Below are 57798 nucleotides of genomic sequence, written 5' to 3' on the forward strand. Positions count from 1 at the left end.
GGATCTTGTGTTGTGATTTGTGGATCTTTGCTTCATGTGTTGTGATTGGTTGATCTTGTGTTTAGATTGGTGGATCTTGTGTTGTGATTTGTGGATCTTGTATTCATTTGTTGTGATTGGTGGATCTTGTGTTGTGATTGGTGGATCTTGTGTTGTGATTTGTGGATCTTGTATTCATTTGTTGTGATTGGTGGATCTTGTGTTGTGATTGGTGGATCTTGTGTTTTGATTGGTGCATCTGTAACAGGGTGAACTGTTTTTATTGTGTTTTTTATTCTTTGTGAAACCCGGAGGGTCCCTGAATGCAGCAGCTCATGCTGCAAGAATTGGACACAGGTGTGCACTGGGGGCGTGCTGCTAAGAGACTAGATTAAAGGATCAGCAGAAACGCAAGAGAGGAGCTCTCTACAGCGAGGAGACGGGGGGGGGGTGCTTCTTCCAGCGGTCGGTTGCGCGGACCAGCGGAGCCAGTGCAGCCAGCGCCGGGCCGACGGCAGAGGAAACGCGCTTGGAGTAAGGCAGCTCCGAGTGAAGTGGCGCTGGAAGACGACCAGAGGGAGACGCCCCGCGTAGATGGATGAGGCTTGACCCGCACCGCAGGATCAGCTGAGCCAGGAGCCAGACAGCGTTCAGAGGGGGAAGCGGCGTTGGAACGCAGAGGGGTGTGGTTGTGACCCGCCCCTCTTCGAGCTAAGTACCCCTCTGCTGTTTATCTGTTTTTTTAACCCAAGAAAGACTTTTTGTATAGCCGCCAGAGCCACATTTTAACAAATTGCATGCTATTTATTTTTTACTAATTGTGTGTGTGTGTGTGTGTGAGGTGGCAAAGGCCAAACAGAAAGCTTACGATGAGCTATATGACAGGTTAGACACAAAGGAAGGAGAGAAGGACTTGTACAGGCTAGCCAGACAGAGAGACAGAGATGGGAAGGACGTGCAACAGATAAGGGTGATTAAGGACAGAGATGGAAAGGTGCTAACAACCCAAGAGAGTGTACAGAAAAGATGGAAGGAGTATTTTGAGGAGCTGATGAACGAGGAAAATGACAGGGAAAGAAGGGAGGAAGATGTGGTTGTTGTGGAGCAGGAAGTAGCAGAGATTGGAAAGGATGAGGTTAGGAAGGCTCTGAAAAGGATGAAGAGCGGAAAGGCCGTTGGTCCTGATGACGTACCTGTGGAGGTATGGAAGTGCTTAGGAGAGACAGCAGTGGAATTTCTAACAAGGTTGTTCAATAGGATTTTAGAGAGTGAGAAGATGCCTGAGGAATGGAGGAGAAGCGTTCTGGTTCCGATCTTTAAGAACAAGGGTGACACGCAGAACTGCAGCAACTATAGAGGAATAAAGTTGATGAGCCACACAATGAAGCTGTGGGAAAGAGTAGTGGAAGCCAGGCTTAGGAAGAAGGTGGAGATTTGTGAGCAGCAGTATGGTTTCATGCCCCGTAAGAGCACCACTGATGCCATTTTTGCTTTGAGAATGTTGATGGAAAAGTACAGAGAAGGTCAGAAGGAGCTGCATTGTGTGTTCGTAGATTTAGAGAAGGCGTATGACAGGGTGCCAAGGGAGGAGCTGTGGTACTGTATGAGGTCGTCTGGAGTGGCAGAGAAGTATGTCAGAGTAGTTCAGGACATGTATGAGAGAAGTATGACGGTGGTGAGATGTGCTGTAGGTCAGACAGAGGAGTTCAAGGTGGAGGTGGGACTACACCAAGGATCAGCTTTGAGTCCTTTTTTGTTTGCTATGCTGATGGACAGGCTGACAGACGAGGTAAGACAGGAATCTCCCTGGACAATGATGTTTGCGGATGACATTGTAATTTGCAGTGAGAGTAGAGAGCAGGTGGAGGAACAGCTAGAGAGGTGGAGGTTTGCTCTGGAAAGAAGAGGTATGAAGGTCAGTCGTAGTAAGACAGAATACATGTGTCTGAACGAGAGGGATCAAGGTAGAAGCGTTAGGTTACAGGGGACTGAGGTGAAGAAGGTGCAGGAGTTTAAGTACTTGGGGTCAACAGTTCAGTGTGATGGGGAGTGTGGAAAAGAGGTGAAGAGGCGAGTGCAGGCAGGTTGGAGCGGTTGGAGGAAAGTGTAAGGAGTGTTGTGTGACAGAAGAGTGCCAGCAAGACTCAAAGGAAAGGTGTACAAGACAGTGGTGAGACCAGCTCTGCTCTATGGGTTAGAGACGGTAGCAGTGAGACAGAGACAAGAGGCTGAGATGGAGGTAGCGGAGATGAAGATGTTGAGGTTCTCCTTAGGAGTGACCAGGTTAGACAGGATAAGGAACGAGTACATCAGAGGGACGGCTCACGTTGCCTGTGTTAGCGACAAAGTCAGAGAAGCCAGACTGAGATGGTTTGGACATGTTCAGAGGAGGGATAGTGGATATATTGGTAGAAGGATGTTGGAGATGGAGCTGCCTGGCCGGAGGGCAAGAGGACGGCCAAAGAGGAGATACATGGATGTCTTAACAGAGGACATGAAGTTGGCTAACGTTAGGGTAGAAGATGTCCATGATAGAGTGAGGTGGAAAAGGATGATTCGCTGTGGCGACCCCTGATGGGAAAAGCCGAAAGAGAAAGAAGAAAGAAGAGTGTGTGTGTGTGTGTTTTTAGTGGGTTTTATTGAGCCTGGTGTTTTAGCTTTTTTATGGACTCCTTGGTTTTTATTTTCTGTTTTTAGACAGAGGTTCCTGGCTCCAACGGATGGACAGAGCAACAGACTCCCCAAACATCGCCCCCCTGAAATAAACTTTTTTGTGCTCCCTTTGAACGGTGGTCCTGGGTGTCCTGTCTCCACACAGATCCAAATCCAAGAATTTAGACAGAGGCTACACATCTTGTGTTGTGATTGGTACATCGTGTGTTTTTATTGGTTGATCTTGTGTTTTGATTTGTGGATCTTTTATTAATTTGTGGTGATTTGTGGATCTTTGCTTCATGTGTTGTGATTGGTGGATCTTGTGTAGTGATTGGTGGATCTTGTGTTGTGATTGGTGGATCTTGTGTAGTGATTGGTGGATCTTGTGTAGTGATTGGTGGATCTTTTGTTGTGATTGGTTGATCTTGTGTTGTGATTTGTGGATCTTGTAATAATTTGTTGTGATTGGTGCATCTTGTGTTTTGATTGGTTGATCTTGTGTTTTGATTTGTGGATCTTTTATTAATTTGTGGTGATTTGTGGATCTTTGCTTCATGTGTTGTGATTGGTGGATCTTGTGTAGTGATTGGTGGATCTTGTGTTGTGATTGGTGCACCTTGTGTTGTGATTGGTGCATCTTGTGTTGTGATTGGTGCATCTTGTGTTGTGATTGGTGCATCTTGTGTTGTGATTGGTGCATCTTGTGTTGTGATTGGTGCATCTTGTGTTGTGATTTGTGGATCTTGTAATAATTTGTTGTGATTGGTGCATCTTGTGTTGTTTAGTAACACCTTTTTTTTTTTTTGGTGAAGTTTTGGCAATCACAGCTGCCAGTTTTTACCCTAAAATGTACAATATTGTTTTATAGTGTGGGCCGTTTTCCTCATGGCAGGACATACGGATTGTGTTATACACAGGTTACAAAGATGGTAAAAAAGCAGAATGAGAGCTCTGGTATGAGTTTTCAGAAAAGCCACGTTGAAGTTGTTACCATCAGAGACACTTTGAACGTATTCACGGTATATGTTCAGTTGTGTTTGATTTTGATGGTGATTAGTTCACCGATGCAGTACAGTTCTTGTTTAAGGAATGAGCAGTTCTCTCTTGATCGGTGAGAAGAGTCGTGTTTATGGATATTTGGCTGTGTTTTTAATTTTTTTTACCTGTTATAGATCGGATAGTTTGTCAAAAGGGTTTCGGGTTTGAGGCTGCTAGATTTATTTGATCCTTGCAGTGGTGCTGTGTGGCTTTTCAATTCCAGATGAGATTTGATTCTGATCTGAGTGAACTCCACCAACGTAAGGTGGAGCTAACTATTTACAATTTAAAAAGAGATAATCAATTCAGATCGTTTCTTCTTCGTTTTAGGAAATGAAGAAATTACTAAAGTTCAACATTGTAATGAAAGTGATTTGAACAAATCAAGTCTCTGAGGCTCATCATTTATAACCAGGTCCTTCTATGTAGTCATCAGCCTGGCGTGTGGTTTGTCTCCTTTCAGATGTGAGTTTCTCTAACCCTTGTTCTATCTTAGATGACCCCCCCCCCCTTACATTGAGGTGTTCTCCCCACCATGACAAAGGTGGATAAAGGTGGAAAGATTTCATGTAATCCATGGACACCAGTGAAGATCACAAATCATTGAAGAAAAAAGGTTCAGAGCACTGTCTAGTGGGTCTAGATGACCCAACTCCCAATGGTAAAGTGCCTAGGATAGAATAAGGGTTAAACAACGGACTTTGAAGAAAAGACAAGATCCTTCAATCAACTTCTCATCCTCATGGTGGAAAAACTGCCTCACATCCACAGGAACGTCCTCCATAGGTCACGCTCAGATATCCCCATGAAATAAACTCACCTGAAGTATTACAGTTCCAGCCCAGGTGATGTCTAGAGAGGACGTTGCTATGGTTACTCACTTACCTTGAACGATACCTCAGTCTTTGGAACCGTGAGACTGATCTGGGTTTGTCACACTCTGGAGCGTGGTCTTCAGGACTTGTGTTCTGTAGCATGTTCTCTGTAGCATGTTCTCTGGAGCAGACCTCAGGCCGCCTGTGTTCTCCATGGTGCAGTCATTGATCTATAACCGATGTTTCATTGTTCTTCATGTTGGTTGTTCTACCTGGGCCAATCAGAACAGAACAACCAGCTTTCAGTAGGAACATGCAGATTCCTCTGCTGTTCCTCAGAACTTCATCCTACAACTCGATAAAGACCCAGAACACAAACCCAAGTTCTACCAGAACCACCTGAGGACAGAAGATAGTGAACCTGAAAAGAGAGCGGTCAGAACAAACTGATTGATCCAGTTTGGATTAACGAAACAGAAGAGTGAAAGCAGAGAAACCAAAAAGGTCCAAACATTTATTGGAGCTTTTGCAGAAAAAAGATGAGAATTTCATTTCTGTTGTAGCGAAAATACAGCAGCTGTGTTCAGACGTTACATCTGTAGAAGTTGGAAACTAGAAATTAGAAGTTTGAAGAATGTTTTAGTCTTCAGAGCATAAATATGTTCACCATATAAAGTAATTCTAGGAATTCTCCATTTTTTTGTTATTTTATTTCAGAATGAAACCAGTCAACAACCTGAATAGTTTCAAGAGTAAACCTTCTAAACTTTTAGACGAGTGCTAAAAAGGGGACTGTAAGTGTCTGCATCCAGAAAACCGTGTGTGTAACCCTTGTACTATCCTAGGCACTTTACCATTGGGAGTTGGGTCATCCAGACCCACTAGACAGTGCTCTGAACCTTTTTTCTTCAATGATTTGTGAAGGGTTAACCCTTGTGCTATCCTTTGGGGTCAAGATGACCCCATTGAGGTGTTCTCCCTACCATGACAAAGGTGGATAAAGGTGGAAAGATTTCATGTAATCCATTGACACCAGTGAAGATCACAAATCATTGAAGAAAAAAGGTTCAGAGCTCTGTCTAGTGGGTCTAGATGACCCCACTCCCAATGGTAAAGTGCCTAGGATAGCACAAGGGTTGCATTACAGAAGATAGAGTTAAAAAAAAACCTCTGCAGATTTTCAACTGATGAAACTTTTATTTGGACGTTTTCCTAAGATTGAACATAAGAAGTACAAACAAACATTTAGTGCATTTCATCCTGAAAAAATGAAAAAATAGATCTAAGAAGTGCTACATAAGAAGAAGGTGAGGTAAATCTGTCTGAGAGGAAAAAACAAACTGATGCAGAAAAAACAAACAGTCCACACGTCATTATTCATGTTATCAATATATACACAGCAGATGCATAGAATACTTTTGTCAAATTCAGTTGTTTTTACATAAATACCTACATTTCATCCAAAAGATTCAAGAAAAACCAAAAACTATCAAACTTATTTGAGACCAGCTGCTTTCGGACGTTTTACCTCAGCTTTTATTTCTTACAAAAGGAGTGTCAGAGGAGAACCAAAGGGAGGAGGTGCTGTAAGCCTCCCTATGTTTGGAGGAGAACCAAACAGCCACAGCCTGAATCTAACCCTTGTGCTATCCTATGGGGTCCAGATGACCCCCCCTTCCATTGGCGTGTTCTCCCTACCATGACAAAGGTGGATAAAGGTGGAAAGATTTCATGTAATCCATGGACACCAGTGAAGATCACAAATCATTGAAGAAAAAAGGTTCAGAGCACTGTCTAGTGGGTCTAGATGACCCAACTCCCAATGTCAAAGTGCCTAGGATAGCACAAGGGCTAAGGAAGCAGGAACCATGAAGGAGTTTGGAGATGCATGATGGGAAAAGGAGGTGCAGTGAGGAGCTGCAGGAGCTCCTTCAGAGATGATCCTCAGAGGATGAGGAGGACCAGACGCTTATCTTCCTCCTGTTTTCTTTCAGTCTTGGTCAGAATGAGATGAAACAGTTCTTGTCACCTCTTCATAAATATTTTCACAATGAAGCGAGAAGTTCAGCCCTGCTGGTTCTTAGCAAACGTCTTCAGGTCAAAGAGGAGATCGGGAGAGACGAGGTCCTGATCTCCATGTAGGAGTGTCCAGGTTCTGTCCAGAAGAAAACAGCGGGTCAGATTTGACCGAAGCTCAGAGTCATCTTTATCCTCTGGAGGTGTCCAGGTAAACTTCAGGTAGAAAAGAAACAGAAACGGTGGGATTTGTTGTTGGTTCTACAGAAAATAAATATGTTCTCATTGGAAAACTGGAGGAAAATGAGCTGTGAGGAACGTTGAGATGGTTTCTGAGGATGTCAGCCGTGAGTCCGACTCCAGGAAGTCTGCAGGAGCGTTCCACACGGTGCTTTTTGGTCTACAGATTGAGAAATGGAGGAAGTCCTGTTTCTGTTCAATGTTCTGGACCCGGTTCTGCCAGTTCAGACCTGATGGTTCTCTGATCTCAAGCTGCAGAGAGCGTGTCTGCGCAGACTCTAGTCGTCGCTGATGACGTCCACGTCCTCGCCGGCGGCTTGCTGTGTGGCTGCTCGCCAGCGGCTCACGTGTTGGCTGCCCTTCCTCTTCTGCTGCGCCTCAGGAGACTCCTCCTCCAACTTCTGACGCTTGTGCTTCGTCCTGCGGTTCTGAAACCACACCTTCACCTGCACACAGACACACAACTGCATCAGGAATACACTAGAAAACACAGTGTTGTGTCTCTAGATGCCGTCTCTGTCTGAACATTACTTTCTGTCTGCAACATTCTAAAAATAATCTCATTTTTTGCATCAGGAAACTTTAACTTGAAATCCTTGCAGGACCAGAAATGCTGAGAAACTGAAATTGAAAATCCAGCCCTCACTTTTCTTCTTGTTGTATTTGTTAACACAAAGCCAGTGGTTCTGATCGCTGCCGTTCCCAAAAAGACCACTAGAGGCGCATCAAATGAGGGAGAACCTTTCATAGACTTCCATTTTCAGACGTCCAAACAAACACGTCTGCACAGCCTGGTGTCCAAAACTCTTCTGATGGTGTTTTAAGGATGGGGGGAGGAGGGGGTATTTAAATTAGTCTTTTTGACTCGTTTTTCTTTTTTAATGTATATTGTGTATTTTGGGGAGAAGGTCTTTCTGATTATCACATGGTTGGGGTCAACAGAGCTTCAAGTTAACCTACTTCCTGTCCAATCAACTATTTTCTAAACCTCCTCCTGATGTGGGCGGAGCAAACTGTCATCAATCAAGATCATCAAGTGGAAATGAAATCTGTGTCCAGACCAACAAGTCAACTAGAATGAATGTCAAATCCATTCACATGTTAGTTTCCTAAAGTTCACCACTGTTGTTTTTACACATCCAAAGAATCCAAAGGGAACATTCTTAGAACATTCTAGACACTGGATGGTCACATGACTTTATTCACAGTCTGTCACACATTGGACTGGAATGATGGACTGATCCGTGTTAATGACATCACATGTGTGTTGTCTGCTGTGATTGGTCGGTTTTACATTATAGTCACATAAACCTACCGCGTCTCAATCCAGAAGGTATTTTCTAAGATCGATTATTGATCAATTTGTTTCATTTTGAAACTATTTTATAATGGTATAAGTTGATTCAATGAACAACTTGCCTCAGACAGATCGATCTGTTTGGATACATTTTTTCATTTATTAATATCGTAACCCTTGTGCTATTTTAGATGACCCCCCCCCCTTCCATTGACGTGTTCTCCCTACCATGACAAAGGTGGATAAAGGTGGAAAGATTTCATGTAATCCATGGACACCAGTGAAGATCACAAATCATTGAAGAAAAAAGATTCAGAGCTCTGTCTAGTGGGGGGGTCACCAACCTTTTCGAGACTGAGGGCTATTTCATGGGCACTAAGTGGTATGAAGGGCGCCACAGGACCTGTTTACTAAAAACCTCCTAGCCCCCCCCCCCGCACACACAAACACAATTTGAGGACGTCCTTTTGTTTTTATGAAATTTATGATTTTGAATTATGAAATTAAGACCAAAACTCTTTTACATGAAAACATTCAAAGAGAAAATGTTCCACAGTTTCTACATCATTTCCACAAGAGACAAAAAGATCACTTTCCCAGTTAAAGCGAGACTGTAAAAAATGATTGGAAGGGTAAATATCATGTAAGGGGAATGCTCAATCTTCACTAATTCTTAAAGGTGAAACCTCACATTAATGGATTACTCAACCGTCTCAACCTATTCTCTAAATCTTTACATTACATAGATCATAAGAATGTCCAGACATTGTGTAGTTTATTTGACCTATTTAAACTTTTGTTATAGACCCTTATTTTTATTGATTATCTTTTTAAGTCATATTAATAGTAATAATAATAATAATCCATTTTATTTAAAGCGCCCAAGGACACTACAAAACAAAGGTTAAGGTTATATTTGTTTTCGTATTTGTTTTTTTGTCTACCTTTATCTCAGAGTTGACATTATTGTCATTGACAGACAAGCCATGATTGATTGTTGAATATTTGCTTCAATAAAAAAAAAAAAGAAAAAATGTTTTTGGTGCATTCCCTGCAGGCGCCAAAAGGGGTGCTCGAGGGCGCATGGGCGCCCGCGGGCACAGGGTTGGTGACCCCTGGTCTAGTGGGTCTAGATGACCCAACTCCCAATGTTAAAGTGCCTAGGATAGCACAAGGGTTAATCACTACACCCCTAGAATATGTGTGTATATTTCATCTTTTGCTGATAAGACTTCATCAAACTCTTTCTAAAAATGTTGTGTTCTAGGCCCTCAGCTGTGCAGCACATCGGGGTAAATACCGTGGTTTGGGGGAACAGGATCTGCTCAGACAGCAGGACGTTGGAGATGTTTCAGCCTTCCTAAAGCTGTCACTCAAACCGCTTCTGTTTTCCTCATACACTTCCTACAAGTGTTTCTGCAACCACAGATCAAGCCCAGGAACAAAGACGCTCCACCACAGCTCCCACAGTTGAGATGCAGCCGCTGATAGCACTGCTTAAAGCCCTGTAGGCGGGTAAAAAGACTCGTCTGAACCTGTCAGACACCATAAATCTACATGAGGAGACACTTCCAGCGCAGCCGCCTCGGGTCCTGAGAGTGGTGACCCACGTCTGACGTGATTTTCTGGAACTTCCTGCCAGGAACTGAGGCCTGGTCCTGGGACGGATATGGAGTCTGACTGGGTGACGCTGTGGATGCTTCCTGGACAGAAGCTGGCTGATGAGGACGCAGCTTCTGCTGGGAAACCAGCTCATCAAAAATGAGTCACCATGTTTGTGGCGTTGCCACGGTAACCGATCACAGTGGCCTCTGTGTAAAGGGAGGTGAGCTCTGACTTCATGCAACAGCTGATAATTGATCAAAGGCTGCACGCAGCAGCAGAAAGGGCGGGCCTTAACCCCTGACGTCGTCCAAATGAATTCCTTTTCTAACTTTCCTCGTCTGCTCAGATGACGTTTTTTCGTTATTTTTATAAACCGTTTCTTTTTTTTCTTTTCTAATGTTTTTGCTTTTGGTAACTTTTTTCAAAACAGATGTAAATATTTATTTTGAAAGTTTATCTTATTTTAAAAGGATATTTCAGCATTTTTCTTTAGTTCAGTCTAAAACTGTTCTTCCCATCCCATGAATCTCTTCCTTCGTTTCCCATCATGCCCACCTGTGTCTCAGTCAGGCACAGTCCACTGGCCAGCTGCTTCCTCTCAGCTCCGACCACGTAGTGGTTCTTCTCAAAGGCCCGCTCCAACCGCAGCAGCTGCGAGGGCGAGAATGCTGTCCGGATCCGTTTGGGTTTCCTGGAGAACGGTCCGTGAAGCAGCAGGTTCTCCGGGCTGCTGTCCTCTGCTGGACAACACACACGGTTAGCACCATGACGACAAACATCAGACTCTTCTCTGGCTTCTGCTGGAGAACCCGGGGTTTGACTTAAATCTGAACAAACAGTATGTCTGTTCAACATTTGCATCAAACCACAAACTGCAGATGCACAAACTGCTCACCGCTGCTGCAGCAACGCAACAGGAACCGAACAAACACACACGTAAACACAAACTGATTTCCACGTGCTGTGGGTTCCACTCTGAACCGGTCCCCATCCCGTGACTACGTCAACAGATTGTTGTCCCCGCAATGTCATGAATACCAACACACTCGCATAAGGAAAGAAATTCAATTCAATTTTATTTTATTTGTTTAGCCCAAATTCACAACAACAGTGGTCTCAGTGGGATTCGTGCCGGTAACTGTAAAGTAAACATACCATCAAAAGGATCATAAATGCATAGAATTCAGTAGTGTAGTACTAAAACTTTACCTAAACTACACTGGGCATCCCTGCCCTTAGACCCTCCGTCGCGCACATACGCATGAATGCACAGACACATCTACACATAAACATACACACATCACAACACACATATACACTAAAATACACACACATGTGCACATGCACAAAAACACAGATGTACACATAAAAACACAACTGCAGACACCCAGACAGACAAATGTGCTTCCAGCTGGTTTGGCAGACTTCATGCTGAATCAGGAAAGTTGCCTAGAAATCTCCTCAGACGTTTTCGTGGTTTCAGATCGACTGAATCCAACCTTCCTGAAGGTGTGGAACAGATCAAGCAGCAGAAGTTCAGCAGCTTCTGCTGTTTCCATGACGCCCTGAGCCTCATCAGAAGCAGGACCTTTAAGGAGCAGAACAGTGGTGAAGGTGAACAAACACTCCTGCAAAAGCTGAAGGTGTTTCAGGTTCAGGTCAAATCTTAAAGATTTTCTGGTTGCAGTTTAGAAAATGCAGAGTTTGTGAGTGAAAACTGCCAACTGAGAAGAAGCTGGAGTTTGAAGGTCCTTGAATCCTTTGAGGATCTGCAGAATCTTTTCAGGCTGAAACAGAAACATGAGCGGCGGCGCTGGAGCTGTGGTTTTCTGCTGCGTGGAAGCGAGCTGCTTTGACACCTCAGCTCTGAGGCGAATCCTGAAAACTGAAGCTGATTTGTTTGTGAGGCACAGCGGTTGAAGAAGAGCATCGCTGAAACTCTTCCTCTTTGTTTCCTCGCCGCCCCTCCAAACCCGGACGCAGCATCTGCTGGATTTTTCTGGCCGGTTATTAAAATCTCACGTAAATCTTTCAATTCATTTTACATAAAAACAAATCTGTGCTGGCCGTCTTTCTTCACCGCTGAAAGGAGCCGCCGACACGCATCAAGCAAAGAAGCGGGCTGCTGGCGGCCTCCGGCAGGCCGGCGGGACAATGACGCTGCCACCTTCTCCCGCCTTTTATTCAGCGTCTCTGAAGTCACATTCACATGCAAAGTCAGAAGCGTGACTGACGGGCTTCATGGTTTGCAAATGTCTCACCTCAGCATCAAATGAGGCTTCAATGTAACGAAGGCTGAAGGTGGAATCAGACGTTTGGCTCCGGATTTTTCCGGATCATTCCAGCAGATCCAAAAGCTTCTGTGAAACCTCTGATCTGCTGTGAGATGGAGGTGAACACGTCTACACGTCTACACGTCTGCGATCAGAAGGTCCCAACATGAACCTTCCTGCACGGCATGAAGGGAGACAAAGTCCAGATCCACATCAGAGTCCCACAGACTTTTCTGAGCTTCTGTTTTTCTGAAAACATCAACCAGACAGAAGAAAAGGCTTCATGGCCAGAAGGAGACAAAGTTTGTGAGGAGAGAAGAAAAACCCTCAGGAAGAAGAATCAGACAGAGATGGAAGTCATCCGACAGACGGACGAGACTTTGTCTGAAATGTTTGAGGGGAATTTCTTCTCCTCTGTGAGATTATTTAAGTTCAATCCAAACTGTCAGGAGGAAGTGACGGACATGAAAACTCAGGTCTGGATGAACATCTGAGATGAAGGAGAATGTCGTCACAGCTGTGAGGCCCGCATCAGCGTGGTGCAAAAGCAAGACGTCAAAGGTTTTCTTCTGCTGAACATCAAGACTTGATGAAGAAAGCCGCATGAAAGGAGGAATGTGTGTGCATGTGTGTTTGTGTGCATTTGTGTGTGTGTGCGTGCATGTGTGCGTGTGTGTCCGGCTCCTGGGTTATCTTCATTCTGGAATTATATTTCTATTTCTTTCGAAACATTGGAAACGATTTGGATGTCAGTTGTCTCTTAGTGACGTCTCTAACCGCCACGTTACCTGGTGGAGGTGACATGTATAAAAACATCGCTGGGGGAGGCGGTTCTCGTGAAAAACCCCTGTGTCTTCATCAAACGGAGGTCATCGCTGACACACGGAGAAGCTATGAACTCTCTCATGAGCACATCTTTGTTTCAGGATCAGCTAAACCTTTAGTGAAGATGGAAATTAAACATCTTTATTTTCCTTTTTCTGTAAAGAAAACTGCAAGCTGTCAACCTGAAAACAAAGATTTGATCCAAAATCGTCTCATTTTTACATTTGATCAGTTAACAAAAACCAAATCTGACTTTCTTTGAGATTTTTTTTAAGTGTGGAAAAAGAAGATCTGCAGACTTTATTGTGTTAATTTATAGCTGTGAAATGATTGGTAGTAAACTGTTTGGTGGAAACAATAAAAGCTGCTCTGGAAAGAAGAGCTGCAGAAAGATGCTTCAGCGATGAACACGGCGCTCAACTCAAGACTGCAGATTCATCCGCCAAAGAAACTAGTTCAGAGTTTGATGCTGCGAGTAAATCAATAAACAACCAAATATGAGCTCCAACAAAAGTTTAAAATGTTTTGTTTCTAAACCTAGGAGAATAAAAGAATCCACAGAAAGAAACATAAATTCTTAAAATGAAAACAACTGAGATTTGCATGAATGAGGTTCGTCTCCAGAAAATAAAAATATAGTTTTTGTTTTGGAAAAAGTAAATAATTACGTCAATCAACACGAATGATCAATAAACAGCTGGATAACTGATCAGATGGTCACTGTGATTCATCAGCACAAACACGCTAGGTCGATGGTCACGTGACGTAGAAACACGGAGCTCCCGCAGGTGAAGGGGCCTCGCGCGGGTCACGTGACCTTTGAGCATGAATCCAGATATTGTCATTAAAAACAGACACGTTTCAGTAAAACCTAAATGAGTCTAAATAATGAAGCGGATCAATAACTGAATGACATCAGAAACGTCTCCTGCTGTTTGTTCCACGTCCTTCTGGGTTCGGACTGCTGCTGAAAAAGTCACAGCTCACGCGCTCAACCTCGGAGTCTAGGTGTGAAAAATATGAAATCTTTGTTTTTGTTTTTTCTACTTTTGCTAATTCAATGTTTTTAATTATCTACAAATGATTTGTGATCTTTAAAAAAGAAAAACGATTTTCGTTTATTTATCGGTTTTGGTTTTATGGTTTTTGTAAATACTTTATTGTAGTTATCACAAATACAACAAAATTAAATTATTTAAATTTGTTTTTATTCATTCAAATTCAGAGGTTTAAAATAATAAAAAACATATTTTTAGTAGGTTTAAAATAATAAAATAATGTATTTGTTTGAATATTTATTCTAATGATTAAGTCAAATTTAAATTTTAATATAGTTATTTGTTATTTATTAGCCTAATATTATTATAGATTTGTATCGGATTGTTGATGCTGTTTAACAGATGGTTTTTTCTTTAAATAGCTGCGTTAAATATTATTATTATTATTATTATTATTATTATTATTATTATTAATAATAATAATAATACGGATATTATTATTATTATTATTATTATTATTATTATTATTATTATTATTATTATCCGTTTTCCACCACAGCTGGATTCTCTTTTCTCTCCTCTAACACTGAAGCACAAAAGGCCGCAGCGCAACTTTTTCTGATCCAGTGAGCCAAAAACGCGCTTCTGCGCGCGCGACCATCAGCTGCAAAGCAACTGAAATATTAATTCAACTCTTCGAACACAAAGTTTAAAAAAATTACAACAACAAAAATCACTCGAAATGTGTCACTAGACTGTTTTGAATCCAAAAACGTTTTTCTTTTAGAAAAAAATCGAATTAATTTGAAATAAATTTGAATCTAAAACATTGAAACCGTAAAATCTTCATTTTAAAGTTTTTCAAATCTATTTTGGAATTAGAATTCAATAAAACACAACAGAAAAATTCCAAGAAATATACATCTTTGTTCCAGAATTGAGTTAAACCTGATGACGATGTTTTTTGGGGACAAATGAAAATATTTGAGCGGAAACTTTTTGAATTTGCTTTGTGCCGACGCACGGACCGGACCGAATACCCAGCAGTGCAGGTTTAGAGGCGGGAAGCTCGGACGGCTCACCTTGGAAGCGGGGGTCCAGGATGTGTCTGCGCAGAACCCACGGGTAGAAGCTGAGCGCGTCCCGCGGCTGCGCGCTGAAGAACCTCTGCGGGATCTGCAGCGCGTGCAGCGGCAGCCCGCCGGGGCCCTGCGCGTGGGTCCCGGGATCCTGGAGAACCACGTCTTGCCCGCCCGGATACAAAGTCCTCGCGCTGCCCCCCTGGAAGCACGAGCCGAACACCCCCGTCGCAGAGGCCGCGTGCAGGGGGTCCGGGAACCGGAGCGCGGTGGGCCGGATGGGCTCGTCCCCGGAGCCGCCCCGGCCGCCCGCATCTTTCCCGACCAGAGCCTCGATGGTGAAGCCCTTCTTGATGCTGCCGGGCGAGAACATGCTGCGCTGGAGGAGGAGGAGGAGGTGAAGCGGAGGAGGCACGCGGTCCCGGTACCGGCAGCTCAATGTCCCGGTTCGCCCATCACTCGCAGGTTCTCCTGTGCGTAAACGCTGCGCGTAAATCCCTACTTGGAGCAGCTGGAAGCGTCGCTGCCCCTCTGGCCCGGGGGTGGGGGCCGGCGTCCGGACACGATTCACCTTCCGGAGGGGGCCTGTGGGAGCGGACAGCGGCCGTGTCTGCCGCGCGCTGCAGTCTGAGAGTCTGTCCGATCACACGCGGCTCCACAGCACATACCTGTCCGGCCCGCCCCCTCAGAGGTGTGGTGAGCATGCGCAGTGCTGTTCGCTCCCAAGAGCCATTTTGTTGGCGGAGGGACCGAAAAGGAGGAGGATGATGTCAGAGGTGATGAAGATAATGCCTGACAGTGATGAAGACTTAGTCACAACACATGTTAGTAATTTCGTGAACACAAAAGTCACATGAAAAAAACTACACAAAACACACACAGAGGCCCCAGAGACAAAGAATCACAATCTGGAAAGATTTTCTGACACAAACGTTTGTTGAAGGACTGATGTTTGTGCACAGACACAAGTACTAAACACACACACACACACACACACACATGCACTAAACACACACACACATGCACTAAACACACACACTCACACATGCACTAAAAACACACACACACATGCGATAAACACACACACACATGCACTAAACACACACACATGCACTAAACACACACACACATGCGCTAAACACACGCACACATGCACTAAACACACACACACACATGCACTAAACACACACACACACATGCACTAAACACACACACACACACACATGCGCTAAACACACACACATGCACTAAACATACACACTCACAAACATGCACTAAACACACACACACGTGCACTAAACACACACACACACATGCACTAAACACACACACACATGCACTAAACATACACACTCACACATGCACTAAAACACACACACACATGCACTTAACACACACACACATGCACTAAAACACACACAAACATGCACCTAACACACACACTCACATGCACTAAACACACACACTCACATGCACTAAACACACACATGCACTAAACACACACACACACACCCACATGCACTAAACACACACACACGTGCACTAAACACACACACATGCACTTAACCCACACACATGCACTAAACACACACACACGTGCACTAAACACACACACACATGCACTAAACACACACACATGCACTAAACACACACACACACACATGCGCTAAACACACACACACGTGCACTAAACACACACACACACACAAGCGCTAAACACACACAGACATGCACTAAACATACACACTCACACATGCACTAAAACACACACACACATGCACTTAACACACACACACATGCACTAAAACACACACACACATGCACCTAACACACACTCACATGCACTAAACACACACACTCACATGCACTAAACACACACATGCACTAAACACACACACACACACACACACCCACATGCACTAAACACACACACACGTGCACTAAACACACACACATGCACTTAACCCACACACATGCACTAAACACACACACACGTGCACTAAACACACACACACATGCACTAAACACACACACATGCACTAAACACACACACTCATACATGCACTAAACACACACACAGACATGCACTAAACACACACACATGCACTAAACACATACACACATGCACTAAACACACATGCACTAAACACACACACATGCACTAAACACACAAACACATGCACTAAACACACACACACATGCAATTAAAACACACACACACATGCACTAAACACACACACACAAAGGCACTAAACACGCACACACACATGCACTAAACCCACACACACACATGCACTAAACACACACACTCACACATGCACTTAAAACACACACACATGCACTAAACACACACATGCACTAAACACACACACACATGCACTTAACACACACACACATGCACTAAACACGCACACACACACGTGCACTAAACACACACACACACACATGCACTAAACACACACACACACATGCACTTAACCCACACACATGCACTAAACACACACACATGCACTAAACACACACATGCTCTAAACACACACATGCTCTAAACACACACACACACGTGCACTAAACACACACACACATGCACTAAACACACACACATGCACTAAACCCACACACATGTACTAAACACACACACATGCACTAAACACACAGACACACATGCACTAAACACACATGCACTAAACACACACTCACACATGCACTAAACACACACATGCACTAAACACACACACACACACACACACACACACATGCACTAAACACACACTCACACATGCACTAAACGTACACTCACACATGCACCTAACACACACACTCACATGCACTAAACGTACACTCACACATGCACCTAACACACACACTCACATGCACTAAACACACACACTCACATGCACTAAACACACACATGCACTAAACACACACACACACACACACATGCACTAAACACACACACACATGCACTAAACACACACTCACACATGCACTAAACACACACTCACACATGCACCTAACACACACACTCACATGCACTAAACACACACACACATGCAGTAAACACACACATGCATTAAACACACACACACACATGAACTAAACACACACATACATGCATACACACTTCACACACACACGTGTTTGTCATTTATATTCTCAGTTTTTGTTGTTTTTCTTTCTATTCATAACTGTAATGGGGGGGGGTCCTAACAGCTGTTTTTATTTGTTTATTTTTAGGGGCATGTTTGTTTGATTGACAGGTGAGGGGATCCATGGATACTTTTCCACCACTTGATGATTATTGGAGGAAACATTCAAAGATGACCATCTTTGTAGTTTTAATGTATTAACCATCTTGTTAAACGGAGGCTGAAACATCATCACACAGAACAGCAGCCATCTTATCGTCTTGGGCTGGAGGCCTGGGGGGTGGGGGGGCGTGGATGCTTCCTCAGCATTGAAAGGTTCTGAGGAAGCAGAATCCCCACAGCAGGGGGCGCTGTTCCACAGAGGGCCCGGTGTTGCAGCAGGCCTGACTCTCATGCAGACCGGACTTTGGTCCCGTCAGACCCAGAACGGCCCGACCCAGCAGAGCTTCGGTAACAAATGTCGGTCCATTCAGGAGCTTCTAATTGTGGCAGCAGAAGCCACTCAGAGCCCCCCCCCTCCAGCTTCAATGGGCTGCCCCTCAAAGGCGGCAGTGAGCTGACCCCCCCCCCCCCCACACACACACACACACACATGTTAATCGGCCTGTCTGGCAGATTTGGATCCTTTGATTCCAGGCGCCATTAGCGTCTATTAGTTTAACCTCCAGCGCTCCAACGCCGCCTCTGAAAGGAGGAATTCAGCAGCTTTCATTGTGATTTCGAGTTCAAGTGGTGTGATTGTCCTGCAGCCCAGAGACCCGCAGAAATGCTGCTCAGCAGAACCAGACTCACACCCCTGGAAGGTCCGGATTCAGTCCCCACCACAGCACTGAAACTGTGGTTTGAATCCTATTTATCCCATAGGTACCAGTTAAATGGACAGTCCTCTCAGTGCACTCGAGTCAACTATGGAGTCCCACAGGGCTCAGTCTTGGGACCGATCCTGTTTACGCTTTATATGTTACCCCTAGGAAACATAATCAGGAAACACAGCATTAATTTTCATTGTTATGCCGACGATACGCAGTTGTATTTATCCATGAAGCCTGACCAGAATGACCAGATAGAGAAACTGAACGCCTGCATCAGTGACATCAAGACCTGGATGACAATTAATTACCTCCTCTTGAACCCAGAAAAAACTGAGGTCATTATACTTGGTCCTAAAAACCTCAGAGATGCTCTGTCTGATCAGATAGTCTCCCTGGATGGTGTAAGTATAGCCCCCAATTCCACAGTTAGAAACCTTGGGGTTTTACTTGACCAGGATTTATCATTTAAGGCTCACATATCTCAGGCATAAGGGCTGCACGGTGGTGCAATGGTTAGCGCTCTTGTGAGACAAAAGCGCTAACCCCTCGCCCCTGGTTCAAGTCCCGGCTGGGGGACAGGAACCAGAACAACAATGGGGGACCTTTCTGTGTGGAGTTTGCATGTTCTCCCCCGTGCAGCGGTGGGTTTTCTCTGGGGTCTCCGGCTTCCTCCCACCATCCAATAACATGCTCATAGGTTAATTGTTTAATATAAATTGTCCATAGGTGTGATTGTGAGAGTGCGTGGGTGTGGACACTCCACCCTGTGACAGACTGGTAACCTGTCCACGGTGTCCCCTGCCTTCACCCACAAATGACCGGGATAGGCTCCAGCAGCCCCGTGACCCAGAAAGGGACAAAAAGATGAATGAATGATAAATTAATATCTCAGGCGTGTAAAATGCATTTTTCATCTGTGCAATATAAGTTCCTGCTCATTTAGACAGCAGTCAGTCCTCAGCTCCATGTTGTGTTGTTGGTGATGTTTGTTTACATCCTCAGAACGGAGTACCGGACGGGTCAGCGACTGGAAAACATCCCAAAGTCCTGGAGTCAAATTTCACATCTATTTTGGAGAAAAATGTTTGTGACGATGAAACGTTCAACTGAAATGTCCAGGAAACAAACGTTCAGGACGCATGCAGGCCTGACAGACCAGTTTAATGTCAAGACTGGTTTCCATGGGAACCATGACCCCCACCCTCCCCCCCATAAGACATAAATGAGGGGGCTTCAGGTGTAACCCTTGTGCTATCCTGTGACCCCCCTTCCATTGAGGTGTTCTCCCTACCATGATAAAGGTGGATAAAGGTGGAAAGATTTCATGTAATCCATGGACACCAGTGAAGATCACAAATCATTGAAGAAAAAAGGTTCAGACCACTGTCTAGTGGGTCTAGATGACCCACCTCCCAACGCTAAAGTGTCTAGGATAGCACAAGGGTTACAACCACCTGGTGAACACTGCCCCACAGCGGCGGACCACAGGCTCATAAAATGACGGAAAACGGAACCAGGGAGACACCAGCTGTCTTCTCCCGCCACCTACTGGCCACTTCTGGTATTAAACCTCTCAGATGCTTCCGTTCAAAACGAAAAGGGTTTGATTAGTGATCAGATGATTTCAATTCAACTGATGATGTCGATTTTATTTGTTAACTTATGTTTATGGCTGTTCTGACAGTTAACCTGGGTCGGGTCTGGCTGGACCCCGGATGGGGGGGCAGCATTGCAGCCACATGGCGCGCTGTCCAGTGGTGAACGTCACATTCACCCAAACATGACGACAACAATCACATATTTACAGTTTTTATTTGGTAAAACCAAAAATCAACACGATGGCGAAAAACGGCTGAACTTTTCTCCGTCAAGAAATCCAAAACATTTAAAGAAAAAACTCAGTCGACTGTGAGGACGAGACGAAATACTGGTTCTGGTCAGTTCTGCTGGAAAGTGCAGGTGCGTAACACCGGACCTGAGGAGCTGAACTCCACTGGGTTTCAGACGTTTGTAAAAGGCAAAAGTTGGGATTTGAGTCCTGAAGTAAACCGTAAAGAAGCTGCTTCTGCGTTTGCAGCAGCAGAACCAGCATTTGGCACCAACATGGTTCTTAATGTGCAAACCGAGGCCAGCTCTGCCACAGATCAGCAATCACATCAGCAATCACATCAGCAACGATCAGTGCTGTCATTACTGGAGGGATGGAGATCTGATGCTTCTCTATGATGATCTGTTTCCATGGAAACAACCTCCGTCACGCGTCCGTTAGAACTTACTTGAATGAACAAAGCCTGATGACATCACAGCAGATCTTCCTCCCCGCTCACATGGGATCGCCCTGAACCCTGAATGGTTTCTTCCAGGAGAGGTGTCGGCCCGTTCAGTCACCTCCAGGTAAACAGGTGAGCACAGGTGTGTTTGGTGGAGGGAGGGAAGATGCTCATGAGCAGAACCTGCAGTGATGCTGCTTCAAACTACAGATGTTGATGGTTCCAACCCGGAGCCGAGAACGGAGCCAGAGAACCAAAGAAAGGCAGGAGAACTGACCAGGTCATATTTGACCCGCGGACCCAAACGAGGAAATCACAAAACCACCGTTTGGATGAATTCAACGCTAGCAGCCGTAAAACAAACATCTTTGGCTTTTAGAGAAGATGACCAGAACCGTCTGCAGGTCTGCTCGTTACAGAGGTTCTGCTCCCTCCTCAGGAGACCGTCAGCGTCATGGAACCTGCAGAACAGAACCACGATCTGCAGATGAAAAAGCAGCTGAAGGACACGGACCGTGAGGAGAACCGTCTACAGGGAGAAGCCGCTGGAGAACGCCAAAACTAGACAAGAACTTCAAGCATCAGTCAGGAAATGACGCTTGGAGGCCCATCAGAAGTTCTTCATGAAGGAACCATCAGAGAAACTGTGTTCCGGACGGCGGCTGCACCGGATGATCCACTCACTTTTGTGTCACTTTCGTGTTGCCACGGCAACAGCCGTCTGCCGTCATTGTCTTCAGATGATGCCGTGGGTTTGATGGCCGTGCCGACGTTTCGGGAGCTAAAGCTCCAAAGACCTGAAGCGCTGAATGAACCCCCCTCCCCCACCCGCCCCAGCTGAGAAGAACAGACGCAGTTCAGTTGGTCAGCTTCAGACCCGAGTCCGCATGGCTCCGGCTCAGCGGCCGGGCCTGACCCGAGCCGCGGTGGGAGCCAGGTCACCGGGGGGCGATCTCCTGCATCATGGCGGGCAGGTGGATGCTGGGACACGACTCTCGATGTCTCAGCTTGAACACCAGCTGCTCCTTTTCCTGAGAGAGCGTCTGGTTGACCGTCATCTGCCTCTCCAGCGCCCCCTTCAGGTCCAGCTGCTCCTTGGTCAGCTGCCTGCGGAGCAGAAGTGGAGGTGGAGTTACTCTCCTGGAGGAGTTCCTGTGCTCCTCAGGAGTCTGAGGGAAACATTTGGTCTGGAGAACGCCACCAAAGCAGAACCACAAAACCAACTCAGAACCACGTACTGAATGAGGGTCTGGCAGTTGTCGATCCGCACCGTCAGGTCCTCGTTCTGCTGCAGAGCGTGGACCAGCTGGTCCTCCAGAGACTGGTTCTTCTCCATCTGGAGACCAGGAGGCAGGGCTCAGGAGGAGGAAGGTGTGAGGAGCAAAGCTGGGAGAAGCGGGAACGTACCAGGTGGTTCATCTGCTGCAGCTTCCTGCTCTGCTCCTGCACGCGCGCGCTCTTCATCTCTATCACAAACAGCAGCGACTCCTGCTCAGACTCCCAGAATGCACCTGGGCTGCCGCGCTCCTGGACAGGCACAGGAGAAACGCTGAAGCATCTTCACTTACGGAGCCTGTAGGTCCAGAAAAGGCTCCCTCACCTGGAGGTTCCTCTGGAGATCCTTCTTGAAGGTGGACTCTTCCACGCGGGTCTTCAGCTGGTTGTAGACCTGCAGCTCCGCCTCCAGCTCCAACACTCGACCCTGCAGCCACACCAGAACCGTGAAATCAGGTCAGGTTCTGACCACTGAGGACCGCGAAGGTCAGAATGTGCTGGGATGTGTCGTCTGAAAGCGCAGAGGGTCGAGGACCATCTCAGCGGCTGTCTGGGACCGAGTCCAGACCTGCAGAGATGGATCCCTCACAGCCGGAAGTCTGTTCAGGGTTCAAAACCCTCTTCCTCTCAAAACTCAGAGGTTCTGTCTGCTGAGAGCTTCAGCTGGAGATCATCAACCTTACAGTCTCCACAGCTCATGAAGAAGATGAGGGAGGAAGCATCAGAGCTGCTGTCCTCCGAGTCCAGGTCCATCCAGACCATCTCCCTCATCTTCATCATCATCGGTGGACCTGTAACCCTTCCAGTGAGGAAGAACTTTAGAGAAGTTTGGGTTTGGGCAGAAGAATTTTCTGAAGTTCCTTTCCATCAGAGGGTTTTCCAGATGTTCCTCTGGAACCTGGAGATGATCAAAGCTTCTGTTGGATCAGGAAGAACCTTCATCCTCTCTGTAGATGTTTCAGATGATGGATCTGACCCGACCCGACCGGTCTCCAAAGGTTTTCCTCTGAACAAAGGTCTTTCAGTCTGAATCTGAGGAAGGATCTGGAGAGTCCAGCTGCTACGAGGCAGATTAGGAGATCAATCCCAGCGGTTCCACGAACCCGAGCTCCGAGTGGCAGAACTTTAGGCTGCGTTTGACCCAAACCCCTTCAGGGAGAACTGAAGCTCAGAGAACTTGGATGTTGGTGGACGCGTTTACCTTCAGGACACTCTGGTCTGCGTGGAACTTCTCGGTCAGTCGGGTTTGGTCCTGTTGGTGTTTGTTCTGCAGCTCTGCAGGAAACAGAATCAGAATCAGTCGGTTCTGTTGTTCCTCCATCAGAACATCTGCAGAAAAGCAGATTGAAGGGTGGATCCGCTGTTCAGAGGAGAGGAGAACAGCAGAACGTCACGCATCAAAAGAAAATGAACCCGACTCCGTCCAGTGAGGTCTAAACCAGGGGGCGGGGCTAGAAGATTCTACATGGGGGGCAGGAGGAGGGCAGAAGACTTTGGAAGGGTGGCAACACACCAGAGTGGAAGACCATCAAAATAGAAAGGATGAAAAAAAGTTTCTAAGCAATTTATTATTGTTGTTTTAATTCCATTTTAAATATTTATTGTCATTTTTGCAATCCCTACAGAAGGGGGGGCAAACTTTTTTGTGTGGTTGGGGGGGGGGGGGGGGGTCCGCCCCTGGTCTAAATACTGAAATCATGATTCAATAATTAATCAGATGTTTAGTTATAATTAATTTAACGTCAATAAGATTAACTCGTTAAAGGAAAACCTTCATTTTCCACAGCTGGGGGGTGCAAGAGAACTTCAAAAACACTTCAAAGGAGATGAAAGTTAAAGTACATCCTAGCCACGCCCCCATCCCTTCATGTTTGTTAATTATAGACTGAAATGAAACAAAAAAAGACTAAAGAAAGCAAAAAACATCCAGTGGTTGAGTAAAAAGGTCTACGTTTGTGTTTTTGTACTCGACGCCACAATTCTGAACCAGAACCGGTCCGTAAGTTCCACCCCTGAACCGAACCAAAGTGAACCAAAACAAAAACATGACCCAAAAATGGAGATTTGACCCAAATGATGAAGAATGTCTGTTGATGCATCCCCACTAAATGTGAACGTCCAACAAAATGTTGGGTTTACACGGACAGAGACGACCTCGGGAGAAAGAACCTTCGGGTTTGGTTTTGGACTGGTACCTTGGACTCGCCTCTCGTGCTCCTCAGCAGCACAGGTGCTCTTCTGCTCATGGAGGACGTTCAGGTCGGCCGCCGTCTCCGCCTTCACCTGCAGGTCGGTGACAAGAACATCAATCTGAGATCAGCTGATGCGCTCACGCTGCGAAGACAACAAACTGGCCACGCCCACCTTGTCGAGGATGCTCAGCACTAGAGCGCACACTTCCTCATCGGTGTGCTGTCTCAGTAGCTCCGCCCTCCCCGAGCTCCCATTGGCCGAAAGCACTTCCTTTAAAATCTTCAGCTGCCACTCAAAGCGCTCCAGCTGCTTCTCCAGACAAACGTCCGGATGAGCCGACGCCCACCGACCTGCAGAGACACGCCCCCGTCAGCGCCGATCTGAGCCCGCCCCCAAACGCACCGAACCGGTGGTAATGCAGAAACACACACATGCCTAAACACACAAAAACGCTCAGAAAGAACTACACCCACAGAAACACACACACAGACACACCCAAACCTTTGGACAATCTCTGCAGGTTGTTTATGTTCATCTTAAATCTGAAAAAATAAAAACTTTTTTTTCATCCGAGAGAAAAACTTGAAAATCTGGGATTCACCTCACAGAAACCTACACTTTCTTATTTTTATAAGTAACCCAGAGCGGGGGATGAGGGGCGAGTCTGAACGGGTCTGGAGGTAAACAAATTCAGTATTATTCAGGAATGTGTGTGTGTGTGGGGGGGGGGGGGGGGGGGGGTGACAGCAAAACATCCGAATCCTTGAAAAATGTCAGAGTTCACCTTTCAGCCAAAAAAACAAGATAATCAGATTATGGAGTGAACACCCCCCACCCATGAAAATTCTTAGCGTTGGTAAAAACCAAATAAAACGTTTGATCATTTTCAGATCCTTAACCTCCTCAAACATGAACTTTGTGTTCATGGCAACGGCACAAAGTATGAGTTACACATCATAAGAAAAATCAAAGAAACTGAACAGGAGTTTGACAAACAAATTATGAAACCAAACATTTCATTACAACCAGAAAATCGGATCCACCAGATCACATCTGAGTTTCAGTCTACAGATCCACCAGATCACATCTCAAATTAGGTCTGCAACGAGGTCACTTGGCTTAATCGGGGGTTGGATCGTTGACACCCATTTCCTGTGACGTCATTTCCGGGTGAGCGTTTTCCAGTGTTAGTCGTGTTTGACCGCTGCTCTCTTCTTTGGCATTAGCCTGACTACTATTGCTTACTCTAAGGGTTATCTGGGTTAATATTCACATCTAGTACCTTTTATTAGCGAATTCACCACTGTTAAACCGCTTGCTGTTCACTTTTCTCATTTTGCTAAATAAACCACTTCTCTTTACCTAAACACTACTAGCCTTAGCTAACCTAGCATTGCCACCACTCCTTCCGCCTCTCCTCCTCTCTCCTGCCCCATGTGCCATATGTTTAGTGACGATCCTGCCTCCTTTAGTGAAGATAGGGGTAGGTGTGTTAAGTGTAGTCTTGTGTTAGACTTGGAGGCCAAGCTGGAGCAGTTAGAAGCGCGGCTCCGCACAGTGGAAGCTAAGCCGGCTAGCCAGGTCGTTACTCGTAGCGCGGGCCGCGCTACCAGGGCTAACTTAGCTAGCACCCCAGCGCCCTCCCAACAGCCGGGAGACAGTCAGGGGTTTGTACCGGTTGGGAGGAAACATAGTGCTAAACGCAAAAACTTAGAGCACCCGAGACTCCACGTTAGTAATAGGTTCTCCCCCCTCAGCGACACACCCGCTGAACACTCAACTCTGGTTATAGGCTCTTCTGAAGTTAGAAACGTGGAGCTCCCAGCGGCTACTGTCAGGTGTTATCCGGGGGCCAGAGTTGGTGACATCGAGGGGAACCTTAGGATGTTAGCTCAGAGTAAGTCCAGGTTCCGTCGAGTCGTGATTCACGCAGGCGGTAATGATGCCCGACGGAGACAGTCAGAGGTGGTTAAGTTAAACGTAACTTCGGTGTGTAAACTGGCTAAGACGATGTCCGACACTGTAATTTTCTCTGGTCCCCTGCCGAACTTAGTCAGTGATGAAATGTACAGCCGCTTTTCATCATTTAACCGCTGGCTTTCTAGATGGTGCCCAGAAAACGGCGTTGGTTTTGTGGATAACTGGAGCGCGTTTTGGGGGAAGCCCGGTCTCATGCGGAGAGACGGCGTCCATCCCACCCGGGACGGTGCCGCTTTTCTTTCTAGAAACATTTCTGCTAGCCTTAGTCTGTTAACCTGACAACACAGAGACGAGACCCGGGCGCAGAGCAGCAGTGTAAAACGCTCCTCTGAGCCTCCCTTAGGGTTAGTGCCGGTGCAAAACCCATGCAGGGAAAGTCAAGCAGGTCCGAGCTTTAGCTTATGTGCTGAAAGACAAATGAAAGGAGCGCGTCATAGAAACCTTACAGTGACAGACAGCAGTTCTCACAAGCAGAATTATGATGTAATTAAATGTGGTTTATTAAACATTAGATCCATTTCCTCAAAGTTCCTCTTAGTCAACGAGTTAATTACTGATAAAAACCTTAGTCTTTTAGCCTTAACAGAAACTTGGCTCCATCAGGATGACTATGTTAGATTGAATGAAGCAACCCCCCCCACTTATGCTAACTATCAGAAATCCAGGATTTCAGGGAAAGGAGGTGGTTTGGCAGTAATATCACAGTCTAGCTTACTTCTCAGCCCTAAAGTTAAAAATGCTTATAATTCATTTGAAAGCATCATATTGTCTATAAATCACCCAAACAGGAAGACTCGAAAACCTGTTTTACTCATAATTATTTATCGCCCCCCCGACCCATATTCAGAATTTTTAACTGAGTTTTCCGACTTCCTATCGACTATTGTCTTAGATTCTGATCAAATTATAATATTAGGGGATTTTAATATCCATGTTGATGACCCCAGTGACTGCCTAGGAAAGGCTTTTGCAGCTTTATTAGATGATGTTGGTTTCACCCAAAGTGTGAATGAACCCACTCACTGTCATAAGCACACCCTGGACCTTGTTCTAACCCATGGGATAGAGATCAGCCAGCTGAGTGTCCTTCCTCTTAACCCCATCATTTCTGATCACTTTCTGATTACCTTCCAGTTTACACTGGAACATCCTTCTGCCCCAGTGAATAAGAAACAGCTTAGAAGAACCTTAACTGACCGTTCTGTGTCTGAGTTTAAACACACAGTTCAGCCAGTACTTAGTGATATTCTGAGAAAATACTCTGAGACCAGCTCCCATAGTATCAGTCCTAGTATAAATGACCACTTTGTTAATGATGCCTTACAAGCCCTCAGGAGTACACTCCATGTTGTTGCCCCCTTGAAACCTAAGTTCGTCAGACAAAACCGAGTAGCACCGTGGTTTAACGCTGAAACTCGTTCTCTTAAACAAGAAACCCGTAAGTTGGAAAGAGAATGGCGCCGCTCCGGTTCAGAGCAGTCTCTGGATATCTGGAAACATAGCCTATTAAATTATAAAAAAGCTCTGCGTAGAGCTAGAAGCCAGTACTATTCAACCTTAATATCAGAGAATGGAAACAACCCAAGATTTCTTTTTAGCACTATTGCTAAATTAACTCGCAGTCAGAGCTCAGTAGAACCACATGTTCCTGTTTCTCTCAGCTCTGATGATTTTCTTACATTTTTCGACAGTAAAATCTCAAATATTAGACATAAGTTAAATCAAGTTATTCCTACTATCAGCCCAGAACAGGCTGAAGCGGTAGAAATGGAAGCATCCATAGAAACCTCTGTAACATTAGACTGCTTCACTGCTGTGGATCAAGCGGAAATAACATCAATTATTACGTCCTCCAAATCCTCAACGTGTCTGTTAGACCCAATTCCCACTAGACTTTTTAAAGAAACTTTTCCCCTAATTAATGATCCCATATTAACAATGATAAATGCCTCTCTGGAAACGGGTTACGTGCCACAGTCTTTTAAATATGCAGTTGTTAAACCTCTTCTGAAAAAGCCCAGTTTGGATCCTAGCATCTTGGCCAACTATAGACCGATATCAAACCTGCCCTTTATTTCTAAAATCCTAGAAAGAGTTGTAGTTAAGCAGCTTTACTGCCACCTACAGGACAACAGCCACTTTGAAGACTTTCAGTCGGGGTTTAGACCCCACCACAGTACGGAAACTGCACTAGTTAGAGTCTCTAATGACTTGTTACTGGCCTCAGAAAAGGGACTACTTTCTATTCTGGTCCTGTTGGACCTCAGTGCAGCCTTTGACACTATCGACCACGGTATTTTACTCCATAGATTAGAGCAGGACATAGGGATCAGAGGATCTGCTCTCCAGTGGTTTAAATCCTATCTGTCCCATAGGTATCAGTTCATTAATGTAAATGGACATTCCTCTCAGTGCACTCAAGTTAACTATGGAGTCCCACAGGGCTCAGTCTTAGGACCAATGCTGTTTACGCTTTATATGCTACCTAGGGTTGGGCGATGTCCCCTAAATTGGCCGTTGACGATGTTTGCTGTCAACCATCGGGATGGACGATGATATCGTCCGGGGGGGGGGCTATTTTTAAAATTTTCGTTCTTATATAATTGCTATTCGTTATTTTACTTTATTACTTTCTTTATTTTATTTCCCAATTAATGACTCATCCGCGATGATCCAATATAAACTGAGGGAAGTGACTTTAACAAAAAAAGTAACAAACAAAATAGAAAAGTGGTCCGCTCCTGCACTTAATTAGTGAAGTGGACCGGCGGAGCGCGGACTTACAGCTTTGTGTTTGATGGGAAGGGGGGGGGGGTGCTCTGTTACATGAGCGCTATGTGTGGGAGATTTAAGACTGCGATCCGTCCCGCAGCTCTAGGGGTACGAGCTACCGAACTCAGGACCGGGTCTAAATGTGTGTGTCTGAGCACAGCTCAGATCGTCAGCACACACACAGCGCTTTGGGGCGTTGTAAGCTTTAAAGCAGAAATGTCGCTCAGTCCTTAGAAACCGTTGAAACAATCACGTGGATTTGTGTTTCCAGTCGTGTCCCGACTAAATAAAGGCTGATGTTATCCCCAAATGTTTACGTGCAGCCAGGATCCAGATTGCAGCGCCTCCCAAAGCTAATGTTGTTAGCCCGTGTTAGCATACTGCTAATCCTGGCTTCTTTCCGGCTCCGTTCAGAAAAAGCACTGACCACACGGATTAAAATTCAAATGATGAGCGAACAGGTGTTTCATAATAACCGTAACATTATTAAAAGAATGTTTAGAAGATCGTCTCGTATATTACCGAGCTGACATGTCAATGTATATAGCTGCTCGGCGCTGTTTAACATTGTTTTGTATTGAATTGTTACATTCAATAAAGTTTGAAAAAAAAAATAACCGCTCGGCGGAACTCACATCCTCTTCCGGTTTTTAAACCCTACTGCGCGTGTGCGAATGATTTATTCCGACAGAAAGTGTGACCTTAGTGAACGTTTGTTATATTCTGAAAACATTTTTCTGGGCCCATCTACACGGTTGGATTGTAATCCGACCATTGATCCCATCAAGATATTTTTCACATGTAACCGCGGCTTATGACGTCGACTCGCAGCGTGGCGGGGGCGTGGCATCACGATGGTGTCTCTCCATCGGGATGTCACTCACCCATCACGATGGACGATGGTATCGTCCATCGGCACAACCCTAATGCTACCCCATGAAACATAATCAGGAAACACAGCATTAATTTTCATTGTTATGCACATGATATTATGGTTGGGCAATGTCCCTTAAATTGGCAGTTGACAATGTTTGCAGTAAACCATCGGGATGGATGATGATATCGTTGTTGTATAATTATTATTCGTTATTTCACTTTATTATTTTATTTTATTTCCCAACTAATGACTCATTCGCGGTGATCCAGTATAAACTGAGGGAAGTGACTTTAACAAAAAAATAGAATTAGAAAAGAAGTAGTCCGCTCCTCCCGCACTAAGTCAGGTGGACCGGTGGAGCGAGCGACCGTGTCTCTAGCAGAGCAGACGGACTTACAGCTTTGTTTGAGGGGAAGGGAGGATGCTTTGTTACATGTGGGATACTTATAGGCTGATGTTATTCCCACATATTTACGTTCAGCCTAGCTGCAGATTGCAGCATTTCCAGCATGGATTTTATGTTCATCAAAGGCTAAATGTTGTTAGCCCGTGTTAGCATCCTGCTACACGGGCTTCTTTCCGGCTCCGTTCTTCAACAGAAAAAGCAGTGACTACACAGATTAAAATTAAAATGATGAAAATCATCAATTATGAAAATGAGGCTTCATGATAACCATAAAAATAATAAAAGCATGTTTAGAAGATCATCTAACATATTACGGAGCTGACATGTCTATGTATGTAGCCGCTCGGCGGAGCTAATTTCCTCTTCCTGTATTTCAAACACTACTGCACATGTGCGAATGATTTATTCCATCCGAAAGTATGACCATGTGAACGTTTGTTATATTCTGAAAAAGTTTTTCTGGTCCCATTTACACGGTTGAATTCTAATCCAACCATTGATCGATCAAGATATTTTGTTCATGTAATCACGGCTTACGGTGTCTCTCCATCGTGATGTCAGTCACCCATCACGATGGACAATGGCATCGTCCATCAGCACAACCCTAGATGTGTTCTATTTATCCATGAAAACTGACCAGAATGAGGATATAGAGAAACTGAACGCCTGCATCAGTGACATCAAGACCTGGATGACAATTAATTACCTCCTCTTGAACCCAGAAAAAACTGAGGTCATTATACTTGGTCCTAAAAACCTCAGAGATGCTCTGTCTGCTCAGATAGTCTCCCTGGATGGTATAAGTATAGCCCCCAATTCCACAGTTAGAAACCTTGGGGTTTTACTTGACCAGGATTTATCATTTAAGGCTCACATATCTCAGGCGTGTAGAACCGCCTTTTTTCACCTGCGGAATATTGCTAAGATCAGAAATCTACTTTCTAAGAGTGATGCTGAAAAACTCATCCATGCATTTGTTACGTCTAGACTGGATTACTGTAACTCCTTGTTAGCAGCGTGTCCTAAGAGTTCCTTAAGAAGTCTCCAGCTTGTTCAGAACGCAGCAGCTAGATTGTTAGCTGGAACCAGCAGAAGAGATCACATCACTCCTGTGTTAGTTTCACTTCACTGGATCCCAGTTGATTCTAGAATCTAGTTCAAGATCCTCCTGTTAACCTATAAGGCCTTACATGGAATGGCCCCGTCCTATATTAAGGACCTCATAGTCCCTTACCATCCAATCAGAACACTGCACTCACTAAATGCAGGACTGCTTGTGGTTCCTAGAATTAATAAAAGTACGGTTGGAGGTAGAGCGTTTAGCCACCAAGCCCCTGTTTTATGGAATAAACTCCCAGCTCATATAAGAGAGGCCGACTCAGTTTCTACATTCAAAGCTAGACTGAAAACATTCCTCTGTGGACAGGATTATTGTCAGACTAGTTAGTATTCAGAGATTATTTAACTTAATGTTAGTTTGTTTAAATTAAACTTAATAACAATAACTATTTGTTTTAAAGGCTGCTAGAAGTTGAAGCTGGGGTAACTATGGTGCTCTGGGGTTCTGTCTTCTTTTCTCATCTACTTCTACCCTTCCTCTCCTCTATTCTTGATCATTATTCATCATTTAGTTCTCCATGCCTCTGTTTGGTGCAGTGATTCATGTATTGTCCCTCTTTTCCTCTTTCCCCTCCTGGGGAGTGGAAGTGCTTCCAGACTCCAGTTGGTTCATCCGTGCTCCAGTTCCTGACCGAGTACCTCGTCTCTGCTCCTGCTCCTACACCTGGCTGTGGTTCCTGTCTCCGGCTCGACTCGCGCCTTTGACTGTCCCCCCAACCACAGCTGGATGAAGCTCGTCTGCTGGACTTTAAATATGTAGTTATAGATTTAGATAAGTTAATTCTTCTCTATGAGTTCTGGTAAATCGCCTGTCCGTCCTGGGGGAGGATCCCTCCTTCATGTGGGCACCCCTGAGGTTTCTTTGTTTTTTCTGGAATCCGTTTATTTTTTGTTTTTCCTTACAGAGAAGGGGGGTCTAAGAGCAAGGAGATGACCAGTTTAGTTTAGTCAGTTTGTTAGTTCATTCTAGTATTTTCATATTGAATTCTATGTATTTATGATCCTTCTGATTTTATCTTTCACTTTTTCAATTAATGATACAAAGCCAATTGAGACGACTGTTGTGAATTTTGGCTAAACAAAAATTGAATTGAATATCCACCAGATCACATTTAAAATCAGGTCTACAGATCCACCAGATCCCATTTGAGAAAAAAATCTACAGATCCACCAGATCACATCTGAAATAAAGTCTGCAGATCCACCAGATTACATTTGAAATAAAGTTGGCGGGTCCACCAGATCACATTTGAAATAAAGTCGGCAGATCCACCCGATCACATTTGAAATTAGGTCCTCAGATCCACCAGATCGCATTTTAAATAACGTCCGCAGATCCACCAAATCACATTTAAAATCAGGTCTGTATATCCACCAAATCACATCTCAAATTAGGTCTGCAGGTCCACCAGATCACATTTGAAATGAGGTTTTCAGATCCACCAGATTACATCTGAAATCAGGTCTACAGATCCACCAAAGCACATCTCAAATTAGGTCTGCAGATGTACCAGATCACATTTGAAATGAGGTTTTCAGATCCACCAGATCAGATTTAAAATAAAGTCTACAGATCCACCAGATCACATTCGAAATGAATTTGGCAGATCCACCAGGAGGTCAAATGTGAAATCAGGTCTGTAGATCCACCAGATCACATTTGATCAGTTGGCTTACCGTTTTAGCAAACATAATCTAAAGTAGGTGAAGATTGAAATGTCAGAAAAGATTACATTAATCCTCAATGTGCCAAATAAAAAATAAATCCAGTCACAAAGAAAAAGATCAAAACCAAAATGAACTAAATTTCGTTTGTAGATCTAAAGTTTTTTTTTCGTTGAGCTTATCAGACGTACAAGACTTTTCTTTTGAAAGTGAGCGTAGAAAACACACTTCCTGGTTGTTTATTGTGAAATAACCTTCTAAGTGAACCAAAGTTGATGTGTTTGGTGTCATTTCTAAAGAACAGACTGATCACCAACAGCAGCAGAGATATTTCATTCTTTAGGAATGTGAGGAAAACAGGAAGTGACATCACTGTGGTCAAAGGCCAGAAAAACCGCCGTCTGAACGATGACGTTTCCGTAGGAACTCACCTTCATCTCTGCGGCTGCTCTGACTCCTCCTCTCTGCTTTCCTGCCTTTCTTCTGTCAACACAGAGAATCAGAAACTGAATATTTGACACTTTCCTACACATGAATGCCCCCCAACTCAACCCCCCCCCCAACCCACCAGAAAAGGAAAAGTTAGTAGAAACCAACAGGAAGTTCTCTCCAAGGCTTTTAAACACATTTGTCGGTTCTGTTGTGATCCAATAAAGAGCTCTGGTATCAGATATCCGACCCCCACCCCCCAAGTGAAAAACATCAATTAACAATCTGAACAAAAAACACTGTTCTAAACGCACAACTCAAAGAAATCAACACAATTTCAGATCTAGAAGATCTAGTTGAGTTATGGCTGGATGGTGAAACTATGACAGTGTGTGTGTGTGTGTGTGTGTGTGTGTGTGTGTGTGTGTGTGTGTGTGTGTGTGTGTGTGTGTGTGTGTGTGTGTGTGTGTGTGTGTGTGTGTGTGTGTGTGTGTGTGTGTGTGTGTGTGTGTGTGTGTGTGTGTGTGTGTGTGTGTAGTCGTGTTCGTATCATGTAACGGTTGTTGTTTTCATTCCTGCAGTCATGCGATGTCTGGAACATGTGACAAACACGCTTCAGGATGGAACCGTGTGGAAACGTTCAGGACCGACGCTTTAGCGCCGTTTTCTGCACAACCTCTGCAGGAACACACGTGCACACAAAGTACACAAACATGTACACACACTCTGCTCTAAACACCAACTTATTTTAAACTGTGAGCTGAACCCAGACATATTCCTGCTTCAGCCTCGTAAAAAGAAGCCGCTCTCAGGAGGAGGAGGAGCAGGAGGAGGAGCAGGAGGAGGAGCAGGAGGAGTCCTGGTGGGGCCTCGGCTGTTTTAAAGGCTATAAATCAGAGCTGAGGCTCCGCTTGTCTGAACGTCACGTCGCAGAAATGCTCACCTCACAGCAGAGCGGCTGCAGTGCCCCAATTGGCTAATATTAAGTTCAGGGGGCGTGGCTAAACGTCAGTGGACTGCTGTGGATGGAGCGGTCTCCAGGATGAGGACAGGTTGGAGCAGATCCAGAACAGACGGATGCTCCTCAGGAGGCGTGGTGGTCGTGTTCAGGAACAGATTCTCCTCCACGTCGTTCAGGAAAATCCTTTTCCATCCTAAACTAAACTGGAGTTTTACTGGACTTCTGTGGAGTCAGAACTTCCTTCAGGTCCTTTGACATGAACCCGTTTGATGTTCCTGTTGAAGCGGCGTTCGCTTGATCAGTTTCTTCACGAGTCCTGAGATGTTCCTCTGCACGTCATCTGCAGAAACATCTTCATCTTCCTTCCTTCCTTCCAGCAGGACCTTTGACCCCAGCTTCTCCAAAAACAGGATGAAACATCTCCAGAAGGTCTCCTCAGCTGCAGCCTCCATTTTTGACCTGGCGACCTTTGACCTGCCATCATGCCTTCCTGTGAGGAGTGGAGCCAAAGCTCCTGTCGGTTGGTTGGAGTTCAGACTCTCTAGAAAGAGAAGTTCTCCTCTGGAGGATCCTCGGGGTTCTGGGCTGCAAACCAGCAGCAGAAGTTCTGGGGTGTGGCTCTGTGAAGTCCTCAGGTCCAGACGGGCCTTCTGTCTGGAGGACAGATGTTCCCACCAGTGACATGATGCACGGTCAAACCAGCAGCTAAGTCTGTTAGACCAGATGAAGGTCCAGCAGCCAGACGAGGTCTACATGGAACAGTCCAGACCTGAATCAACCAGGAACAGCTTCAAACCAACAGCTGCTGGAGCTCAATAGACCGTCAAGAGGGTCCTTGACCAGAGTCACGGGGGCTAAAAAAAAAAAAGGAACAGAACCACAGAATCAGGCCTGGATGGAATAAAGTCCGTTTGGGTTCAGAACTTCTCCAAAGATCTGCACCAACGCCTCAATTGAGCCGTTTTACTTTTTCACTCCAGGTTTCAATTCTTTTCTTCTTGTTTGATCAATCAAATGTGAGTAAACCTACAATAAAAAAGCTGCTATACGGCTAGCATGTTTATTTGTCTTTGGTTAGCATTTAGAATTTGGCTCCGCCCACAAACGTCTTTCAGGTTCAGCAGCATTCTTCCTGTTCTTTCTCCTCATCTCTTTAAAAAGCCTCCATGCTCACAATAACAAGAGCTGCAGTTCCTCCAACGACCACTGGAGGCTCCAGGTCCAACTTGAAACGGGTTTGATGACGTCCAAATGTTGGTTTGTTTGTTTGTTTGACATTTGTGTTTGTTTTTTTGTTTGTTTTTTCGTTGTGAATCCTTTTCATCCCTTTTTTGAAACGGAGCAGAATTTGGGTGCCGTCACCTGGATCCCTGGAGAACCCAACAGGCTTGTTCTGGTCTGGTTCTATTTTCTGCAGAAACGTACTTGCGTCATCGTAAGACCTTCAGAACAGCGTTCAATCGCAGCATTCTGGACACACCAACGCCATAAACGGCGCCGCCTTCTCTGTCAGAGGAAACACCTGGAAAGGTGTGAGCCTGAAACAGGAGCCCGGATTCCTGTGAGTCACTCATGACTCGGCATGACTCAGCGTTTGGCTGAGGAACTGCAGACTGTGCTGCGGTCAGACGCTGGGGCATGCGACCGCAGTCTGCTGCTAATCTCAGCTAATCTCAGATTTACTTTGAAGTTACACAACCTGCACACAAACATCACAACGACTGCTCCTCCAACGGCAGCAGCTGCATCCAACCCCGTAGGACCCCGTAGGACCCCCATCCAACCCCGTAGGACCCCCATCCAACCCCCATCCAACCCCCATCCAACCCCGTAGGACCCCCATCCAACCCCATCCAACCCCCATCCAACCCCATAGGACCCCCATCCAACCCCGTAGGACCCCCATCCAACCCCATCCAACCCCCATCCAACCCATAGGACCCCCATCCAACCCCCATCCAACCCCGTAGGACCCTCATCCAACCCCGTAGGACCCCCATCCAACCCCATCCAACCCCGTAGGACCCCCATCCAACCCCCATCCAACCCCATAGGACCCCCATCCAACCCCCATCCAACCCCATAGGACCCCCATCCAACCCCGTAGGACCCCCATCCAACCCCATCCAACCCCCATCCAACCCCGTAGGACCCTCATCCAACCCCGTAGGACCCCCATCCAACCCCATCCAACCCCATAGGACCCCCATCCAACCCCGTAGGACCCTCATCCAACCCCGTAGGACCCCCATCCAACCCCCATCCAACCCCGTAGGACCCCCATCCAACCCCATAGGACCCCCATCCAACCCCATCCAAACCATAGGACCCCCATCCAACCCCGTAGGACCCCCATCCAACCCCCATCCAACCCCGTAGGACCCCCATCCAACCCCGTAGGACCCCCATCCAACCCCCATCCAACCCCGTAGGACCCCCATCCAACCCCGTAGGACCCCCATCCAACCCCCATCCAACCCCATCCAACCCCGTAGGACCCCCATCCAACCGCATCCAACCCCGTAGGACCCCCATCCAACCCCATCCAACCCCGTAGGACCCCCATCCAACCCCGTAGGACCCCCATCCAACCCCGTAGGACCCCCATCCAACCCCATCCAACCCTGTAGGCCCCCCATCCAACCCCATCCAACCCCGTAGGACCCCCATCCAACCCCGTAGGACCCCCATCCAACGCCGTAGGACCCCCATCCAACCCCATCCAACCCCATAGGACCCCCATCCAACCCCATCCAACCCCCATCCAACCCATAGGACCCCCATCCAACCCCCATCCAACCCCGTAGGACCCCCATCCAACCCCGTAGGACCCCCATCCAACCCTGTAGGACCCCCATCCAACCCCATCCAACCCTGTAGGACCCCCATCCAACCCCATCCAACCCCGTAGGACCCCCATCCAACCCCATCCAACCCCGTAGGACCCCCATCCAACCCCGTAGGACCCCCATCCAACCCCGTAGGACCCCCATCCAACCCCATCCAACCCATAGGACCCCCATCCAACCCCCATCCAACCCCGTAGGACCCCCATCCAACCCCGTAGGACCCCCATCCAACCCCCATCCAACCCCGTAGGACCCTCATCCAACCCCGTAGGACCCCCATCCAACCCCATCCAACCCCGTAGGACCCCCATCCAACCCCAATCCAACCCCATTCAACCCCGTAGGACCCCCATCCAACCCCATCCAACCCCGTAGGACCCCCATCCAACCCCGTAGGACCCCCATCCAACCGCATCCAACCCCGTAGGACCCCCATCCAACCCCCATCCAACCCCGTAGGACCCCCATCCAACCCCGTAGGACCCCCATCCAACCCCGTAGGACCCCCATCCAACCGCATCCAACCCCGTAGGACCCCCATCCAACCCCCATCCAACCCCGTAGGACCCCCATCCAACCCTGTAGGACCCCCATCCAACCCCATCCAACCCTGTAGGACCCCCATCCAACCCCATCCAACCCCGTAGGACCCCCATCCAACCCCGTAGGACCCCCATCCAACCCCGTAGGACCCCCATCCAACCCCATCCAACCCTGTAGGACCCCCATCCAACCCCATCCAACCCCGTAGGACCCCCATCCAACCACAGCTTTCACGGATCCTCAGAGACTCACGGGTCGGATGTCCGTCCGGACTCAACCCCGGTCCTTCATCATGATTCAGTGAAGGACATGAGGGAATCACGCCGATTTGAAAATATCAGCCAGATTTTTCTAAATCTAAACTATTTCCAGCAGATTTGGATTCTTTTCTCTATTTTTTAAAGACAATAAATGATTGGAGGCATTTGAAGCTCCTGCAGACGTTTCCACGCCGTTTTTCTTTCATTATTTTAGGGTGCGTCCTGATTGGCTGCCGCCTCTCATGTCACTGCAGAATGGAATCATATTGCAGAGATGATCGTTGTTTTTCAACCTATGAGAGAAAAGTGGGAGGAGTCCTACGGCCTTAAAACATCAATAATTCCTGATTTCACCAGATCCAGCTCACTTTGAGGAACGGACTCCAGCGAAAAAACGAGTGACGACCGTCTCTGTGACGCTTCGACGGTTAAGAATCGCTCTGGAGAAAGACGTGGGAGGAACCAGGGAACGTCCCGGATCAGCTGATGGGACAGGAAACGTCCCGGATCAGCTGATGGGAACAGGAAACGTCCCGAATCAGCAGATGGGAACAGGAGACGTCCCGGATCAGCTGATGGGACAGGAAACGTCCCGGATCAGCTGATGGGAACAGGAGACGTCCCGGATCAGCTGATGGGACAGGAAACGTCCCGGATCAGCTGATGGGAATAGGAGACGTCCCGGATCAGATGATGGGAACAGGAGACGTCCCGGATCAGCTGATGGGAACAGGAAACGTCCCGGATCAGCTGATGGGAACAGGAAACGTCCCGGATCAGCTGATGGGAACAGGAAACGTCCCGGATCAGCTGATGGGAACAGGAAACGTCCCGGATCAGTTGATGGGAACAGGAAACGTCCCGGATCAGCTGATGGGAACAGGAGACGTCCCGGATCAGCTGATGGGAACAGGAGACGTCCCGGATCAGCTGATGGGACAGGAAACGTCCCGGATCAGCTGATGGGACAGGAAACGTCCGGGATCAGCTGATGGGAACAGGAAACGTCCCGGATCAGCTGATGGGAACGGGAGACGTCCCGGATCAGCTGATGGGAACGGGAGACGTCCCGGATCAGATGATGGGAACAGGAAACGTCCCAGATCAGCTGATGGGAACAGGAAACGTCCCGGATCAGCTGATGGGACAGGAAATGTCCCAGGTCAGCTGATGGGATAGGAAACGTCCCGGGTCAGCTGATGGGACAGGAAACGTCCCGGATCAGCTGATGGGACAGGAAATGTCCCAGGTCAGCTGATGGGAACAGGAAACGTCCCGGATCAGCTGATGGGACAGAAGACGTCCCGGATCAGCTGATGGGAACGGGAAACGTCCCGTATCAGCTGATGGGACAGGAAACGTCCCGTATCAGCTGATGGGACAGGAAACGTCCCGAATCAGCTGATGGGAAGAAGAAACGTCCCGGATCAGCTGATGGGAACGGGAAACGTCCCGGATCAGCTGATGGGAACGGGAAACGTCCCGTATCAGCTGATGGGAACAAGAAACGTCCCGGATCAGCTGATGGGAACAGGAAACGTCCCGGATCAGCTGATGGGACAGGAAACGTCCCGGATCAGCTGATGGGAACAAGAAACGTCCCGGATCAGCTGATGGGAACAGGAAACGTCCCGGATCAGCTGATGGGACAGGAAACGTCCCAGATCAGCTGATGGGAATAGGAGACGTCCCGGATCAGCTGATGGGAACAGGAGACGTCAGTTTGGAGCCGTCAACCGTCCTGATGTTTCCGGCTGGATTCTCCTCGGGGCTAAATCTGAATCTGAATCTGCGTTGTTCATCGTGGACTCTGATTGGTTGGGAGGAGCTCACCTGTGTTGCTCAAAGACCGACGTTTCTGCAAACCGGAGGTCCTCGCCGCATTTTTGTTGAACGGAACCATCAGTGGATCTGTGGAGCTAATCAGAACCAGAACAAGAGGAGAACTCTGAAGAACCATCACCATCTGGACATGTTTTCTGCAGAGTCCTCAGAAAACCTGAAGAACCGCCTGCAGGAGGCTGGAACCAACAAAGGAGCTCCAGAACTGTTCCCAGCTCAAGTGTTCAAGTCCAAGAACCGGCTCTGCCGGCGGGCCGCTACACGAACACCAGACTGAACTGCTGCACCACTTCCTGCTTCTGCTCGAACCTTTAGTTCTGCGCTCCCTCACTACTTCCTGTCTCAAACGGACGAGAAAGGTGGCAGAAGAAGAAGACCGCCGTCATCGGCCCGCAGAACCTCCAGAGGTTCTGAGGTTCATCAGGAAGTGGACTTTGGAGCAGACAGGAGGAGGAACGGCTGAGGAGACTGAGACCACAGAGGAGGTGAGACGTTCATGACCTCTGCACCCCCCCCTCCCCCTCCAGACTTCAGCTGATTCAGAACCAAACCAGAACATGGGTCACCTGGTACCGGTTCTAGACCTGATCCGGCTCAGGCTGGGTGACCTTCAGAGGTCCGACCCCGTACCGCCCAGAACCCCCGCGGGGGGGCCTGCAGCTCAACGCAGGACCAGGAGGAACCCGCGTCCAGCTCTGACGCAGCCGGAGGAGCTGCGGGGTCAATTCCCATGACCGACCCGGTGGGTCAAAACCTTCAGAACCGAACTCGAACCAGACACGGGAGGGGGGTTACCGCCAGCAGGTAAGCGGGCCTCCGACGGTGTTCGGGAAGCGGGGGGTGGGGGGGCACAGATTACAAACAGATGCTCGTGACGCCGCTCCTCCGCGGGCCTCCGTTCCTCCCGCGCGCTCCGCAGAGCCGCGGTTCTACCGGAACCGCTCCTCCGGGTCCGGAACTCCTCACCTTACTGTGGCTGCAGCCCATTCCTCCGCCGGCCGCCGCGGGTTCGAGTCCTCCGCCGCCGCTGCGCCGCTCCTCAAACTTTCAAACCGGACCAAAGAAACTCTGACGCTGGGGGCGGAGCTTACTGATGATGCCTTCGAAGACAGTCCGTAACTTTCGGCACCAGTGGGTTTTATTTTTCAATGGAATCACCTCAGAGCTCAGTGATTCCGGGTTCTTCCGTTCTAATGATCCAGGGGAAAAATAAAGAGAACACGAACCGGTTCAGTTCCTCCAGACACGTCCACAAAGGAGCGAGCGGGCCGGGAACGGTTTCCAGTGAACTGACACGAAAATGCTGTTCTGGAAAGATGGGCAAAACACACAGAACAGTGCCGAACAAAATCAACCATAGCAGAACCAGAGACGATCCAAAACAGAACCAGAGCAGAACCCAGACGTCAGAGTTCATAAAACACTTCGATGGAGCTGAAATCACTTCAAATATTAAAGCAGGATGTAAAAACATAAAAGAGACCAAACTTCAAAAACTGGGACTAGAAAGACCAGATCCAAGTCCGAACGGTCTGGTTTCTGCTGAGTACATCCGTCCTTTAGGAATCTGAATGATGAATGTTTCTTTTGAATAAAACTTGTGACTCAAAACTAAAAACTCCAGGACTTCAGAATTTAACTGTATTTTCCGACATCACGTAAAGGCAGCTACATTTCAAACGGACATGCGCAGTGCGCTCTTTTCACTTGAAAAACACGTGATCACTTAAAAATGATCATTTATTGAAGTATTTTTCAGTTAAAAATTAGAAAAGCTGCTTTTATATTTATTTTGTTATCAGATGTCACGTGATTGAAAGAACTTTTAACCTCTTCCGACCTGCGTCCGCGTGCGTGCGTGCGTGCGTGCGTGCGTGCGTGCACATCACATTTTGGGTTCTGCTGCCACAGTTGTCCATTCTGCTTAAGCGGGACTCTGCGGGTGCGTGTGTCCAGGGTTCGATCATTCTGGGCCTCAAAAGCTTCAGAGGTCCAGTTTCTATGATTCAACTTCAGAACATCAGCCGTAGCTGCGTCTACCTGGACAAAAGTCATCAGATTGAACGTCTGATCAGAATAAAACGCGTCATGTAAACACGCCGATCAGAATACTCAGACCCGATCAGCCCCAAAAGTTCTGGAGAAAGGTGGTTATGCCGATTCTTGATCCGATCGTGGTGCATACACTCTAAAAAGAGTATCTGGGCTGTAGTTGGAAAGAACGTTTTTACGTTGTTCTAACTTAATTATTTAGTTTGGTGAAAATAAATCAGTATTTTGGGTTCATTCAACTTAAAAATAACACGTAGTTGTCTGACATAGTTATTTTACTTTCAAAAAAGTCGGTGCAACTTTGGCGTGAATGCGTCATGATGTCATAACGTAAGGCAGTGCTGGGGAATTGTGGGATACCATTTTCTTTGCCTCTCTGGGCAGATTGGGGTCTAAGTGTGAGTTTTTGTCCATTTTCTGTCCGTTTTGTTGTCTAGCTGTTTTACTCTGAACGAGTTATTTAAACTGTTATGTTTATTTCTTTCTGCACCATGTTAGAGCTTGATAGAGGATGATGACCAAACCGCTTGTGCGATGAAACATGGGACGTTCCAATGTTAAGGGCAGAGTTCACGACACGTGAACTGCTGGCCTGCAATGCCAGACATTTCTGGGTCATCCATGTCTTTGAAATGAAAATATCAAGAGCCATTGGTTGAAACTTTTGAACAACGTGTCATTTTAAATTGTATAAACAATTTTATAAACAACGCTCCTACACCTGGCTGTGGATCCTGCCTCTGGCTCATCTCTGGCTCGTCTCTGCTCTGTACCTGACCGAGTACCTCGTCTCTGCTCCTGCTCCTACACCTGGCTGTGGTTCCTGTCTCCGGCTCGACTCGCGCCTTTGACTGTCCCGATAACCACGGCTGGATGAAGCTCGTCTGCTGGACTTTTATATATGTAGTTGTAGATTTAGATAAGTTAATTCTTCTCTAAGATTTCTGGTAAATCGCCTGTCCGTCCTGGGGGAGGATCCCTCCTTCATGTGGGCACCCCTGAGGTTTCTTCGTTTTTTCCGGAATCCGGTTTTTTTGGGAGTTTTTCCTTACCGCGAAGGGGGGTCTAAGGGCAGGGATGCCAGTATAGCTTAGTCAGTTTGTTAGTTCATTTTAGTATTTTTCTATTGAACTCTTTGTATTCGTGATCCTTTTGATTTCATGTTTTACTTCGAAGCCCATCGAGACGACTGTTGTTGTGATTTTGGGCTGTACAAATAAAATTGAATTGAATTGAATTGAAAACACATTTTTAATTTTTTCTTAAGTTAGATCAACTTATCAAATTGAGTTGGATAACCATAAAAAATTGAGTTGGATCAACTTTTTTCTTTTTAGAGTGTAGAAACAGTTTATTGTGGCGGATGTAAATGTTTGTTATACCGGATAAAGTTTTTCTGGGCCCATGTACACAGTTCAGTTCTGATCCGATCTGTGATCCAAACAAAGATATTTTTCACATAGAACCGCGGTTCATGATGAAGATCATCTGTTCAGGTCAAACTGGCTGGATCCTCCCAGCCTGAGTTTGTTGTCATGGTAACTAGTCTCTGAAGCTCACCTGGTTCCAGTTTACCAGAAGAGGGTCTCATATCGAATTACATAAATGCCAAAAATTGAAAGGGCGTAAAGACAACTAAGCGGGCGTATTTAGAAGCTGAGTGAGTGAACCTTACAACTGTGATGGCGCAATTCTAACCAAGCGACCCCGTATTTTACAACTGAAGGGCTGAAATCCTAACTGAGCAGTGATCCTGCTCCGTCAGTTCTCCTTTGCGCCCTCACCTGGATTTACGCTCAGTGTTATGGGGGCGTTTTTGTCACTTGGGGGCGGTATTCAGGGGTGTGTTTGTCACTTAGGGGCAGGAACCTTTCTGGTTGATCTGATTGGCTGAAATTTGCATGCCAAGCAGCGGGGCGGGACTTTCATTTTGGGGCTTTAATAGAAATCGAACGGCGGCTGTAACGTGGATTAAAAGCATTAAAACGGTAACAAATGCAGTGAATTTCACATGAGAAAAACCTACAGCACAAATAAACCCGCTGCACTTTCTTACCTTAGTTTTGGGTCGTTGGTTAATGTTTTAATCCACGTTACATCCGCGTTTTTTTTCTATGATTGCCTCTAACAGGGGGGGGGACAAACAAGTTTGACACAAAGAGCTGATATTTCTAACTCTGATAGTCAAAGAGTCACACCACACACTGACCTGCCAGACAGACACACAATTACAGCCATATTATTTCCCATAACTCCCTCCTCTCCTTAAAACAGCACTGGATTAAACAGCGCCGTTTCAGTTTAGTGTTTTTTCTGTGTTTAACGTAAACACACATACCGGTGAAACGTGCACGCTGGTGTGTTTAAAAAAGGCAGCGAGCGCAAAACTGAGTTGGTTGTGATTTATTTTTTCAGTCATCAATCAGCATTTCTAATCCATCAAAGTCCTCATCTTCTGCATCTGGAACAGCTGGACTACATCTCCATCAGACACGCCGGCTTCCCTTTCCTCATCATCAGAGTCCGTCTCTTTGCTATGCGGCTCCAAAGAACAGTGAAAGCAGACGCCTCAGGCCAAGTTTAAGTCCTGCAGTCCCAAAGTAACTCGCCGGCGCTGCATCCCGGTAAGGGGGGAGGAGGATGGCTCTTTTCACGGTCATCTGCTGGAAGTAGCAGCGCTGACCCTCCAGTCGATCTTCCAACACAGGCCTTTCCTTTTTCGCGGAAACTCAGCTGCTGCTGCGTCTACTTGTCTTGTCGGAGTTGGTTTTCCAGCGTCCTCACTTCCGAACCATAGATTCATTATTTTAAATTCTCTGGGAGCTGAATGAAAATCAATAATCTTACAAAAAATCATAAAACTATTATAAAGCATGTTATTGTTACAATACATATTTTGTAGGAAAGTCCATCTTCATTTTATCTTGTTTCATATACTTTTTCAAATTTTAATAGATATGAATCATGACTAAAGTTATCAGTTACTTGACATGACCTTATTGTCATACTAAAATAAAGATTGTCAATAGTTCACTTTGTATATTTATAGGAATTTTTCATATTTACAAATGGATCAGATTTGGTCAAAAATCCTCAATAGCTCTGAAGGTGCCAGAATTATTTTTTTTTTTTTTTGCATAATCTTTATTTTAGTAGGAAAATATAATATAATAAAATAAAATAAGGTCATGATTAGTCAGTACAGGAAGTTTTGTGTCACTAACTACAGCATCTTCAAAGCCATTGAGCATTTTTGACCAAATCTGATCAATATTTTAATATGAAAAATTCCTTACAATAAACGTGAATTATGACATAATATTTATTGCAGTAGGACAATAAGGTCATGATTAGTCAGTACAGGAGGTTTGGTGACAGAAGCTTTAGTATCTTCAGAGCTATAGTGCATTTATGTTATGATTCATATCTCTATTAAATTTTAAGAACTATAAGCAATAAAATAGAGGTTGACTTTCTAACAAAATTTAGTATAATAAATAATAATGTAGCATGACTATGCTGACGAGTCTTCATTACCAGTTCATATAAATATAGACATTTATTCGCTTTTTAAAAGTTCACTGATTTTTACAGAATGCTGTTTCACAGAGGTTGCACTTTATTGACGGTCCCTTGGCAGCCGGCTCGCTGCTCTGTTTGCATTCACAGCTTGAAACGAACAATTCTGATTAAAAGGCAATAAAAACGATCTTCTTTCTGTAAAAATGCTTTTGTAGTTCACTCTCTGTGTTAATACAAAATGAGTGAGATACTTGCTGACACATTTGAACGTTTATCAGAAGAGTTATTGAAGCAGGAAGTCCGAATCTGTGAAGATCTAATTTAACCGAACCGCAGCTGCTCTATTCCCGTGTTCCTCCGCGTAGCTGATAGATTGCAGTTTAAACTGTGCCTCATAATCGTGTCTCTTTGCATTTCCAGGGTTTCCAAACGAAGTTGTTCTGCATTATTCACATATCTGCTCCTTTGTACTATGGGGGGGGGGGGGGGGGTCTTCTTTCACGGCCTTATGGTTGTGAAAGTACTGAATATAGAAAATATGATAAAAGGCAGAGAGCCGCACGCAGTTCAAGAGCCGCCTGTTAACCCCCCCCCCCCGCACTGAAAAATGAAGGTCCCGCCCCTCTGCCTCGCCGATAGGCCATGCAAATTTCAGCCAATCAGATCAACCAGAAAGGTTCCTGCCCCAAAAGTGACAAAAACGCCCCCTTAACGTTTTTAACTTGAGCGTAAATCCAGATGAGCGCGCAAAAAGGAACTGACCGCGCAAGATCACTTCTCAGTTAGAATTGCGCCTGCGCGGTTTTAAGGTTCACTCACTCAGTTCCTAAATACGCCCGCTTAGTTATCTTTACGCCCTTTCAGTTTATGGCAGATTTGTAGTTCCATAGTGTCAGTTCGGTTCTGACTCCTCCCACTCCAGAATCTTTCAACAATCACTAATGTAGAAGAACAGCAGTTTGATGCCGAACATTTTAAAATAAGTCTGTTTTTCTTCTGTGAAACTTCTGGCCCCATGTTTCAGAAACCTCATCCTGCTGCTCCTGAACCTCGTTGATTCCGTATCTCAGATGTCCTGCAGCTCATTCTGGACCTCCAGGCTCATCCTGGACCTCCAGGCTCATCCTGGACCTTTAGGCTCATTCTGGACCTCCAGGCTCATCCTGGACCTTCAGGCTCATCCTGGACCTCCAGGCTCATTCTGGACCTTCAGGCTCATCCTGGACCTTCAGGCTCATTCTGGACCTCCAGGCTCATTCTGGACCTCCAGGCTCATTCTGGACCTTCAGGCTCATCCTGGACCTCCAGGCTCATCCTGGACCTTCAGGCTCATCCTGGACCTTCAGGCTCATTCTGGACCTTCAGGCTCATCCTGGACCTTCAGGCTCATTCTGGACCTCCAGGCTCATTCTGGACCTCCAGGCTCATTCTGGACCTTCAGGCTCATCCTGGACCTCCAGGCTCATCCTGGACCTTCAGGCTCATCCTGGACCTTCAGGCTCATTCTGGACCTTCAGGCTCATCCTGGACCTTCAGGCTCATTCTGGACCTTCAGGCTCATCCTGGACCTTCAGGCTCATTCTGGACCTCCAGGCTCATTCTGGACCTCCAGGCTCATTCTGGACCTTCAGGCTCATCCTGGACCTCCAGGCTCATCCTGGACCTTCAGGCTCATTCTGGACCTCCAGGCTCATCCTGGACCTCCAGGCTCATCCTGGACCTCCAGGCTCATCCTGGACCTTCAGGCTCATTCTGGACCTTCAGGCTCATCCTGGACCTTCAGGCTCATCCTGGACCTCCAGGCTCATCCTGGACCTCCAGGCTCATTCTGGACCTTCAGGCTCATCCTGGACCTCCAGGCTCATTCTGGACCTTCAGGCTCATCCTGGACCTCCAGGCTCATTCTGGACCTTCAGGCTCATCCTGGACCTCCAGGCTCATCCTGGACCTCCAGGCTCGTTCTGGACCTTCAGGCTCATCCTGGACCTCCAGGCTCATCCTGGACCTCCAGGCTCATTCTGGACCTTCAGGCTCATCCTGGACCTCCAGGCTCATTCTGGACCTTCAGGCTCATTCTGGACCTTCAGGCTCATTCTGGACCTTCAGGCTCATTATCCAATAATAATCCAATAATCTCTGCCAATTTCCAACCTTCCCTTCATTTCCAAAATTCTAGAGCAAATAGTCGCCTCTCCACTCTATGATCATCTGAAACAATAATCTTCTGGAACCTTTTCAGTCTGGTTTCCGCCCCCCCCCCCCCCCCCCCCCCCACACACACACACACACAGCACTGAAACTGCTCTCCTCAAGATCACCAATGATCTTCTCATTGCAGCTGATTTTGGCCTCCTCACCATCCTCATCCTCCTTGACCTGAGTGCAGCCTTTGATACCATTTCTCACTCCATCCTCTTCCAAAGGCTCTCCTCCCCCTGCATCACCTCCACCCCCCTCCGTTGGTTTCAATCCTACCTCTCAGACCGAACCCAATTCATTCATCTTAAATCATTTAAATCTCAGCCCTCCTCTGTCTCTTCTGGTGTCCCCCAAGGTTCTGTCCTTGGTCCTCTTCTCTTCATTACTTATCTTCTTCCCCTTGGCAATATTTTCCGTAAATTTAATGTTAATTTTCACTGTTTTGCGGATGACACCCAGCTCTATGTATCAAGCAAACCTGACTCCTGTCTTCCACCCTCCTCTCTCCACTCCTGTCTGTCTGAAATCAAAAACTGGTTCACCTTAAACCTTCTCAAACTCAATAGTGATAAACCGAGCTACTTCTCGTTGGTTCCAAATCCACCCTCTCCAAAGCCACAAGTCTAACTCTTTCCATTGATTCGTCTTCTGTCTCCCCCTCCCCTCAGGTGAAGAGTCTGGGTGTCATCCTAGATAGCTCATTATCTTTTCAGTCCCACATCAATAACATTACTCGGTCAGCACATTTCCATCTATGTAACATTAATCGTCTACGCCCCTCCCTCACTGTCCCCTCTGCTTCTATCCTGGTTCACAGTCTGGTCACTTCCCGTCTAGACTACTGTAATTCTCTCCTCTTTGGTCTCCCCCAAAAAACCCTCAATGAGCTTCAATTGGTCCAGAACTCAGCTGCCCGCATCATCTCCAGAACCCCCTCCTTCAGTCATATCACCCCGGTTCTCCACCAGCTGCACCAGAACCTCCAGAATCCAATTCAAACTCCCCCTGTTCACCTTTAAGGCCCTCCATAACCTGGCTCCTCCTTATCTCTCCGACCTCATCCATGTCAAAACCCCCTCTCGTTATCTTCGGTCCTCCTCTTCTGTTCAGCTCTCTGTCCCTCCGGCCCGACTCGTCACCATGGAAACCAGAGCCTTCAGCTGCTCGGCTCCCAAACTCTGGAACTCCCTCCTGATCTCCGTAACATAGACTCTCTTCCTACTTTCAGATCTAAACTCAAAACCCATCTGTTCATTTCTGCCTTCCCATCCTGATTCACTTTTAATTTTAATCTATTATTTTTATTGTGTTTTTAATGTCTATTTTAACCTTTGTTTTGTAAAGTGTCCTTGGGTTTCTTGTAAGGCGCTTTAAATAAAATGGATTATTATTATTATTATCCTGGACCTTCAGGCTCATTCTGGACCTTCGGGTTCCTTCTGGACCTTCAGGCTCATTCTGGTCCATCAGGTTCTCGATCTTCTGTTGTTTTGGAGGGAACCTGTGATCCTATTCCACTAAAATCTTCTATGAACATCAGACTCTCCAGGATCCTCTATAAATTCTGAATTATTTCCATGTGAAGCTCTGGGATGGGATCGTTCTGGGCCACCCCCCCCCCCCCCTCCCAGGACCTGGAGCTCCAGGCTGTGGAGGAGCGGTCTGCCAGAAGGTGCTGCAGACTGTCTGAGCTCATGGATTAACTGCCTCTGCAGGATGGAACTATCTCCAGGTTCCTCGCTGACTCGGGCCGTTTGCAGAAAGCTCTTAATTGGATCATGAGGCTGAGGGCGTGGCCAACAGGCTGCAGAGGGAATGAGTTTCTAGATCTGGTGCTCCGTCAGAAGACCTCTTCCTCCACCTTCATCTTCTCCACCGTCTCTTCACACCTCCAACCGGCTCTTCCAGGCCCAAGAGCCCTGCCCGGTTCGGAGAGAACCTCTCCACATTTACAGAAAAACTGTTTGGTTCTAGAAGTTTCTGTGCCGTCTGACCTGATAGAAAATGTTGACTGACTGAGACCTTCCATGTCCCAAAGCCAAGTTCCATGACCGGGGATCCGGCCTAAAGGTCTTTGCTATGCAGTCCATGTGGACTCAGAGATCCAGATCCTGTTCTGTGACTCGGGTCCAGACGGTCAGACATTCATGATCCTTCATGAGGAGAAGCTGGTCTGCTGCTTCAGTGAACGGGAACATGTGGACATTAAGGTCAACCATCCAGAAAACTCTGATCCTGCAGTTGGGTGAGCTGCTACACTGAGGTCACGATTGGGATGGGCGGAGCCTTCTGATGGTGGGCGGGGCCTTGATAGGAGGAGGCTGCAGTGGCAGAGAGTGAAGCAGCTGCTGTTGGATGGAAACTTGTTCTGATGCTGAAAACAACTGCTGCCAGACACACAAGAACACGCTAAAAATACACACTATCACACATTCCACACGCGAGGAGGCCAGCAGTGTGTGTGTGTGTCAGTGTGTGTGTGTGTATCAGTGTGACTTGGTGTGTGTGTGTATATCAGTGTGACTTGGTGAGTGTGTGTATCAGTGTGACTTGGTGTGTGTGTGTGTATCAGTGTGACTTCGTGTGTGTGTGTATCAGTGTGACTTGGTGAGTGTGTATCAGTGTGACTTGGTGAGTGTATATCAGTGTGACTTAGTGTGTGTATATCAGTGTGACTTGGTGTGTGTGTGTATATCAGTGTGACTTGGTGTGTGTGTGTATCAGTGTGACTTGGTGTGTGTGTGTATATCAGTGTGACTTGGTGAGTGTGTGTATCAGTGTGACTTGGTGTGTGTGTGTGTATCAGTGTGACTTGGTGAGTGTGTGTATCAGTGTGACTTGGTGTGTGTGTGTGTATCAGTGTGACTTGGTGAGTGTGTGTATCAGTGTGACTTGGTGTGTGTGTGTGTATCAGTGTGACTTCGTGTGTGTGTGTATCAGTGTGACTTGGTGAGTGTGTATCAGTGTGACTTAGTGTGTGTATATCAGTGTGACTTGGTGTGTGTGTGTATCAGTGTGACTTGGTGTGTGTGTGTGTATCAGTGTGACTTGGTGTGTGAGTGTATATCAGTGTGACTTGGTGTGTGTGTGTATTAGTGTGACTTGGTGTGTGTGTATCAGTGTGACTTGGTGTGTGTGTGTATCAGTGTGACTTCGTGTGTGTGTGTATCAATGTGACTTCGTGTGTGTGTATCAGTGTGACTTAGTGTGTGTATATCAGTGTGACTTGGTGTGTGTGTGTGTATCAGTGTGACTTGGTGTGTGTGTGTATCAGTGTGACTTCGTGTGTGTGTGTATCAATGTGACTTCGTGTGTGTGTATCAGTGTGACTTGGTGTGTGTGTATCAGTGTGACTTGGTATGTGTGTGTGTATCAGTGTGACTTGGTGTGTGAGTGTATATCAGTGTGACTTGGTGTGTGTGTGTATTAGTGTGACTTGGTGAGTGTGTATCAGTGTGACTTGGTGTGTGTATATCAGTGTGACTTGGTGTGTGTGTATATCAGTGTGACTTGGTGTGTGTGTGTGTGTGTGTATCAGTGTGACTTGGTGTGTGAGTGTATATCAGTGTGACTTGGTGTGTGTGTGTATTAGTGTGACTTGGTGTGTGTGTGTATATCAGTGTGACTTGGTGTGTGTGTATCAGTGTGACTTGGTGTGTGAGTGTATATCAGTGTGACTTGGTGTGTGTGTGTGTATTAGTGTGACTTGGTGTGTGTGTGTATATCAGTGTGACTTGGTGTGTGTATATCAGTGTGACTTGGTGTGTGTGTGTATTAGTGTGACTTGGTGAGTGTGTATCAGTGTGACTTAGTGTTTGTATATCAGTGTGACTTGGTGTGTGTGTGTATATCAGTGTGACTTGGTGTGTGTGTGTGTATCAATGTGACTTCGTGTGTGTGTATCAGTGTGACTTGGTGTGTGTGTATCAGTGTGACTTGGTATGTGTGTGTGTATCAGTGTGACTTGGTGTGTGAGTGTATATCAGTGTGACTTGGTGTGTGAGTGTGTATCAGTGTGACTTGGTGTGTGTGTGTATTAGTGTGACTTGGTGAGTGTGTATCAGTGTGACTTGGTGTGTGTATATCAGTGTGACTTGGTGTGTGTGTATATCAGTGTGACTTGGTGTGTGTGTGTGTGTGTGTATCAGTGTGACTTGGTGTGTGAGTGTATATCAGTGTGACTTGGTGTGTGTGTGTATTAGTGTGACTTGGTGTGTGTGTGTATATCAGTGTGACTTGGTGTGTGTGTATCAGTGTGACTTGGTGTGTGAGTGTATATCAGTGTGACTTGGTGTGTGTGTGTGTATTAGTGTGACTTGGTGTGTGTGTGTATATCAGTGTGACTTGGTGTGTGTATATCAGTGTGACTTGGTGTGTGTGTGTATTAGTGTGACTTGGTGAGTGTGTATCAGTGTGACTTAGTGTTTGTATATCAGTGTGACTTGGTGTGTGTGTGTATATCAGTGTGACTTGGTGTGTGTGTGTGTATCAGTATGACTTGGTGTGTGAGTGTATATCAGTGTGACTTGGTGTGTGTGTGTATTAGTGTGACTTGGTGAGTGTGTATCAGTGTGACTTAGTGTGTGTATATCAGTGTGACTTGGTGTGTGTGTGTATATCAGTGTGACTTGGTGTGTGTGTGTATTAGTGTGACTTGGTGAGTGTGTATCAGTGTGACTTAGTGTGTGTATATCAGTGTGACTTGGTGTGTGTGTGTATATCAGTGTGACTTGGTGTGTGTGTGTGTATCAGTGTGACTTGGTGTGTGAGTGTATATCAGTGTGACTTGGTGTGTGTGTGTATTAGTGTGACTTGGTGAGTGTGTATCAGTGTGACTTAGTGTGTGTATATCAGTGTGACTTGGTGTGTGTGTGTATATCAGTGTGACTTGGTGTGTGTGTGTGTATCAGTATGACTTGGTGTGTGAGTGTGTATCAGTGTGACTTGGTGTGTGTGTGTATATCAGTGTGACTTGGTGTGTGTGTGTATTAGTGTGACTTGGTGAGTGTGTATCAGTGTGATTTAGTGTGTGTGTGTATATCAGTATGACTTGGTGTGTGAGTGTATATCAGTGTGACTTGGTGTGTGTGTGTGTATCAGTATGACTTGGTGTGTGAGTGTATATCAGTGTGACTTGGTGTGTGTGTGTATTAGTGTGACTTGGTGAGTGTGTATCAGTGTGACTTAGTGTGTGTATATCAGTGTGACTTAGTGTGTGTGTGTATATCAGTATGACTTGGTGTGTGTGTGTATTAGTGTGACTTGGTGAGTGTGTATCAGTGTGACTTGGTGTGTGTGTGTGTATCAGTATGACTTGGTGTGTGAGTGTATATCAGTGTGACTTGGTGTGTGTGTGTATTAGTGTGACTTGGTGAGTGTGTCAGTGTGACTTAGTGTGTGTATATCAGTGTGACTTGGTGGGTGTGTATATCAGTGTGACTTGGTGTGTGTGTGTGTATCAGTGTGACTTGGTGTGTGAGTGTATATCAGTGTGACTTGGTGTGTGTGTATTAGTGTGACTTGGTGTGTGTGTGTATATCAGTGTGACTTGGTGAGTGTATATCAGTGTGACTTGGTGTGTGTGTGTATTAGTGTGACTTGGTGAGTGTGTATCAGTGTGACTTAGTGTGTGTATATCAGTGTAACTTGGTGTGTGTGTGTATATCAGTGTGACTTGGTGTGTGTGTGTGTGTGTATGTGTGTGTGTATCAGTGTGACTTGGTGTGCGAGTGTATATCAGTGTGACTTGGTGTGTGTGTGTATTAGTGTGACTTGGTGTGTGTGTGTATATCAGTGTGACTTGGTGTGTGTGTATCAGTGTGACTTGGTGTGTGTGTATATCATTGTGACTTGGTGTGTGTGTGTATCAGTGTGACTTGGTGTGTGTAGGAAACAGAAGCTGTGTAATTAGTGTTTATTTGTGTGTGTATCAGTGTGACTTGGTGTGTGTGTGTATATCAGTGTGACTTGGTGTGTGTGTGTGTATCAGTGTGACTTGGTGTGTGAGTGTATATCAGTGTGACTTGGTGTGTGTGTATTAGTGTGACTTGGTGTGTGTGTGTATATCAGTGTGACTTGGTGAGTGTATATCAGTGTGACTTGGTGTGTGTGTGTATTAGTGTGACTTAGTGTGTGTATATCAGTGTGACTTGGTGTGTGTGTGTATATCAGTGTGACTTGGTGTGTGTGTATTAGTGTGACTTGGTGTGTGTGTGTATTAGTGTGACTTAGTGTGTGTATATCAGTGTGACTTGGTGTGTGTGTGTATATCAGTGTGACTTGGTGAGTGTGTATCAGTGTGACTTAGTGTGTGTATATCAGTGTGACTTGGTGTGTGTGTGTGTATCAGTGTGACTTGGTGTGTGAGTGTATATCAGTGTGACTTGGTGTGTGTGTATCAGTGTGACTTGGTGTGTGTGTGTATATCAGTGTGACTTGGTGTGTGTGTGTGTGTATCAGTGTGACTTGGTGTGTGAGTGTATATCAGTGTGACTTGGTGTGTGTGTATTAGTGTGACTTGGTGTGTGTGTGTATATCAGTGTGACTTGGTGAGTGTATATCAGTGTGACTTGGTGTGTGTGTGTGTATCAGTGTGACTTAGTGTGTGTATATCAGTGTGACTTGGTGTGTGTGTGTATATCAGTGTGACTTGGTGAGTGTGTATCAGTGTGACTTAGTGTGTGTATATCAGTGTGACTTGGTGTGTGTGTGTATATCAGTGTGACTTGGTGTGTGTGTGTGTATGTGTGTGTGTATCAGTGTGACTTGGTGTGCGAGTGTATATCAGTGTGACTTGGTGTGTGTGTGTATTAGTGTGACTTGGTGTGTGTGTGTATATCAGTGTGACTTGGTGTGTGTGTATCAGTGTGACTTGGTGTGTGTGTATATCATTGTGACTTGGTGTGTGTGTGTATCAGTGTGACTTGGTGTGTGTAGGAAACAGAAGCTGTGTAATTAGTGTTTATTTGTGTGTGTATCAGTGTGACTTGGTGTGTGTGTATCAGTGTGACTTGGTGTGTGTGTGTGTATCAGTGTGACTTAGTGTGTGTAGGAAACAGAAGCTGTTGTGTAATCCTGAAACTCTCTCTGGACTTTAAGTAGAAACTCTTGGTTTCTTTAACATCCAGGTGTTCGTTTATTCCGTAGCTGAAGGTTATTTACTCTTTCTGGGATCAGGACGGCCTCCAGGTCGGTGTGGGCGGAGCTCTTGTTCCAGTAGAAAATCCTCCGCCTGTATTGATCCTCACAGCTGATGGATCAGGAGGTCAAAGGTCATCCTGAGCAGAACCTTTCCCGCTCCCAGAGGTTTTTGTTTGGCGCCACCTGCTGGTAAATGTCAGCGTCTGAACCGCTGAGTCCATCTTCATTTGGAATAAACTCATCGGATCACAAACGGGTGACCAACGGGACCGGACGGTCCCGACTGCTCGGGTCACAGGCTCATCAGAACCCAAGCTGCCCGTGAAGACCGTGAACGCTCCAGAGCAGTGGTCCCCAACCACCGGGCCTCAGCCCGGTATCGGTCCGCGGGACACTTGGCACCGGGCCGCGGTAAATTTTGGCACCGGGAAGCACAGAAAGAAAAAATAATTTAGATTTTATTGTGGGTTTTTTTTTAACGAAAAAAACGTTTTATTTTGAAAAGTGACCGGATTCTCTCTGTTACATCCGTCACACTTACCATAGCAACCAGAGTGTGTCGCGGTAGAAACGATGTTGCTCATGTGATGTTGCTGGTGTGACGTTATGAGGACACCGCTAATAAAGTTGCACATGATTACACAGTGGATTTACGTTCATTATTATTATTGTTATTATTATTACTAAAGAGAAAATTCCACCCCCGGTCCGCGGTAAACGTGTCTTGCGTTGTACCGGTCCGCGGTGACAAAAAGGTTGGGGACCACTGCTCTAGAGCGCTTCTGCAGTCGCTATGGAAACGGTAACGCCCACTGTGATGCAGCTGAAGAGGCTGGGAGGAGGAGGAGCCACGACACAACAAACGCCAGAAGAGCGAAGGAACGAGATCTTTATTGGTCTGATGGAGCAGAACATCAGCAGCAGAACCCTGAAGCAGACGTCTCAGAGCGGGCTGAGGGCAGAACCGAGCTCCTGCAGCAGGTCCACATTCAGGTAAACCCGAAGGAACGTCAGCAGGATCCCAACCGCTGACAGGCCGATCAGAACCCACAGAACCTGGGCGCTGAAGTAGAGCGGAGCCAGCCTGGAAAGAAACACGGACCTGAGACAGCGGACCAAAGCAATGCTCCAGAACTTCAGCAGAACCGGCTCTCCTTTGAAGCTAAAGGTTAAGGCCGAAGATTTCCAGAATTCTGTCAGAAATCGACAGAGAGAGTGAATTAGAATGACATACATCATCATCATCCATCCATCATCCATCCATCCATCCATCAATCATCCATCCAAACATCCATCATCTTTCATTGATCATTTCATGACTGGACATCCATCATCTCACAAAGCTTTCCGATGAAGAAAACAGACAGATGAGGAAATGCGCCGCCGTCTGGTGAGACCAGGAGCTGCACTCAGCTGAGGGTTCTGGCTGTTCTTCTCTCAGTAAGGACCTGACCCGGTTCTGGTGGGTCTGCTCATACTCACCGTCCCTGCGCAGACGCAGAATATCCCCAGAAGTAGCGCAGACGTCCGTACAGATACAGCAAACCGCAGACGGCGGACAGACCTGAAACACATGCAGAGTGACAGCAGGGGGCGCACACGCGTTACGACTGCAGGTGCAGCTGCTGACGCCTCACCTGGACTGAGGAAGAGTCCAGCCAGCCACAGCACAGTGAGGAAGATGGGAAAGTACTCAGAGCAGTTGGCCCTGCGGAGGAACAGAAGCTGTGAGATCTTCTGAAAAAAGAAAGCTCCGCCTCCAGCAAGGCATTGCTGGAGGCGGAGCTTCAGCTGGCACTTTACTACCAGCAGCTCAGACCAAAGTCCAGCTGAAACCAAACAAAGGATTTACTGACTGAGCTCTGAAGATCCTCTGGAACTCTGGGGGGCCGCCGGTGTCAGGAGGAGAAACAGAGAACTTCCTGCGAGCATAAATGACCTGCAGGGAGAAATAAGCTGCAACAGAAACCCGGTTCCATCAGACCCGGTTCTGCACATCGCTTCTCTATCCTGAGATCTTCTCTGGACTCTGGCTGCTGGATTTATGAGTTCTAACTCATAAATGTTCTCCGCACAGTTTGGTTCTGTTATCCGACCCAGTCAGCAGAATCTGGACCCCCCCACCACGCCCTCCTACCTTGCTCCAGGACTCCCAGCAGGGTGACGGCACCGAGGCCCACGGCGTCCTCCAACATCTCTGCAGAGGTTAGGACTGAGGCAGATGGGAGCACAGAGAGCTTACCTGCTGGGGGGCGGAGCCAGAGCTGACAGAACACACCTTTGTGAATGCAGGGCTCGCCGCTGCTCGTCACCTTCGGTGTAGGGTTCTGTTTTCACATGTTCTTCAGTCATTCACAAGAGAAACAGACATCCCATAATACCCAAATGAATGGGAAAGATAATTCTGCAGAACTTTCTCTTCCATCAGCTGTTTTCAACATTTTTTTGCCTCTTCAGAATCTTTAGCAAACACTCGTGTTTAACGTTTGTAGTAAGAAAAAACAACTTTCTTCATGACTGTGACCCGTTTCCACGGCAACCGTTCAATCAACGAAGCTCTTAGCTATCAGTAAAATCAGCAGAAGCCTCCAGTCCTTCTTTTGGTCATGAAATAATGTTTGGTGCATTTCTGAAAAAGGAAATATGATGCAGGTTTTGCTTAG

At 46.4% G+C, this 57798-nt stretch overlaps 3 protein-coding genes across 3 annotated transcripts; all 3 read right to left on the reverse strand.

Annotated features, from left to right (window-relative positions):
* Positions 1-5664: 5664 nt before the first annotated feature.
* On the reverse strand, positions 5665-15458 carry emx3 (empty spiracles homeobox 3). The gene is made up of 3 exons (XM_023959418.2): positions 14824-15458; positions 10201-10385; positions 5665-7189 (listed from the first exon to the last, which is right to left on the reverse strand). The coding sequence occupies exons 1-3, from the start codon at positions 15191-15193 to the stop codon at positions 7022-7024; spliced, it is 723 nt and encodes a 240-aa protein (XP_023815186.1). The 5' UTR covers positions 15194-15458; the 3' UTR covers positions 5665-7021.
* Positions 15459-20574: 5116 nt separating this feature from the next.
* ccdc69 (coiled-coil domain containing 69) lies at positions 20575-41343 on the reverse strand. The gene is made up of 9 exons (XM_023959421.2): positions 41189-41343; positions 33770-33821; positions 24691-24869; positions 24522-24609; positions 23528-23601; positions 22652-22753; positions 22459-22578; positions 22290-22387; positions 20575-22158 (listed from the first exon to the last, which is right to left on the reverse strand). The coding sequence occupies exons 1-9, from the start codon at positions 41207-41209 to the stop codon at positions 21990-21992; spliced, it is 903 nt and encodes a 300-aa protein (XP_023815189.1). The 5' UTR covers positions 41210-41343; the 3' UTR covers positions 20575-21989.
* A 14667-nt stretch (positions 41344-56010) lies between these two features.
* Positions 56011-57472, reverse strand: ltc4s (leukotriene C4 synthase). Its single transcript, XM_004084926.5, has 5 exons — positions 57273-57472; positions 56992-57091; positions 56773-56843; positions 56618-56699; positions 56011-56219 (listed from the first exon to the last, which is right to left on the reverse strand). Exons 1-5 carry the CDS (start codon positions 57328-57330, stop codon positions 56078-56080), a joined length of 453 nt encoding a protein of 150 aa, XP_004084974.1. The 5' UTR covers positions 57331-57472; the 3' UTR covers positions 56011-56077.
* Positions 57473-57798: the final 326 nt, after the last annotated feature.

Source organism: Oryzias latipes, chromosome 10 (genome assembly GCF_053564925.1).
Source record: "Oryzias latipes strain Hd-rR chromosome 10, Olatipes_Hd-rR_3.1".
NCBI classification, from domain to species: Eukaryota; Metazoa; Chordata; class Actinopteri; order Beloniformes; family Adrianichthyidae; genus Oryzias; species Oryzias latipes.

What these genes read in the sequence shown, in the direction of transcription:
- ltc4s (XM_004084926.5), bottom strand. Translation starts at nt 57,330, where the DNA reads ATGTTGGAGGACGCCGTGGGCCTCGGTGCCGTCACCCTGCTGGGAGTC. An exon ending in GCTGGGAGTCCTGGAGCAAG is followed by an intron (nt 57,092 to 57,272) that starts GTAGGAGGGCGT and finishes TTTCTGTTGCAG; the next exon opens with CTTATTTCTCCCTGCAGGTC. An exon ending in TGGACTCTTCCTCAGTCCAG is followed by an intron (nt 56,700 to 56,772) that starts GTGAGGCGTCAG and finishes CATGTGTTTCAG; the next exon opens with GTCTGTCCGCCGTCTGCGGT.
- emx3 (XM_023959418.2), bottom strand. Translation starts at nt 15,193, where the DNA reads ATGTTCTCGCCCGGCAGCATCAAGAAGGGCTTCACCATCGAGGCTCTG. An exon ending in CCTGGACCCCCGCTTCCAAG is followed by an intron (nt 10,386 to 14,823) that starts GTGAGCCGTCCG and finishes TGTGTTGTCCAG; the next exon opens with CAGAGGACAGCAGCCCGGAG. An exon ending in TGTGCCTGACTGAGACACAG is followed by an intron (nt 7,190 to 10,200) that starts GTGGGCATGATG and finishes GTCTGTGTGCAG; the next exon opens with GTGAAGGTGTGGTTTCAGAA.
- ccdc69 (XM_023959421.2), bottom strand. Translation starts at nt 41,209, where the DNA reads ATGGGCTGCAGCCACAGTAAG. An exon ending in TGCTGAGCATCCTCGACAAG is followed by an intron (nt 24,610 to 24,690) that starts GTGGGCGTGGCC and finishes ACCGACCTGCAG; the next exon opens with GTGAAGGCGGAGACGGCGGC. An exon ending in ATCTCCAGAGGAACCTCCAG is followed by an intron (nt 22,579 to 22,651) that starts GTGAGGGAGCCT and finishes GTGCCTGTCCAG; the next exon opens with GAGCGCGGCAGCCCAGGTGC.